The following is a 60,948-nucleotide window of genomic DNA, read 5'->3' on the forward strand; positions in this document are numbered from 1 at the left end:
TTATTATAAATATAGTATTAATACAATTATCTAAAAATATTTATCATAATAATATATATATATATATATATATATATATATATATATATATATATATATATATATATATATATATATATATAAGAACTAAATGTAACCACTAGACACTCAAAAAGATATTTTGTGTTTCGGTAGGATTTTATGGGACCGAGAAACTAACTTGTTCTGACGTGTCTTCCTTACTTCCGAATGCTTGGATCGCCTGCCTTTCTTCAGTATGGACTGCTCAATCTTTAGTGTGGACCGCTCGGTCTTTAGTGTGGAGTGTGGATCGGTCGGTCACCTTCAATCTCCTGTTGTTGACCGATCGGTCTCCTTCTTAACGAGGGGGGATGTACCTGCAAAAGGCACTCTGACGCTCAAGTTAGGCGTGTTGTTGAAGAGTCTCGGCCCTTAGTTGAATATTTAGTGAATGATTATCACTGTTTGAGTATTTGAGAGTAGTGGAGAGTGAATAATGCGTAGGTGGAACATACCTGGCCTTTGGCCCTGTCAATGTATTTAGAAGTGTTTCATAGATCAAATAAAAATAACCTTACCTAGAGATCCGGTTAGTTACCCATAAACGGCTTTATCAATATCTTCAACCAAATATTTTGTATTTGGTTTATCAAATATCTTTAACCAGATATCTTTAATTATTTTATCATCCACTAGACTATTGGCACAGTAACCACTTAAGCGTTGGCCCAATTACCATTTGAAGTAGCTTATTAGCGTTGTAGGCCCAATTACGGCCCAAACCATTTGACCAATGGCGGATAGACCGATCGGCCTTATTCAATAACCGCTCAGTCCATATTTCATACGGTACATCATGCCCCCCAAGTCCGAGTGTAATCGGTCGACTTTAGCCTTGATTAACTATAGGACTTATAAGTTTGAGGGAGACTGTATTTGCTGTTTACCTGTACCAAGGAGGAAAACTAATTGAATTTGAAGCAAAAGAAACTAGATGGTTATACCATGTAATCAAGACCGTTTGACTGCGAATGGTCAATAATGATCGTCCCACTCGTTTCTACCATCCAAGGTTGCTGGGTGATTGTGGTGTGAATGACCGTTCGACTTTGACGTAGGAGTTCTTCCTAGAGAATGAGCTTTACCGTTCGACTTTGCACTAGGAGTTCCTGGAGAACTTCCTAGCGAGAGGGCTTTACCTCTTTACTTTGACTTTGACCTAGGAGTTCTTCCTAGGGAACGAGCTTTACCGTTCGGCTTCGACGAGAGTGAGTGTTCATTTAGAACGTTCCCCACCGCTCGGTTTGGACCAGGTGTTTTTCACATGACATCCCTGGGTTTTGTTTACGAGAGTGACAGTTCGTTTAGAACTTTTATCACCGCTCGGTTTGGACCAGGTGTTTTTCATATAACGCCCCTGGGTTTTGTTGTTTACGAGAGTGACAGTTTGTTTAGAATTTTTATCACCACTCGGTTTGGACCAGATGTTTTTCAAATAACGCCCCTGGGTTTTGTTTACGAGAGTGACAGTTCGTTAGAACTTTTATCACCGCTCGGTTTGGACCAGGTGTTTTTCACATAACGCCCCTGAGTTTTGTTTACGAGAGTGACGGTTCGTTTAGAATTTTTATCACCGCTCGGTTTGGACCAGGTGTTTTTCACATAAAGCCCCTGGGTTTTGTTTACGACAATGACAGTTCATTTAGAACTTTTATCACCGCTCGGTTTGGACTAGGTTTTTTCACATAACGCCCCTAGGTTTTGTTTACGAGAGTGACAGTTCGTTTAGAATTTTTATCACCGCTCGGTTTGGACCAGGTGTTTTTCACATAACATCCCTAGGTTTTGTTTACGAGAGTGACAGTTCGTTTAGAACTTTTATCACCGCTCGGTTTGAATCAGTTGTTTTTCACATAACCCCCCTAACTTTTGTATACGAGAGTGACAGTTTGTTTAGAACTTTTATCACCGCTCGGTTTGGACCAGGTGTTTTTCGCATAACGCCCCTGACTTTTGTTTACGAGAGTGATAGTTCGTTTAGAACTTTTATCACCGCTCGGTTTTTGCCCTCCTCTTGGTTGAGTGGTCTGCATGGTCCTGTCACCTGCACTGTGAAGCCGAACAGGTGAACATATGTGATTGAAAGGAACTTTCTGGCTTTATTCGTACCAAAAGTGTAAACACGTAAAATAGTTTAATTGAAATAAAACATGACATCAAAATTCAACTAATGTAAACTTGAGATGAGTCGCATTCCTAGTGTTAGGAGGGACTTTTCATCATATCCTCTAGTCGATACGCCTCAAGATTGTGCGGTCAGAGCTATGGCTGCGGCTGCGACCACGCCTATGTTTCCGCTCATCCTTTCTATGAGGTCTTTCGGTATTTCTTTGTGGAGACCTTGATGAGCTTCTTATCCGCGACCAATCCGTCTTTACATACTTACAAAGATGACCCTCTTGGATAAGCTTCTCGAGGTCATCTTTTATTGTTACACACTCTTGAGTAGTATGTCCCCGGTTCTGATTATATTGGCAATGCTTCCTTCCATCCACGTTTCTAGGTGTTTCAGCATTTTTGACAGAGAGGAGGTCAGCATTAAGGGTTTCATTTAGAGTTTCTGCTCTCGACGCATTAAGCGTTGTATAGTGAGTAAATTTGGGCGTTCGGGAAAAATCTTTCGAATGAAGGACCTTGCCTTTCTCGCTACTGCCAGCAGAAGCTTCCTGTTGTTGTTTCCTCATGTCCTCCATACGAAGAAACTCAGTTATCCTTTCCTAAAGTTCCTCCATTGTTTTTGGTGGTCGCGCATATAGTTTTTCAGCAATATATCCTGGCCTCAAACATGAAGACAGGTTGCTGATGATAAAAGTGTGATTAACATCTTTAACTCGCCGTGCGGTTTAATTGTACCTTTTCATAAAGGCTTTCAAAGTTTCTCCTTTCTCTTGTTTAGTATTTACCAATTTCGTTGGTGTTGTCTCTTGCTTCTGATTAGAGGCGTATTGCCTTCTAAAGAGGGTTTCTACAGTGGTGAAGCAATCCACTATATTTGGGGGAAGAGTGTTATACCACTCCAATGCTTCATCCTTGAGCGATAAGGAGAATGCTCTGCATATGATTGGATCACTCTCGTGTAGAACGTCATTTCATTGGTGAAGATCCTAAGATGATTGTTGGGACCCGTTGAGCCATCATACCTCTCTAATACCGGAGGATTCTTCTCTGGCATTGGAGTTTGCATGATGGTTGTCGTAAAAGGGAGTAAGGTGGTTGGCCGAACGGTTTGGATGAGGGCGAAGCTTCTCTCCTTCCTCGACCGTTCGGGTTGGTGTGTTGGGATGGCCACTGATTACTACTTCCCTCGTTTCCATTCTCGTGGTTTGAGGCGGACCGCTCGATATGGACCCGTTCTGCCCTAAGCGCCATAGTCTCCTCTGCGTGCTTTCGCTCCATCTCTTGTTGTGCTAATGCCTGCGCCTGTATGGTTCCTGCTTGTGCTTGTATTTGTGCTTGCATCTGCGCTATCAAATCCCTGGTGCTCTGGTGCTCCTCCATGCTCCTCGTGGTCACCATTGGGTTTGTCGCTCGACCCCACAGTGGGCGCAAAAATGTTTTGATAGGATTTTATGGGACTGAGAAACTAACCTGTTCTGACGTGCCTTCCTTGCTTCTGAATGCTTGGATCGTCTGCCTTTCTTCAGTATGGACCGCTCAGTCTTTAGTGTGGACCGCTTGGTCTTTAGTGTGGAGTGTGGATCACTCGGTCACCTTCAATCTCTTGCTGTTGACCGATCGGTCTCCTTCTTGATGAGGGGGGATGTACCTGCAACAGACACTCCGACGCTCAAGTTAGGCGTGTTGTTGAAGAGCCTCGACCCTTGGTTGAATATTTAGTGAATGATTATCACTGTTTGAGTATTTGAGAGTAGTGGAGAGTGAATAATGCGTAGGTGGAACGTACTTGGCTTTTGGCCCTGTCAATGTATTTATAAGTGTTTCATAGATCAAATAAAAACAACCTTATCTGTTGATCCGGTTAGTTACCCATAAACGACTTTATCAATATCTTCAACCAAATATTTTGTATTTGGTTTATCAAATATCTTTAATCAGATATCTTTAATTATTTTATCATTCACTGGACTATTGACCTAATAACCACTTAAGCGCTGGCCTAATTACCATTTGAAGTAGCTTATTAGCGTTGTAGGCCCAATTACGGCCCAAACCAGGTTGACCAATGGTGGATAGACCGATCGGCCTTATTCAATAACCGCTCAATCCATATTTCATACGATATATTTTGTAATATCGCCATCCTTACTAGAGAAACTTCAACACTTATCTGTCATCTTCTCACACTAATAAAGTAATCATTGTAAAAAAAACAAACAACATATGTACATGTTGATTAGATCAACCTAGTTGAAAATTATGTTTTATATGAATTTTGGTAAATTTCTAGTTTACTTGACATGAATTAAATTGTAGGATTTTGTTATTTGCATAAATATAATTTTAGTTTGCTTGACATGGATTATATTGCGGAATTTTGTTAATAGAAGATATTTCGTAAAAAAAATCCAAAAAAACAAAATTAGGACTATTTTCTATAATTTCTTATTTTGGAGTCATGATCTATAATTCATTCAAAGAAATAAATAATTTAAATTATAATACTTTAAAAATTATTTCTGTTTCAAATTATTAAAATTTTTTATTTTTTATTAATATAATGTTACTTAGTGTAATGAGAGAATGACTTTAGTGAATATTAGATAATTTTCACTAAAGAAATTTGATAAATAAAATAGATATAAATAAGTTCTATTATTAGAGTAATTGAGTAATGAGAAAAAGAAAGAATGAATTTAAAATTATTTGGTAAAAGTGTCGCTAAAAAGGTGAGTGGTGACATTCTTATAAGTAATTAACCCATATTACATTGATAATAAAAATAAATGTTGTTTGTTCTAAATTTAAGGCACAAACTAAACATATTTTTTTCATTTTTTTTCATTTTCATAATGTTTTTTTTCCTCTATAGATTTATCCAAAGTTTCTTTGTTTCCTATCACGCTCCATTTTGAAAAACAAAAATAAAATCTTCCACTTACATCTATAATATGAACTCTTCATAAGACTATTAAAATAATAGTTAAAAGAATAGGTTAAATTTAATTTTATATCACTATTTTTTAATAGTATCGTATTAGTTTTATAAAAAAATGTATTTTCTTCATTTTATATAATTAGTGATTTTTATCTATTCATTCATATGTTATCTCAAATATATATTAAATACTCTTATAAAAGAACTAAAAAAATTACAATAACTCAACGTGATATTATGAAGCATAAAGTATTAAAAGATATGTAATTTCTTATTTTTAATATCAAATATAAAGAAAAAAAATTATAATTATATAAATTTTAAGATAAAAATTAGATAAATGTTAAGTAATTATAATCAATGATTATATATGTCGACCACTGTTCTTCTTCTTTTTTCTTTTTGTAAGAATCTATAAAATATAGTATTAAAGCTTATAGATATTTTAAAATAATGAGACTGACTATTTTAAAATTAAAATAATTTATTAATATAAATAAAATTTTTTAAACTCGTCTCATTATTTAAAATACAAACCATTTCTCTAAAACTATTTCTCTTAGTTTTCTCTCCCTTTTTTCTACGAAATCTTGCTTCTCGATCATTTGTTTGACGATCAAGAAGTTCCTATGAGATCACAGCTAAATAATATATATTTCTAAGTGATGAGTTCTTCGTTTAGACCAAGTAAGTTTCTACCTCTTTTTCCATTTGTTATTTGTTTATGATCATGCTTAGGAAATCCCAACGCATGTATCATTGATGTTCATTTCTTGTTTCTTTGTCAATCTGTGGTCTTAAAGACTCACTCCAATCACAATTTGGTGATTTTTAGGTGTTTCTTGAGTTAGAAGCAAGAGTTTCGACGTTCTTAGAATTCAGTGGCATCAGTGAAAGGTAAGGAAAACTAGTGTTTTATCTTAGTTAAATTATGATGTATGAATTGTTATTTAATGGTGTATATAACTAATGTATGTTGTTGGTTGTGTTAAAGATTATTGTTATTAAGTATTGAATGTTTGAAATGATGGAAATTGGTTGAATGAGATAGTGTACCTTACTGTTTTTGTTTGGAATTGATTAATTGCATGAATGCTTCTGTTTAAATGCTTGATGGTATCAATTTGGTTAAGAAGTTGAGAAGAAGTGATTTGGACTAAGTTATAAGTCGTTTTCTATAGTAAAAATAGAGGTCTGATAGGTGGATTTTAGAATTGTTGGTCTAAGGTGAGAATTGGTGGTTAGGACATGTTATTTTGGTCATTTGTAACTTGTTTGGGATGAGAATTAGTTGATATGTGTGTTAAAATGGAGTGGTAATTATTTTGGAGTATTTGCAAAGTTGTTCAAGTGTATTTTAGGGGTTTAAACTAGTGAGATTTTGAATTTTAAGTTGTGTCAAAATGGTCATTTTGAAGGTTATTGGTACATCATTTCTGACTTGTTAGAGTTCCTAAGTTGATAAAAAAATGAGTTAGAACTTGTAGAATTAAATTTTGGTCTTTAAGGTGAGGTTTTAGTTGTTTTTAAGTTAAAATCTTGTTGTAAAATAGTTAAGAACTAGTTTAAGTTGGGTGATACACATTGGTTTAGGTCCATTTTAATTTAGAATATAATCTAGGAGTATTAGAAGTTGGGAAAGATGCATAAGATATGCCGAATTATGCAGTCTAACTAAGCGAATCTATCCGCTGAGCAAGTAAAACACTTGTAACTGAGCGAGTGGGTTGGCAGACACTTTTAGTTGAGCGAGCAAACTTTGTGGCTGAGCAAAAATATAAGATTTTCAACTATAAGTTTTTATATACTTCTTAAGGTGTATTCAATGTATGTGATTGTTTGAATTCTTGATTTATAATACTTATTGTGAAGTATGAATTGATTTATAATATGAATTGGAAATAAGAATATGTATATGGTTTCAAATGGATTCAATGTAAACTTGAAGTGATATCAATGATTTCAAAGTTATGAAAGTTAGTTCAAAGGTGGAAATTCTTGGTGTGGTTTCAAGTCTTGTTAGAATGAATGCAAGTAGCTCAGTCTTGGGGTTATCCTGACACTCTAATGGTCTTTTATTCTCAAGTAGAGAAGATTGACACATGTAATGAGAGTAAGAAGGAGGTCTTAGTCTTGGGTACTTATAGTATGATCCAAGGCTGGAATAGACTAACCTTGTGAGTGTAGTAGATGAAACTCATTGACAATGACTTTGTAAAGCAATAGAGGTCATCATAAGTGCACAACCTGCCATAGCTCGACATTCATTCTAAATCCGGACACTCAGTCTAGGTCATTGCATGTTAAGATGTTTAGTTAGATTTATATTACACCTGATTCATGTATGAAATGTTTTAAGTTTATGATAACTTTTTTTTACATCTACCTTACCCTTGTTTTTGTCTTTGGTTGTTTGTTTGTGTTTTCTCTTTTTCGATTATCACATAAATGATGTGAACTTAGGGAGATGGTCTTTTCAGTTTTCCAGCAAGAGGTGTAGACGAAATAGATGAGTTGATAAATGAATCTAAAAAATAGTTTTGTTTTCATTTAAGTAATTCTACTATCATTATATATATATATATATATAATATATATATATATATATATATATATATATATAAAACGTAATATCTTAATAGTTTAATACTATTAAAATGAGATGCACTTTCTTTACACTCATTTATTTCTCTTTAATATATAAAAAAATGTCATTAAACTTAAATAAAATTTATAATTTATTTTGTTAATGGATTTATTTTTAAAAAAAATACCAGTAATAAAAATTACAACTTATCAATTAATTTTACAATCGAAATACACCGTTATTAATATAAATTATAATTTATAAATGTATTTTATCAATACATTTTTAATTACGTTAATAAATTTATATTTATTAACAATTTTTTTTTCATCAACAAAAATATATTAGTAATTACAAAAATTCTTATAATAAAGAAAAAAAAAGTGTACTTGAGGATCTCACTATTAAAAATAGCTAAAAATTTAAATAAATTTATTGAATATCAAATACCTTGAATAATTAAGAGAAAATTATAAATTATTTAAAAAAACAATAATTATGTAAATGTAAAGAAATTGAGAATATAACTTTTTTCGTTACCTAATAAATAAAAAAAAAAAAACTAAAAATATGAAGACGGTATAAAGATAGGGGTAAATATATAAAGGCACTTATTCCTCCACAATAATTGAATGCGGTCTATTAACTATACTTTTACTGAAATTTAGCTAATTACATATATTTTTGTATACAAATTTAGACTATAGCAGAGAATTTATTATGATCCCTATCCACAAGTTTTCATAAATCATTTGTCTTGCTTTTTGCGAGTATGCACATTACTTTCATTATAGATAAAATATTCTCGACTTTAGAATCATTTGATCTGGTCAAACACATAATAAAAAAATTGTTGTTGGCTTAAAACATAAGAATAAAATGAGTTTTAGCAAAAAATCATTACCACATAGTTTTTTGTTAGCATAAAAAATATTTATATAGATATAACTGAATAAAGTGGATTGGAGGGACTTAAAACTTAAAAAAAAAAAAAAACTATTTCTGTAATTTTCTTTTATTTTTCAAAATTTATTGATCAATGTTATATCACAACCATGACACCATTCACTTTTATTTATACACATTCCGTGTCAACTCAATTACTAAAATTATCATCCATTCATCATTAATCATATTTAATAATAATATTTAACCTAATATATTGACTAACAATATAATAATATGATGAAAGATAAGCAAAATTTATCATTTAGAAATAATTAAAATGTTTGTTTTAAAGTTTGGAAAACACTTTTGGGTTTTCAATTAATTGAATTTTACCTAATAAGAGTTTCGCTCGTTCAATGACTTTACATAATTGAATGGTTCAAATTGACATTTATCTTTATTTCTTATGTCTAACATTGAAGACTTTATTCCAAAATATCAACAACTTGAACCAAATTGATCAAATTGAAATATTTTAATTTTTTTTATTTAACGTACAACAAGTCTCTCATTTTGAATTCATTTATTTAAACCAAACAATTTATTTACATACTAAACATTTGAAGCATATTTAAATGTGTAAAATCAATTATTGTGACTAAGTGACTTTGACATCCCGTATCATTTACCTTAAGTAATATATTTTTTAATTTTATTTATTTATTTCTTTTAATTGTTGTAATTTGACAAGTGACACAATTTACTATTTATACTCTTTCAAGTATATTATTATTATGTATGTATACATATATTTTTTTAAATTATTACAAAACTAACAAACACCATGTATCCTTAATTATACTTTCCGTGGACTAGGCATTCATCTGTCCTTACTTGATTAGACTTTTTATTGGACTAGATAGCAAGAATGAGAAAACAAGATAAAGAATAATCATTTAAATTAATGAAAAATAGTAAAAAATAAAAAGAAATAGTTGTGTCATAAACTAAAATATATTAATTTAATACTTTTTTTTAAATAAAATATTATTAAATCTCATACTTTGTTAAAAGTAAATAGGTTGTTATTTCTTGTTCATGTAGTTTTCTCTATAAATTTTATCCCTTCATCATAGAAAATAAATAATGGAAGAATATCATTATTCTTCTTTGTATTTTCACACTAATTTCTTGATCCGAACCTCTAAATATCCATACAAATATTTTTTTATCATATTGTGCATTATAACTTCAGTATTAACTAATAAAGATGAGACTTTTATTTTTTAACCTTTTTCATCAAATTAGTGTAATTTTAATAAACATTATGGACGTGAACAAATTTTTAAAATTTTATGCTTAAGTGTGGTTGTAAGACATTATTTTATAATAAAAAATCATGCTTGCAGAACAAAATTTCAGACTTCTTAAAGTAAGATTGCATTGATCATGCAAAAATATTTCTGTTTTACTATTTTGATTTAATTGGAATTGAAATAATACGATTTTAGTGTAATATAAAAGTAACAAATTATAATATTTCTGCGTAACTTTAAATTAGATTATATTAAATATCTTATACGACTTTAGTTTACCTTTATACAAATACACTAAAATCATTCTTTTACTTATGAGTTCATTCAAATATTTTACTTCTCACTTCACTCAAATTAAAAAAATTTGCAGAATAAAAAAAGTGACATTGGTTTTAGAAAATTATGTTTTAGAAGTGATAATTTGTTTAGAATGATGAGACTCGATTATTTTAATAATATAAATTTAAAATATAAATAAAATTATCTCATTATCATAAATCATATTATTTCTCTAAAAACTTATTTCTGTAGAGTTTTTCTTTTTTTTAAGTTTTCTCACAGTCTAATCATCTGTTTAAAAATTGAAAACTGTTAAAGTAATCTTTCATGTGTTTGGTTTGTTTTGTCTTCATTTGCATGTAAACTATTTGGGGTCGCATGTGATGTTTGAATCTTCTATAAGACTCTTTGTTGATCAGTGGTCCTATTGATATGCTTTGGTCGTGTTTATGATGTTCATAAGAGCATAAAGGGTTTCCTGTGCGTTAGAGCTGTTTTAAGATTTCTAGAAGTTGTTTGGTTATCCTCTAGATAAGGGAAGCTAATTACTAATATTACTCTGTTTAAAGTTTTTGATGCTTTGAGAATTTGAGTTGCATGTTTAAGTTGCGTGATATTGGTTGAATTGTTAATATTTGTGTTTGAGCATGTTGAAAATTTGTGTGTATTACCAGTTATGTGTTGTTTGTAATTGGTTGGATTGGAACTGAGTTGAGGAACTTAGGATCTAACTATTTGAGCAAGTTGGTATGCACTTTTACGTTAAAAACTATTTTTTGAACAAAGTACTGAGTCTTAAATACCAATTTGATAATCTGAACAGGTTCCTATTTTCCTAAATCACAAATGTGGCGCTGAGTACAAGTTTGATTGCGCAAGTCTGGAAACATTTTTTCTCCAGTTGAGCACTTCTTTTTATTGTTGAGTGACCACTTTTGCGAATGGTCTAGCATTGATCGGTGAGACCATTATTGAACGCCATTTTTCACTATAGATACGAAACAATTTAATTTCAGGTCACTAAGTATTAAAATGGTGTTGCTAAGAGAGATATTTTGCAAGGAAAACAATGTTAAATGTTAAAACTATGTTGAACACGAAAACTTTTTGCGAAAAGTTTGACATTAAGTTTTAGTATTTGTTTGAAGTGGTTTAACCATGGTTTCTATGTATTTTTAATAGGGATTGTGATGTTTCATTGATTTATAACATCAATATATGAGTATGTATGGTGAATGTGTGAAAATTCTTTAACAGTTTTAATAATACATTATTGATGTATGAGATTTTAATAAAATGTGGTATATGGTGAGAAAAGCATATAATCATATTATAAGGATTTTAGTTTGAAAAACCATATTATATTTTTGACTCGGTATAATATTACTTTAGTTATATAAACCTTTATTTATTTATATTATTTATATATAGTATTATAATTATATTCGGAATAATTATAATATTATTTTATATATTTATTTGGATTATATATCTGTTATTTAATAATTGAATATTTACATGCACGAATTCATTTTAAAAATCTAAAATCGTGTTAAAGTTAATACAATTTTCCATACTTAAAATTTTCAAAGTTTGTCGTTTAAACTACACTAATATATGAGGGGGAAATCCCTCTTTTTAATTGAAATATAAGTCGGTAAAATATATCTTTAGTCAATTAAATATTTTATATGTCCATACAAGAATTTCAATCTTCTTTATTTGAAAATAAAATGGCACAGTCAATGGCACTGTCATACACCATTTTTATTTCATTAAAGAAAAACAATATAATTAGTTATGTTACACATACTCTCGAGTTTTTTTTTCTTAAGAAAAAAATTGATATTCTCTTATATTTAGATTTTCAGGGTTATTCTTGCTCTCTATGTTTTCAGTTTTTCTTCAGCATGAGCATGAGTCTGTGATTGAGCATATCTTGTGCCTCATTCAACGACCTCATTACTCAATAGATATTTCTGCTTAGATGAAATCAGAAAGAGTCTGAGATTTGGTCATGGGAAGGCTCTTGCTGTTGATATGGGAAGTTAGAAGAATATGGACGATGTACTTTAGTTTATATATAGATGTTGGCTCGGTCCAATGGTTATAATATCTGTGCTGTTCATTTGAGTGAATACAATAATCATATAATAATTTGTAAATGTACAGATCTAGAGATACGGGAAGAAACACATTTGAATAGTTTTTAACTTGTTCAATTTATTTGAACTAAGAATTTAGTTCAATAAAGTAATTAATAAAGAAACTCGAATTAATTTCCAGTTGATTCGAAGTAAATCCTGTATCTATCACTAACACCAACATATATAATATTTAGCCTTTAATAGAGATATTTCTTAGCGGTGAAAAACATTACAAGTTTATATTTGCTAGAAAAAGATACTCATTCAAAAATGAAGTTCAGCTATGTGGTTATTTAATTTGTCTGCATGTTAACTTTTCCTATCCATGAGACATGAAGCAAATATCAACTGCTTTATCTTTTGGGGAATGAGGAAAATAAAAAAAAGAGATGTTTATCTTCTTCCTCGAATATACTGCACCGTTTTCTGACGCAATCCAACCGAATGGTGCATGCAAGGGTGACCAAAGTCAGATAAAGGATGGAAGAAAGAATAACTGATAAGGAATAGAACAAGAAACATAGTAGCATGGTTTTACCACATGTCATCGTTGTATGGCCTAGAATGTAAACAGTTGGCTACGTGTAAATAACTAGCAAACGTGGCATGTCGTGGTGACGACAAGAGATTTGATTTTGTTGTGAGAACCGCGAACTCAATGTACGTGGCAGTTCAGGGCTGTTGTTGTCTCAGCTCCAACCTATCCTCATGTTCAGGATAAGAGAAATCAAAGCTTATTTAGAGCAGACCACATGCTAGTTTTGAGATTCTAAACTACGTTCTTGTCTTTCGTTCATCGTGAAAAAACTAGAGAGTCGATTAAGCACCAAGATGAAGGTCTGCTCTGAGTTTTACTTTTTTCATGAATAAGATCGAGTGGTTTTGTTTTGTACATTTGATGTGTTGTTAGTGTAGTTCCTTTTTTGGTCTAAGTAGTTAAGGTGCTTTTGGAAATTTTGAAGGTTCAGGAAACGAGGCCCCATGTCCATGCACCTGGGGAAGAAGAGAAGGTCATGACAAGGAAGCAGAAAGCTGAGTCCAAGGCACATGAAGTGGAGCATTCTCCTAAGAAGGCCAAGGTGGAAAATGAAGATGGCCACGTCAACGGAAAAACTGTAGCTGATGTTGCAGAAGAATATGATGAGTTTTGCAAAGCCACAAGTGAGCACCTTCCTTTGGAGCAAATGAAAGAGATTCTGGAGGCCAATGGCCTTGATTCTTCTGGCACTGATCTTGAAATTACACGAAGATGGTTGGTTCTGGTTTAGATTAGACTATTTCTTCAAAGTGGATTTTCATCTTTAATGTAATGACTCATTACAATCACCGCATTTTTTAACAGCCAAGACTTGCTGTTTTATGGTCCATTGGACAAGTGCTCTATTTGCAATGGGAGTTTGGAGTTTGATGGCAGACGTTATGTTTGCAGAGGGTTCTACAGTGAGTGGGCTAGTTGCATTTTCAGCACCAGAAACCCTCCAAGGAAACAGGAACCCATCAAGCTACCTGATTCTCTTCAGAACTCTGTGCCTTCAGATGTGACATTCTCCTTACTTATCATTTTGTTTTTCCTTCTTTTTGTATTTCATTTTGTTGCTTGTAACCTAAGATTTTGTCCTTTGTGTTGGCTTGTTTTCCTATATCTTTGCCATAGTTGCTAAAGAAGTATCAGGACCCAAGTCACAGGCCTCACAGGGATCTAGGCCTAGCTGAAAAACCCTTTACCGGGATGATGATATCTCTGATGGGTCGTCTTACTAGGACACATGTATGTATCACTCTCACTGTTGTTGCATTAATACCCTCTACCGATTGGATTTTGACATTCTGTTTTTGGCTACCAAGCATTATTGGAAAACAGTTATTGAAAAGCAAGGAGGGAAAGTGGCAAACTCTATACTTGGTAATATAATGTAAGAATTGATTTTGTCATCCTTTTGTTGCCAGGAATAACCATAACCTGGCTTGTTAAATTTTGCAGGGGCTACCTGTTTGGTAGCTTCACCCGCTGAGCGAGAACGTGGTGGGACATCCAAACTTGCAGAAGCCATGTGAGCGTAGTTTAAGTTTATAGGCAACGTTTTTCCTTTGTCGTAATCCTTATTTATGAGTGTGATAATATCTTGGTTTGTTTGGTTAAATTTTATGAACATTATGAGCAGTAGTCTGTCCATGAACACCATTGTTTTGCCATTAGAAAAATGATCCCATAAATAAGTGTTCATAAAACCCAGAGTTATAGAGTGGCTAATGTGCCACATTGGTAATAATACAATAGAGCACTCCTAGTTGATTCTGAAGGTATTTTATTGTAGGGAGAGAAGTATACCAGTGGTTAGGGAGGCTTGGCTGGTTGACAGCATTGAAAAGCAAGAACCACAGCCTTTGGAAGCTTACGATCTTGTCTCTGATCTTTCTGTGGATGGCAAGGGAATTCCCTGGGACAAACAGGATCCTGGGGAAGAGGCTATTGAATCACTCTCAGCAGAAGTAATTAATTTCTTCTTGCATACCTATGTTTTTATTAAATTGAATTCATGAATAACACATCGAGCACCCTTTTATTTGTGTTTGATTAAATTTGTCCAAAACAGCTCAAACTTTATGGGAAGAGAGGGGTCTACAAAGATACCAAGTTGCAGGAACAAGGGGGAAAGATATTTGAAAAAGATGGGATATTATACAACTGTGCCTTTTCCCTTTGCGACCAAGGACGCGGACTGAACGAGTACCATTATGAACACTAAAATCACTTCTAGTCCATATTGACATATATAGGATAACTGACCTAAGTTGTTGGTGTTAATTTGTGGCAGCTACTGTATCATGCAACTAATCGTTGTTCCAGAAAATCGTTTGCATATGTACTTTAAGAAAGGGAGAGTTGGCGATGATCCAAATGCAGAGGAGCGATTAGAAGAGTGGGACAACGAAGGCAGTTGTCTGAAAGAGTTTGCGAGACTCTTCGAGGAAATAACAGGAAATGAGTTTGAACCTTGGGAAAGAGAGAAAAAGTTCCAGAAGAAGCCATTGAAGTTCTATCCCATTGATATGGTACAATACATATTTATTCTCTACCAAATTATTTGCCCATGCCTCCTCTTTTGGCTAACACAGGACTATGAAATTGAATAGGATGATGGAGTTGAAGTTAGACACGGAGCCCTAGGTCTTCGGCAGCTGGGGATAGCAGTAACACACTGTAAACTTGAGCCTTTGGTTGCAAATTTTATGAAAGTTTTGTGCAGCAAGGAGATATACAAGTAACCACAGTATCTGATCATTATAATGCATGGGATTATTACGAAGTTTAAAAATAACCTACACTGTTTTCAGGTATGCATTGATGGAGATGGGTTACGACTCTCCGGACCTTCCAATAGGAATGGTAACAAATCTTCATCTGAAAAGATGTACGTACATGTGCAACTGTTTTTTCCTACTTCTGTAATGTCACTCAAGAAAGTTACTGACAATTGAACCTTATCAGGTGAGGACGTCCTCTTAGAATTCATAGGAAAGGTGAAATCATTGAAAGAAACTGGGCCCAAGGCTGAGGCTGTTTGGACTGATTTTAGCCAAAGATGGTTCACGCTTATGCATTCCACAAGGCCTTTCAATTTTAGAGATTATCAAGAGATTGCAGACCATGTAAGCACAGTTGGTCACTACCTGAATTGGTTCAATTGGACCACTAACTACAACGGGTAATCTCTTATTTTCCTAGGCTGCAGCTGCCTTGGAGGGGGCAAGAGACATAACCCTCGCTTCTCACCTCATAGGAGACATGACTGGCTCAACCATCGATGACCCATTATCGGAGACATACAAGAAATTGGGTTGCTCAATTACTCCCCTGGACAAAAGTTCAAATGATTATCAGATGATTGTGAAATATCTTGAAAATACTTATGAGCCAGTTAAAGTTGGTGACATTGTAAGATTCCAACTTTTGTATTGTGTGTTTAACGAAATCATTCGCATATCTTCTTGTGTTCACTTCCAATGAACTTCAGGAGTACGGGGTGTCAGTGGAAAACATTTTTTCGGTGCAAACAGGTGGCTGCCCGTCCTATGAAGACATAGTTAAACTGCCAAATAAAGTTCTTTTATGGTGTGGTAAGATACTCAAGCATTTCCTTAAAATTGAAAGTGGGGAAAACTAAGTCTTACTTTATTAGGTTGGTTCTTCTTAATGACTGTACAAATTCTATTATGCAAGGAACACGAAGCTCAAACCTTTTGAGGCACTTGCACAAAGGATTCTTGGAAGCAATATGCTCACTGCCGGTTCCGGGTTATATGGTATTAGAAATGAAAATCGTTATTCACATTTAATGTTTGGAAGCATTCACTCATCCCTTGTTACGTACTTTTGGCAACAGTTTGGCAAAGCTATAGTCTGTTCCGATGCTGCAGCAGAGGCTGCACGGTATGGTTTTACTGCTGTTGACAGGCCAGAAGGGTTCTTGGTTTTGGCCATTGCTTCCCTAGGGAACGAGGTTACCGAGTTTAAAAGCCCACCCGAGGTATCCAAAATGGACTTGTTATCTTCATTCACTAAGAGCATTTATTAATTTGTTTTCGACATCACCAACTCGGAACAATTATTTTGTTTTCAACATCATTGACACAGGATACTTCGTCTTTGGAGGAAAAGAAGCTTGGAGTGAAGGGACTGGGGAAGAAGAAAACAGATGAATCAGAACACTTTGTTTGGAAAGATGATATAAAAGTTCCTTGCGGTAAACTAGTCGCCTCAGATCATCAAGATAGCCCCCTGGAATATAACGAATATGCTGTCTACGATCCTAAGCAGGTAGATTACCCGTTTTCTTCAAAAGAGTAGACCAGATTAACAATCCTAAAACATTTTTTATTATTCTTACATCTGTGAACTTTTTGCTTACCAGGCACGCATAAGCTACTTGGTGGGAGTGAAATATGAAGAGAAGGGGGTGGAGATTGACACGGCCGAGTAACAGAGAGCTTGAAAGGAAAGCTTTTTTGCAATGCGCAAGTTGAATGCTACCATCTTGTCTGAAAGGTGTACCAGTGGTTTATCTAGTTAGGGAAAGATCTTATCTATGTCATTTTGATGTATATTTACATGTGACAAAATCGGCTGTATGTTGTGTCACATTTTGATGTAAGTCAATGACCAGTAACTTATGGTAAGTAAATACTTTGCTCCACTCATGACGGCAATAGAGTGGAATTACTATTTACATCATACAGTATGTCGTTAAGTCTTAGTCGACTACTCTTCAGTCGGTTTGAATGAGATCATGAGTATATTAAATGGTATAATTATGTCCTTTGTATAACTTGACTGTCATGATCAATGATCAATGACAATTATGATTAAAAAATGGATCTAACCTAGAGCATTATAGTCACAAAACCAACATGGATATTCTTGAAAGTTTGTACCTCCAAATAGCATTTGGCCACAGAGAAAGCTTGTATGAAACATACCAAGCCAAATGCACCCAAGTGACCAGACGCTCTGCATATTTAAAATTTTAAGAGTTAAAAATGCAAAATAACAGCAATCTATAACCAAATTAACAAGGCTGCACACTAAACCTTATAAGAGGCATGCCAATTAATGATAATTTAGCTTCATAAGCCAGTATTTTGCGAAGTTTTTAAAATACCATTTCAACATCCAATAAAGTGCTTGTGACCTTTTCTGCGCAAAGGACGGGAAAATTATCAAGTCAAGGATAAAACAGGCAGATGATCCCTGTTAGCGAATATGCCTATTCCTTGATATAGCCCGCATCTTTTACCAAATCACTTGTTTAAAGGCCATGATGTTTTACATAGATGCTAGAAAATCATTTTGGTCCAATTCGAAGGCATGCACTCCAGTTAGTAAGCTAGTGATCACAACCGGAGAAACAACGTTACCCAATTAAAGAGAGTCCAAGAAAAGAGTCCTGAACAAACACAAGTTATATATGGACATGCTTAATCATCATTTCCGGGTCAAAGCTGTATTGATCTAACCAAAATTTACACTTGGTGTTGCCTTGAGGCTTCATTTGGGACAGTACAACGCAAAAACAAATCTTGAATCAGTATTTTGCTTTCCACTATATGTGCATCTCACAATATTACAATAACAGAACAGCAACTAATAGATGCCCTCTACCACTTGCAGGAGCAGTTCAACATCCATCAATGATACATGACAACAGGAGGAACCTTAAACCTGTCCTCAAGGAAGGGAATTGGCCTGTGTCCATCAACAAGGTCCCTATAAAACGCATACTCAGCCTCATAATCATGCAAATGAAGCTCAGCCTTCTGGTTAGTGTGGTAATGATGCTTGGCAGAAGCCGATTTCCCAAACCCAAAAATGCTAACCCTATCACAAATACCCAAAGCCAGCATCACAGCTTGCATCCCAGAAGAGTAATGAAAAAGAGCCCCATCGTGATCCTCACCCCACTTCTCCAAGCCCTTCCCACTCTCCTCCACGAACCTCTTCAAGGAATAATATTTCACAATCCTTGCACACAACACATCAAACCTAGGATCAGTGACCAATAAAGGAGCCTTGTGAGAAGCATTGCACGCAGTGTAATCCAAGAAATGCACGGCCTGGCAAATATACATAACAATCGGAACGTGGTCACCATAAGGGTGACAAAAACACCCAGCCCTTCTAGCACACAAATGTAGAATGTTACTATTCATAAATGAAATGCTAGTTTTCTTCCCAACCTTGGTCTCAAAGTGATCAACCCTAGCATTGTTCAACCTTATCACAACCTCATGTGCATCAATTTCACTTCCATAATCCCTATTCAGCAAAATCCCACTGTTCCCAACAACAGCACAAGAAGAATATCTATTTTTGCCCTTGGTTACTACTTTGTTGTGTGAATCAATTGGAAGCTTGACTGACCGAGTCAACTCGGACATGATACCGGGTTGGAATCGTCGCTTCCTGAACCAATCATGAAGAACCTTCCGGAAGTCAAGCCAGTACCGGTAAAAAAGGGGCGACCGGAGCGTCGCCGGGATGTTGGCGGCGGTTCCGCTGCGGTCGTGGTGAATAAATCTACGCCAGGAGACGAATGTACGGTGGCGCGCATGGCTGCCGAAGTTTCCGTCGAGGAGGTTCTGGATCTCCTGCTTGAACTTCTCTTCGCCGATCTCCACCGCGGCGTGGTGGAGGAGCGTGTCGTTGAGCTGCGGCGGCGGAGGGTTGCGGATCCGGACGCGGTACTCGAGCTCGATGGAGAGGATGCCGCGGCGGAGGACCACGCGTGAAGTGAGCGTGGCGGCGAAGACTAGGAGGAGGAGGAGCGCGAAGAGAGGCCGAACCGTGCGTTTCATCGGAAGAGTGTAGAAATTAGGTTTCACAGTTGCTATATGTGGAAAAGAAGAAAACGGATCGATGATTTGTTTGATGGTTTCGGTTTCAGATCCATCTTTTTCTTCTGTGTCATTATGCATGGATGAACAAAAAGAAGAAGAATGAAATAAAGTAGAAGATCTTTTGGGTTTTGTTAGAGTTGATGATAAAAAATGGAGAATGAAATGTAGAAGTTGAAACTGTTTTAGGGTCAAGAAGCGATTTCATTCATCATTGCAGTGTTGAACATTGGAATAGAAAGTGAGAATAGAGTTCTGAAATTGAAGGCATTTTCAAGCAGTGAAATGGGAGAGAAGAACATTGTGTGAGTGTGATTCATGTAATTAAGAGAGTGAAGGATGAAGAACCAAACCAACCCAAAACAAAAACAAAACCCTAGTAAGAATCAAGATTATTAAAATGTGTGTGTGGTGTGAGAGAAGGAAATGGGACATTAAAAAGACATGTTTCTGGGTGAAGTCTAGTGGCCACTAAAGAGAATGATAGTGTGCTTTGCAAGTGAGTGATAATGGAGAAAAAGAGATGAGGATTGGTGGGTCCATGTGTTGCATTCATTGATTATAGCCTCATAGATCTACCATTCTAGCTATGCATGGATTGAACATAGTAGATACTTAGGTAAATCAATCATCCAAGAAAATGTTCATATGATTGGATTTTGAATTTGGTTAATGTAGAATTTAGCCATAGATCTCCTTATCAATGTAAATAAATGTTTTATTATATAATTGCATCATTTATGAAAACCTATGTCATTTGCAATTGTTCATATGTTGCCAAAAGTGATAATTTCCAATTGGGTTAACAATTTTGGCACCACAAAAATGAGTGATGAAGAAAGAGAAAGGTTAACGTGTGCAACGGTTGGAGATGAAAGCGAAGTGAATATGAAGGTTAGATCTAAGGTGACAAACCAATATCTACTTTCTATTTTCTCTTTTATATCAGAATTCTTTACTTAATTTAATGTTTCAACCCACTTTTATGTAAAGAATATAAGGAATAAAATGACTTTTCTTTTAACTTACTATAGTTTATTTTATGCAATAATTTATTGGGGTCCTTTAGATTATTGTTTAAACAGGTCTAGTGTTCGCTTTCAAAAAGTAATAATTTTAAGTTCTCAATGCATCATCAAGTTGTTCTAATTTTTCTTTCGTTTTAATTTTAAAATGTAAAAATATTTAGCTTTAGTTTTCAAATAAGTTTTACTTTTATGCACAGGCTTTTATAGTCCTTTTAATATTGTTCACTTAAAATATATTTTAATTTGATTTAATGTATTTTTTTTATAAATGGAATAAATTTACTTCTTTTATTCTTATTTCTCTTAACTAATTGGATTTATCTAAAAAAATAGCAATTTATTCGTATTTGCGTAGTTGAACTGACAGATTGACTAGAAAAGGTGTATTCAATTTATCCGACAAAATAGCAATTCTCTTGACAAACTGAATTTGTTTGGAATAACAATAACTTAAGATAATTTTTTTTAAGTAGGTTTTGCTCATTGGAATTCAATTTCTCAAAAAATTATTTTTAAGAAAATATGTTTTTTATATTAATATTGATCATGTATTTGTCAATCATTTCTTGTACTAATGAAAATATTATTCACAAGAAATAAAAATATTAAAAAATCAGGAAACGATATAAAATATAAATTAATGAAGTTTAAAACTAACTACAGTTAGACAGAATTCAATATGTCATAAAAGTGTTAGAAAACTAATTTTATATCGTTTTATGTTGTGCTACTACTTGAAACTATTTCTAAATTTTTATATAATAAAAATATTTATTAAACTCTAAATCTCAAATATCGTATTTGAGAAACTCGATAGAATTGATGAGTAATAACTATTTCAAATAAAATAGTAATAAAATGTTTTAATTTATTAATTAAATGGGATGATCTAGAAAATAGAATATTAAAATTGATAAGTGTTTTAAAATGATAAAACCAAATATTTTAATTTTAAAATAATTCAATAATATAAATAGAATTTCTTAAACTCGTTTTATTATCTAAATATTCATCATCTCTCTAAAACTTTTTTTATGAGTTTTTTCTTTCTTTTTTCTAAAGTTTTAACTCCTCAATTATTCTTTGACTATCAGGAGGTGGTTAGGAGATCACCCTAGTGTAATCTCCATTTAGAATAAGTAAGTTTATACTTTTTTTCCTTTAATTCTCTGTCTAAGATCATGCTTAGGAAACCCCTTCGATTGTGTCAATTTCGTTCTTCATGGCTCTTTGTTAATTTAAGGTTCTAAGGACTCACTCCAATCAAAATTCGGTGATTTATAGGTGTTCCTAGAGTTCCTTGTACCTGAAGCAACTGTTGTGCGTTCTTAGAGCTTGATAGTTCTCCTTAGATTAAGGGAAGCTAGTCTTTGTTGTGTAAAATTAGTCTTTGATAGTGTTAGAGTGTAAAATTAGTAGATGTTAAATGATTATGCTAAAATGCTAGTTAAGGTGAATTGTTGTTGTGTAAGTATTGTACAAGTGTTTGATCATATGATGATGGTTGTCCTTGAATGTTTCTGTGCTAAACTAAAAAATTGTATGATGAATGTTGTGGTTGAGATGTTTGGTGGTGTTAAATTTGGTTAAATGTTGAAGAGAGATGAGTTAGGTTGTACTGTTAGTCATTTTTGGTTATGAAAAGGAGGTTTTGGTATATGAAGTTTTAAGTTAAGGGTTAAAAGGAGAAAACTGAATTCTAGAATCTATTGTGAGGTAATTTGAGACTTGTTAGGGTGATGAACTAGTTAAAATCTAATCTAGGAATAGGTAGTAGTACATTGGGGTATTATCAGATGATTTCAAGTGTTAGTCGGGGTTTTGAGTAGTGAGATGTTATGTGGCATTTAGGTGTGGTTGGGGTCTGCCTTTGAGTCAATTGTGACTTGCTCAGACCCCTAAGTTGCTCAAATATGAGCTAGAACTAGTGAAATTCAATTATGGTCTATAAAGTGAGGTTTTGGTTAAGTTGAGTTAGAATCTCGTTGTATAATGAGTTTAAAACTAGTTTATTTTGGTTTATACACTTTTGGTTAGGTTTATTGTAGCTTAAAATTCCATCTAAGAGTGTTAAAAGTTGGTAAAATTTTATAGGATAAGTCATGGGGAGGTTTCAGGATGCTAATTCTACAGTTTTGATGCTGCATAATTATGCAGTAAGGCTAGGTGAGCAAGGAGAGTTCATTAGGCGAGTATATGAGAGCTTTGGCAGTGAGTTCAAATGATTAGGCGAGCCAACTCGTTGGGCTTGTGAGACTTGTTGTTTTCCTTTCGTTGGGCAAGTAGAGTCTGCTCGTTGGGCGAGTCTATGCTCGTTAGGCAACCAGATTCTAGTGTTGGGCGAGTGAGTCTGAGTCTTATTTGGTGTTTGGTTTCCTTTCTCTATAGTGCATGGTTTTAAATGTTATAATTGTTTATGTTATGATTTGTAGTATGGTTTGGAACATATGTATGGATGGAATTGAGGTTATTAGAGTTCTAAGGAGAATTCTTAATGTTAGTATTTGTTGGTATGAATGCAGAGAGCTCAGTCATCGAAGTTATCGTGACACTCTAATGATAATTCATTCTCGATTAGAGAAGCGTGATACATGTGGTGAGAGTAGTAAAAAAATATTATTCTAGGTGCTTCTAGTATCGCCTTAGACGCGGTATAGACTAACCTTGTGAGTGTGGTAAGATGAAACCCATTAGTAATAGTTCTACAGAGCAGTAAAGGTCACCACAAATGCATGACCCCCATAGCTTGACATTCATACTAAATCCGAATAAGTTCAAGTCTAGGTCAAAGGCATGATTAGGATGTTTGAATTATTTTGTGTGAAACATAGTACATGTATGAAATCTTGATATGTTATGATTAGGTTTGTATCACTAGCTTACCCTGTGTGTTTTGTTCTTGGTTTAAGTGTTCTTGTGCATTGTTTTTCATGACGATGATCATTTGGTGGGTGTAAGCAAAAGATTATGAGATTTATGTAGAGCAAGTTATGGATGGAGGAGCAACAAACTTTTAGTTTCTTTTAGACTAGTTGTGATGTATGTAGTTTTTGTCTTGTTAGATTGTATATATACAGTTAAATTTATAGTTATATTTTGTATATCTATAAAGCAACTTTTTATATCTCGTGTTGTTAACTGTTTTATCTTATTAAATATGTGATACTTACTCCATAATATATTTTATATGAATGAGATGTTACATTTAAAATTTAATTTATTTTTCCAAATCATCATTCTTTTAAGTACGAGGTTATTCAAAAAGAAAACAAGTATATAATATAGATAAAATATTAAGATAATTAAAATAATTTAATATTAGTAAAATTATACACATTTACAATTTTTTAAAGAAGGATAAAATAGTATTTTTGTGTACTTTTTTTAAAAAAGGAAGAAAGTAAAAAAAATAGTATTAAATTAATATAAAAAATTTGTATACGTCATGTATCATTTCACATTTAATATTAACAAGAAAATAAGAATATATAATATAAAATAATATATCAATCATATATAGTTAATATTCAATATCATAAGAGTGGTTTCTACCTCTCACTATTCGTCTTTTTTTTTTAATTAAAAGACGAATATATTTGATAGAAGTTTCTATACGACATTATATATGAAGTAAGGGTATTTTATGGAATAAACATATATGAAATTATTTTCATCTTGATGTGTGTCATGAATTCGAATGAAATATGTGGTTTTGATGTTTACATACAAGTTTAACTGTTGGTTTTGCAGATAAGTCATCAAATCTAAATTATTGATTTTTATTTAACTTGATAATATTAAATGACAGTTTTTTTATAATTCATATGTGTTTTTGTTTAATAGTTGTGAGAATTGTGTCACATGTAAGGAAATGGTAGTGTATATCTCAGATAACATCATGCACAAACTTAGGAAAAATGTTATATTTTATACGTTTTATATTGAAAGTTATAATTACATTTTTTTAATATATAGGTATATATTTGATTTAATATATATATATATATATATATATATATATATATATATTGATTTCAGTTTTATTCTCTAAATAAGTTTATAGTAAATATGTGTAGGAACTTTTACATCTTAATTATAATATCATCTTAAAATTCATTAATTACTTGTCATTATATAAATTTTATTAAAAAAAATAGTAAACAAAATAAATTAATATAAAACCTGAAATCATATTTATGATAAAAATTACATTTCATAAAATATAGATACACTATACTTATTATGAATTGTTTTAAAATAAATACATAAAGATAAAAAATTAATTCACTTATATTATTTTTAATAAATAAAAGTCAAAAATAAAATATTAATTTACTTATATTATTCTTTATAAATATAAATAAAAGACAAACTAACTAAGTGTAGACATTTTCTCCAACCATGTTTCTAAACATAAATGTTATAATAACAAAGAGGAAGTTTTATGTTTATTAAAGGAAAAAATTGTGTTGTTGGAATTTCTATTTATACATTTATGATTTGATGAAAATATAAAAAGATTTTCTTTTACAAAATTTAATAGTAATAATATAAGCATTGTTGATATTATTCTCTAATTAAAATATTATTCTCTAATTAATAGTAGTAATATAAGCATTGCGGATATTTCAATTCATTAGTATAAAATAAAATGTTTTTCATTACAACTTTAATATTCAAATCAGAAAACATCTAACACTTTCAATTTCCAATTGACGTAAAATATTTGAAGTTGAAATAACTTTTTTATTATATTTTAAAATAATTAGATATAAAACTCCATTATAATTTATTTTTAAAAGATATTTAAGAGAACTAAAACAGTAAAATGTATTTAAATTATTATTTGTCAATGAGCGTATTAAAATAAATTGTGAATCAAATTTAAAGAAATCGATGATTCATTTTTAAAGCTATTTTTTTTTTCATTATGACAAATGATCTCAATATTCTAACATAAAGTTCTTGAGATAATACTATCAAACTCAAAGTGCATCGAAAGTATTGTTTAATTAAGTACAAAATTCTGAACTTCCAAACTTCAAAAAGGCACTTTGTCACGATTGAGACTAATAACTGACAATTTGTCACGATTGAGACTACTCAAACTTATTTTCACGCACATATATATAAACATATAAATAATTATTGTATAAATAAAAATAATTAGTTTTAATTTTAATATATTTTTACAAATTTAATATCTTCAAAATTATAGTACATTTATTTTAAAATAACACAAGTATACCAATGAAACATATGTTAACGTAAAAACACACCGTTATATTCACATTCAACTATTATTTCTATGACTTGTAATAAATAATCATCATATTTTCAATAATATCTTGCATTCTGCATTCTTCTCTCGATCTTGCAATTACTTTTCTATGTGTCTTCTACTTCACTGTGCGCAGCTCAGTTTGCTTCCATCCTCCGATTTCTCTGTGTTAGAGTTGGTTTGTAGGAGCTCAGTCTTCAGATATGACTTTCTTGCTTCACTCATCATGTTGGTTGATACTGCAAGTATATCAGTTCTTCCTCATTTTGTACATTTCGTCTATCATCTTGATAAATAATATTTTAAAACATTTTATTTAATATTCAATATTAGGAATTTTCGTGTTTGATTTAACATATAAATTAATATAAAATCGTCTCTTACGTATAAATACATTTATTTATGTTGAATGTTTAAAAGATTTATTATTTAGAATAATCTTAACACAAATTGAACTATTTATTACTACTGAAAACACATACGTTAAGTGTGTATTCATCCTTTTTCTTATGCAATAAAAGATAATAAAATTATTATTATAATAAAATTAAATATAAATAATTTTTATTTATTTTATTTGTAGGTTTATAATTAAAAATAGTTAAGTTTTGGAAAAGGTCAAATAAAAAGAATAATTAATTTTAAAAAAAATAGTTACTTAAAAAATAAAATTGATAAAATAATTATTTTAATTTTAAAATAATATTTAAATAGTAAAATTAAAAAATAAATATAAATACAAAAAGGAGAATCCTATAAATAAATGTTCATACAGGTAGTTTTTATTAAAAATGAAAAATATTTAAATTTTGAAATACATTATTAATTATAAATGATTATAAAAATTGCATGGGAAATAAGAAAGACTAAGTAACGTTCTCAACTGAAATCTAGGGATTATTTACAACACTGCCACCGCTTTCTCAGTTCCTTCATTCTTCTATCTTTCAAAAACCAGTTATAACTGAAACACCCTCTTTCTCTTTCTCTTTCTGCAATTGCTTCTTTTCACTCAACTGCACAAAATTTGGTTGCTGCAATGGCACGATTGAACCTGGACGGCAAATCGATCCCGATGCTGTCAATATGCATGATTGGTGGCGGCGGCTTCATTGGATCGCACCTCTGCGAGAAGCTCGTGGCGGAAACCAATCACAAGGCCGTAGTGGTGGACGTCTCCTCGGAGAAAATCGACCACCTCCTCGACAGGTCCCTTCCCTGGGCGCACCGCATCGAGTTTCACCAACTCAACATCAAGAGCGATTCCCGACTCGAAACACTCATCAAATCTTCCGATCTCGTAAGTATTCTTCACTTTCCTTCCGTGCTTTTCTTCACATTTTGAATACTCTTATTCCGCTGGCTAAATGTTCTTATGGTTTGAAATGTGATTAAATGATTAACCTGTAAAAAATATTACATATATAGCTAACATTTTAAATAATGTATCAATACGATAAGATATATGGTTGATTCTCAGGTTTATTCTCAGGTATATATTTCGAGAACTAGTTTTTAACTCCTGTTCCACAGATAGCCAAGTTCATCCAAAATGTTTAAAAAATGTTGTGTCGATGTAAATACATGTGTATCTCCAATTGTGAGCATGTTCGATTTTTGTAATATCAAGAAATGTAATGAAATTGTGTCTCAAAAGTGATTCCGGCTAAAGTTTAAAAATCGTCGCATGTAATATATCAAGGAAAATTAAAGTTTATTCATTGTAGTCACAGTTTTAATTTGTGGCACTGTTGTAAATAGTGGTCAATAATGAATAATAAGTGTAGTTGACTAAAGTATTGACTTTGGGACTATAATTGTTTATTGCGGTAGCAATTTCATCGCAATTCCTGAGTTTGTGGAAAATTAGGAACAAATGTGGTCAGTAAATTGTAATTGGGTCGTCCTCTTGAATTTTCCTTGAACATTTGTTCTTGAAACTTTAATCACTCATGTTGTTATGTCACAATTCTGTGTTATGAAAAGATGCGTGGATTGTCAATGCCATTTCAAATTACAAAAGAAGCTAATGTTGCAGCTGGAAATATGGTTACACTACGCTAATGATTGTAAAAATTTATGAACCAATGTGTACGTGTAGTTTCAATAGTTGTGGCACTGTGGTAGCAATTGACAGCTAACTAAAACCTGGTTGGATTGATGATTTGTCATTTTTATTTGAGATTGAGTTTTTGTTTGCTGTAGACGATCAATCTTGCTGCAATTTGCACGCCGGCTGATTACAACACACGCCCTTTGGAGACCATCTATAGCAACTTCGTTGATTCGATTCCGGTGGTGGGTTTAGAAGATCGGGTCTTTTCTTGAAACGGGATCTCTTCAAGTTTGTGTGCATATATGTATGTAATTGGGTTCATGTGATGCAGATTAAGTATTGCACTGAAAACAAGAAACGTTTGATCCATTTTTCTACGTGTGAGATTTACGGGAAGACTATAGGAAGCTTTCTCCCAGAGGAATTTCGAAAGGTATCTCCTTATGTTTGTGCACCTCGATAGAATGCAAATTCATACGCTTATTCTTTATATAAATGAATATCCACCTCGCTTCATATCAAGGTGTAAAATTAGGAGTTAGTTTTCAAAGTTAGTCCTTACGGTGTTTGTTTCTTTTTTCATTCAGTTCATGTGATTTTGTTGATACAAGCATTAAACTGTTTTAAGAATTTATCAATAAAATTATGAGATTAATTGACTTATTTTCACAGTATCGTCATTTTTAGAATTAAGATGAATTTGCATGATGCAGGACCCCAAATATTTCATTCTCAAGGAAGATGAGAGTCCTTGTATTTTTGGTCCAATCAGCAAGCAGAGATGGTCTTATGCCTGTGCAAAGCAAATGACAGACAGGCTAATATATGGTACACGATGACCTGGATTCGTCTTTAGTTGATGATAGTTATGATTAAATTTTCTTTCCCCTTAACTTACTCTCAGTACTAACCCATAGCCGAGTACGCGGAGAATGGCCTCGATTTCACCATTGTGAGACCTTATAACTGGATTGGCCCAAGAATGGATTTCATTCCTGGTGTTGATGGCCCAAGTGACGGTGTCCCACGAGTCTTAGCTTGCTTCAGTAATGTAAATCACCTAGCCCGTTTTCTTATCTGCAAATGTCTCTATGAATCATGATCTTAATAAACTACCTTGTTTCATAATGCTTGTTGTTCCAGAGTCTCCTGCGTGGGGAGCCTCTTAAACTTGTTGACGGTGGGAAATCACAGAGAACCTTCCTCTACATTAAGGATGCAATCGATGCTGTTGCGTTAATGATTGTAAGTTCAGATAGTTCAAAATTGAACTTCCATCACCCATGTTGCTGTATGAGCTTGGACTAATGTACATGCCAACATGACACAGGACAACCCTGAGAGAGCAAATGGGTATATATTTAATGTGGGAAACCCAGACAATGAAGTATCTGTGAAGGAACTGGCTGAGCTTATGATAAAGGTAGCCCCAAAGCTTAAATTCTAACAGTTCTACCTTCTATACTCGGTCTGTAAATATACTCATTTTGTTTCAAATTAAGGCTTATGCAAAGGTGTCTGGTGCACCTGCTTCTAGTATGTCCACTGTAAACGTGAGTGCAGAAGATTTCTATGGGAAAGGCTATGATGACAGTGATAGGCGCATCCCTGACATGACATTTATCACCAGGCAGCTTGGTATTCAATCAATACTCTGTTAAGCCCTGTGTATTATTATTAAACAGAATCTGAACATTCATCTTAAAATGTATTCTTCTGGGTTTCAGCTTGGAAACCAAGGACACCTCTCGATGAACTGTTGGATGTTACCCTCCAATATCAACACCGGACATACTCTCGTGCCATCGAGAGAGAACTTTCAAAACCGTCAAATTGACTACAAGTTTTTTTGGAGATTCAGTTTACTTTTTATGTAAACACGCCACTGCTATGAGAGGCAGAAAAATGTACATGTTACACTAATTGTGAGGTATAAACCACAAATCAAGTGTATATCTATAGGATTTTGAATGACACTTCATTTTCACTCCCTATTCTTGGGCTGACACTTCAATTACTTCTTTTGTCCAAATTTTGTTATGCACACACCGATATAAAAGTTAGAGTTGAGACATTATTTCTAATCATTTCATACATTTACATTGAACTGCATACGACATCTCTCTTAACTGTTCTACCGCCAGCATGTATATGCTAATATGGCAAGACGTAGAGTTAGTATAGTAAGTGTTCAGTGACACCCAGTCTTGATCAATAATGGTCATGCATTGATTGAACCAATAAGTGTACTCATGGTCCCTTGATGAAATTTCATACCAAACATGACAGGAAAGCACCTTGAAATTTCTTTGTTAGGTTTCATAAACTCAAAACCCAATTCTATTATTCTTTAAGATGAATATAATTGTTACGCTTCATAAGGAAAGGAGTAAGCTTGTCTAGTTACGACAAAATTAATGTAACAGAAAACTACCATTTTTAAGATGAAATCATAAAACACCTACTATGTAAGCATTCCAAGAATCTTGTTGCTGAAAACTCGTTGCCTCTTCATATTTTACATTCTTTCCCGCACCAAATCCCTCTGTCCTCATAATTTCCGAGCTGTCTGGCATCTCTCGAACCCAAAAATGAACAGATCGAAATCCAGCCTCTTCCAGGCAATCCTTAATCTCAGGCAACGTCCACCTGTATAAAAATTACAATGGATCAATAACACCTCTTATGATGTTTAAATGACCAGAAATAACAATCAGACCAGGAATAAACTTCAATAATAAGAAGATTGAGCATAATTTTCACCTCAAAAACGGAAAATCATTTTTTTTCAAATTGAAGGTGGAAAAAAATAAGAATAGAACTTACAACCGCCAGCTGTATGAAAATGCATGACGAAGTTTTCTTTGTTCCTTCTTCAAATGGAAATGGAGGCTAATCCTTGTCTTCCGTTGAATGATATCAAATTCAGCTTGCTCCCATACATACTACAGATTTGATTACAAAGTCCATATTATACATAATAATATTTCAAGGAGAATGAATATTCACAACTTCAACATTTGATAGTCAAAGAAATTCAGTAAGAATATACTTGTTTTCATGCACTATAATGACATAGATTGTGGCAACATCATCATGTTAGTCTAATGAATTGTTACAAAATTAATGTCAATAATATTATACCGTAAAATTAGGAAATCTTCTTTGAAGCCTCAACTTGTGCTCTGAAGATGTACCCCCATATAAATCCATCACAAAAATTCCACCTTTAGTTGACAAGGCATCACGAGCATGCTTGAAATACAAAACCAGGTCTGCTCGTTTATGTAGACAACAGCAGCTGTAGTTAAAAGCACACACAATATCTCTTCCAGGTAATATTATGTTTCTCTTAGTAAACTTATAATCTTCAGCAAGAGAGCCTGTTGGATCATCAGATTCCAGCACACCAGCCTGCATATTTTCTTCATTCTGTGCCAATGAAATGTTGCTTACCAGCTTCTGAGGATCCTTGTTCACAAGCTCAGACTCAAGAGGTTGTAGGACATTCCCATGAAAGAGGGATATTCTTGAAAATCCATCAGCTCCAAGTGAAGGTACGTTGTTTTCCATGCACCAATTAAGTGCTTCATTATCCAAATCTAATCCTATTGCTGTTCTTCTTGAATCACTGCGGAGCCATTCTGTACTGATAAACATAAATCACAGCCAGGTAAGTAGGCTTGGTCTGACAAAAAATATAGTGAGACATCAAAAAGAGGAAAGGATTAACAGTGTTAGGAACTGCACTACAAAACCACATAGGCAATGATGCAGAAGCTACAATATGTAGCAAAAATTGAACTTGTGTCTTTCCCTCACTAAACACAGTTCCAGACATGCACTAAATGAATTAAAGCACCAGTTTGAAATAGATTTTACTAATATGGCATTTAGAGTAATATATGAATCAGCTCTGACTGTAGGATACCACCATCCATGAAGCTACTCTTTAATGCCAAGTCTCCATGTCCAACACTGACAACTGTATGGTTTCAAGTGTTCTCTAAGATTCACTAGGGTGAAATCACCACATCAAAAATATTGTTCGTTTTAGAATTTAGAGTCTCTTTCGTGATTTTGTTCTTAAAAAGCATCTCAATGGGTTAAGGGAGGGAGACATATATTAACTACCATCAATATCAACTCTTAATAGACGTAAGATTTTTTGGGCGTATAGGAATAGAAACCAGATAAGAATTTTATTAGCACATAAATACCAAAAGAGCATAATTTTTACACAAACTCGTGGTAATATACGGCAAGTGATCATTACCAATTGAGTTTGCCTGTAATATTAGTAATATGAACATTGTCTTTCTCCAAACATGTTAATATCGAATAGACAAATTCAAGTCTTAAACCTAGATCAAAACCCCATTGCAGTACTTAACATTGTGAATGTTGACCACTTTAGTTCTGACTAACAAAATTCTTACTCTGGTTCTTGAATTTCGTAAAATGCCATTCCTTTTACTCTTATTTTTCAGTACAAAATGAAGTAGAAAAGAACACTGTACATTCCACTGTCATGGCACCCTGGTATGAATCCGTAACACAGTTCCAAGCACACTCACTAAAGATTAAATATTTGTAAAGTCAGATACCAAAGGGAGGAATTCGTAATGTGAGGGACCTCAAAATGTGATGCTAACAATCTCAAGAACTAACAAGAGTTTGCTCCTTCAATTCATCAAAAGAGATAACAATTTAGGATATCCATGAGTATCAATAACTTAAAAGAGGCATGAATAAGGGAGGATGTACCTAAGAAACGCAGTACCACAGAAATCTTCTTGAAGATGAAGGGCTACCCTTCCACCCACGTACATGAGAAAGAACTTTTGCATATAACTTATGTCTCCTTTAGGAGACTGTACAAACACAAAAAAAAAACATGATTCGCCAAGTCACATTATTAACTTCTCAATCAACACAAAAAGTTACACAATAACCCATAAATTTGACTGCTAGTGAACTCACCCAGAAACACACAAAAACTAACAATTTTGAATCTTGCACATTTCATCATCCATCCCAACAACCAGCTAAACCAAGCATATGCCCATTGACAAAGATCCAATTTTTTTAAGATGGGAACACAAACCTGTACAGATTGTTGATAAAGGAGGAACTTTGAAGGCATATCGTGTGATTGGTTTTCGTGACTTATTGTTGCTTCGTCAGCATCATCTTCTTCTTCTTCCGCATTGCTGTCATCAACAGGTTCTTCACCGGAAGGTGAGAGTCTTGGAGTGTCATCAAAATCTTGGTCTTCTTGAAGATAGCTGAAGGAGTTTCTTCCACGGTTACGCCTCTCATGCTTCTGCTTCTGCTTTTCTCGTTTACCCATTTCGCCGCCGAAAAGTGAAACCCCAACTGTTTGTAACGTCATAATTTATTTATATGGATGTAAACAGTAATAGTTTTATTTTCTTGAATTATTTTCTATTCCACTGGTTTAAATTTTCTTCTTCATCGTCATCACAAAAAGAAGAAAATCATAAAGAAAAGTCTTCCTTTTCAAATCTTGATTAATATAATTATTTATGTTTAGCATTTTAAATTACTTTTCTAAAGACTAAAAATGTTTCTATACGATTTTTTCTTATTTCTTTAATCAAAATCTTATTAAGAACAGTGGTTAATCTTGAATAAATAAATAAAATGTAAGGTTCACTTCTATTTAATTAAGATATAAAAAAGTATAATTTAAATTAAATGAAAATGTTTTTTTTTTCAAACAAAATTATTTTTTATTTAATTTAAAGTTCATATTTCTATGAATCTAACTGTAAGAACCCTTAAATTCAGCAGTGATAATGAAAGTCAGGTGTTGATACAGTGTCAGAATCCTTAAATACAGCAGTGAGTGGAAGCCAGGTGTTGGGCAGAGAATTTGAAATATCAGAAAGTGGAAGACACGTATGAGCAACAGAGTGGATCGTTCGGTTTTGACGGTTGTATTTAAAGAAAAATTTCAAATCACGCTCCACTTTCTGCATGCACCATCTCTTCTCCAATTTTCTGAGAATCTCATTTTTTCCTCCTTCTCTCTAGCTTCTCTCTAAATTTCTTCTCTTTTGTCTACAAACTCTTATCTTTTCTTCTTCAGATCATCAATTAAGCAACGCATGAGTACTCCTGGTGTCAAGGACTTCACTTTGCACCGATCAATTTGTGATTCTGAGCTGGTAAGTTCCTTCTCTTTCTAAGAAAAACTGGTTTCGGGCACATGCAAGCCAAAGTTATGGTTGCATGTGTTCATCAGCTTCATTCTCACCAAATCATAATCATATTATGGTTTTTTTATTGATCTTTTCTTATTATTCGGTGGGTTATAGGCATTCTAGAAAGGTCGGTGTTTGGTGGACATATTCTGTTGTTGATTAAGTAGCTTTGTTGTTAAAAAGGTAAAAGAAGCTTGTAATTTAATTGTGATTCTCAATTTATGATATATATATATATATATATATATAAGCTAGAGTGTTCAGTCTCTTTAGTGCTAGGTATCGTACTAGTTCTCAGTTTCTTCACAGTATTCAGTCTACTACTAATATTCGGCGTCAAACAGTATTTGGCCTAAATAAATGGTGTTCGGTCTAGAGTATTAGTATTCGGCCTAGGTTTCGTAGTGTTTGGTTTAAACTATTAGGAGTCGGGTCAATGAAGTGGTTAACTTGGTAATTAGCATTCGGTCATGTTAGTCGATAAGGAGTGTTATTCCATTCGGCCTTGTTCATGATTAGCATTTTATTTTATAATTCTGTTTGATTGAATTGAGAGTTAAGTATGAGGATACTGAAGAGTGATATGAATTAAGTAATATGGATGTAAAAGAAAATTCCAAGGAGGAATATCTCATAAATGGTATTGGAATGGTAAAGTATGAATGTGGACAAAGTTTGGTTGGCGTTTATCCTGATATTCCGTGATTGCTCGTTCTCACGTAGAGAAGAGTAACTCATGTGTGGGAATGGCAGGAGGTCCTAGACCATAAGGTGAACTTGGGCAGAACGGACTAACCTTGGGTGGCAGCGGTTGAGGGTATCCCAGCTATTACACACCCTGGTGCAAAAACGTCGTAGCTACACAAAATTCATACAGTCCGGACAGTTAGAGTAAAGTGGTCGGTCATTGCATGTATTGACGTATAATTGTAGTTGGAAATGTATGATTGGATGATTGCATGATTGGATTAGTGATGTATATTAGATTTATGTGAAATATATGTTTTACTGAATTAATTAAATTACATAAGCTTATCCTATTTTCTGTCTTGTCTGTTTTGTCCATTCGGTCGTCATTTCCTGTTGCAATGATCATCCTGTGGATGTGAGCACAAGGGGAAGAGTGTCTACTGGAAGAGGCTCTGGAAGATGTGGAAGTGAAAGCCGAACCATAGTATCGTTCGGTCATTAGAATTAGTTCTATTTTGTATAACTGATCGGTGTAAGCTTAGTATTTGAAACCGTTCGGTCTAGACCGTCGTTTTGTACGGTTTAAATTCTGAAATATTGTTGTAAGGTCGTTCGACCATAAACGTACTTATTCTCTTTGAGAACTGAACTGTAATATTGTTAACAGTGAATATTCTATGGTATGGTTTTATACTGTATTTTTGGGATGTTACACTAACATGTAATTTTTTTATTTTTTTCTCATTTTCTTAATTTTGGAGGAAGTTTTATTTTTCATTCATCTATATCGATTAAGAAATAAAAATATTTTGGTTACCGGGATAATTAAAGGTGTTGATTAATCTAGGATGAAGCTTTAGAAAGCTATTGACTTTAATTTGGAACTTGTAGGATGTAGAACTTTAATAGAATAGGGGGAAATGTGGGAAAATAGTGTTCATAGGAGAGAGAATGTAACATTTTCAGATGAGAGAGAAAAGAAAGTTAGAAAATTGGAAAAAGTTATAACTAAATATTCAACTAACAATAAATTTAATTAAATTTGTTTTAAAAATACATAAATTACATAACGAAACCAAAAGATTATCAATGTATAATAAACCAGTTCCCTTAAAAAAAAAATACAAAATGAAACGCAATGCAGCGAGAGCGGGTTCCCTGAACTCTCCCTACTCACGCAATCACACACAGAGACAATAAGAGCCGTTGAATAAAGATCGTACAGTTCTTGTTTCGTGCCAATGAATCCAACCCAAAATACGCATCCGAAACAGACACCGTTCGATCTTCATCGTAGGATTCCAATTGACGAATATATATAAACCCGGGAATTCACGAAATTCGATTCCCTGAGAAGGAAGGTTCCACGGAAGAACCTTCTCTGACTCGCCCAACCAACCCAAAGGCTTTCTACGCGGATCCTTTTCTTCATCATCGTCTTCGTTCTTCTTTTCTTCATCAGATCCTTGACGAATCCCCAAAAGGAAAGAAAATCACAGAACAAGAAGAAAAAGAAGATGTATAGCAATTTCAAAGAGCAAGCAATAGAGTACGTGAAGCAAGCGGTGGAGGAAGACAACAAAGGTAATTACGCGAGAGCGTTCCAACTTTACATGAACGCGTTGGAGTACTTCAAAACGCACCTCAAGTATGAGAAGAACCCTAAGATCAAGGAGGCCATCACGCAGAAATTCACGGAGTACCTGCGTCGGGCCGAGGAGATCCGGGCCGTCCTCGACGATGGGCCCAGCGGCCCACCTTCCTCCGGGGATGCTGCCGTCGCTACCAGGCCCAAGACCAAGCCCAAGGACGGCGCGGGCGGCGACGGGGAGGATCCTGAACAGACCAAGCTCCGGGCCGGGCTCAACTCTGCCATCGTTAGAGAAAAGCCCGACGTGAAGTGGAACGACGTGGCGGGGCTTGAGAGCGCCAAACAGGCTCTGCAGGAAGCGGTTATCTTGCCCGTGAAGTTTCCTCAGTTTTTCACCGGTGAGGTTTTGACTTTTTTGTTTTTGATTGTGCGATTGAAGGAAGGGTGACGTTGTAACCTGAAACCTGAAGTTTTAATTTTCTGCTGTTTGGTGGATGGTTTGGTTGGTTCAGGTAAACGACGACCTTGGAGAGCGTTTTTGTTGTACGGACCACCGGGGACGGGTAAATCGTATTTGGCCAAGGCTGTTGCAACAGAAGCTGATTCTACGTTCTTCAGGTGGAGTTTTTAATTTTCTGTTGTTTAAACTTGATTAAATATGTGTCTGGGTGAGGTTTTGCAAAATTGATTTTGGAGTGATGCGATTTAGATGTTTGTGTGTTAAAAGCAAGTTACGGACTGAACTTTGTGTTTGTTCGGTTTCATCTTGGATTTTCCACAATCATGTTAAGATACCACCGTTGATGTGATTTTAGATTAATTTTTGTGGGTTTAGTTTCACGATGAGGAATACAGAGTTGGTCATGAGTTGAAACAAATTTTGATAGTTTTCGCATTTGGATAAAAAAATTATACTAAGTTTTGATAATACTAACCTGCTTTTATAATGAAAATATCTAAATGTAAATCACTCCACTTCACAATCAATTTTAACCACAATCAATTCATTAAACTATCAAGTTTGCCATCGTAAATCCAAACACACTTGTTAATTCAATGCATTTAGCTTAAGTCACTTAAACTCAAGCAATTCTAGATCCAAAATACCAACATTAATGTTAAACCACATTAGTTAAAATTTCAACATGATTTTGTGAGAAGAGAAGTCCAACATCAAGAAAATTTACTTTGGTACTCAATTTCCTTGTAACAAATGAAACATCGTGTTGTCATAGTAAGACATCAAAATCACTCCCTTTTCTCTTTTATTGTCTCAATGCTTGGGAAAAAAATTAAGTGAGGAAAAAAACAATTTCTGCTTTTAAGGTTCTCCTAGTAGTTGTTTCTCCATTTCCAAGTGTTATTGTTCTCTCGGAATTAGAGAGTTGGTATTGCAATTTTTCTTTCCTTTAGTGAAGTTACATTATTGTTTATTTGTCTGTTTTGTTCCTCTTTTCAACTTTTATTTTCGTTGATTCCTTATGCTATTACTCTACCTTTTAACAAATTCCGGTTTATCCAATGTGAATTGAAACACTCTAAGTTTGGTAGATGAATGTGTGTTCTAAAGGATGATTTCACATCATCATCAACATTGTTATTGTTAAAATTTTCAATCTGAGTGACATTGTTTTCCACATATTCATGATTATGATTGATTTAGTTCCTTGTGCTTGTGCATGCAAATCAAAAAGTTATGTCTTCACAATGATTTTGTATGGAAAAATAAGGTTGTAAACGTGAGTGCTTAGGTGGGCCTTTTTTTTGCAGCATTTTTTAACTTTTGAGTTCTTCTCCAGTGTTTCTTCATCAGACCTGGTTTCAAAGTGGATGGGTGAAAGTGAAAAGTTGGTTTCAAATCTTTTTGAAATGGCTCGTGAAAGTGCACCTTCTATCATATTCATTGATGAAATAGATTCTCTGTGTGGTCAGCGTGGCGAGGGTAATGAGAGTGAGGCTTCAAGACGAATTAAAACTGAAGTTCTGGTGCAGATGCAGGTAATAAATTTATGGTGCCAAGTTTTTATGGGGATATGTTGATTAGATCAATATTTTTTACTTTACATCTGAATTGCAGTATGCGGAACTTGTATACTGGTTTAGGATGTTGATGAACTATCCTTACTTTATTTGAAGAACAGGGTTAGAATAATTAAGTTTCATCTCCTCGTCAGTAGTTTGGGTTTTTATTGTTTCCTATAATAAGCCATCTAGAGCTATCTGCACCTTACCTTTTGTTGTTGGGATATCTGTAAAATATCTCATTTGTGTCTTAGAATGTTTGGGAAAATCTTAGAATATTAATTTGTCGCTTCTTTGAGTTAGTAGCCTTTTCATATTAGCTGGAGTAATACTAACTATACTAGTCCTATTTCTTTTAATAATTATTCTTTTATAATAACTAGGACTAATGCAGAGAGTAAATTACATGGTTCTTAATCCAGTGAAAAGGGAGAAAGAGTAACCAAGAAGATAAGAGGAAGTTTTTAAGAAGAATCATACGACGTATAATATTTTAGTCTTCAATTGAGTTGAATGATATTGTGTGATTCATGTTTTATCATAGAAAGGTCTGTTATATTAGACTTTCTACCATATCAATTTAAGATTATCATTGTCTTTATTCTCTTTCTCCGTTTCCTTGCCACTTGAACTCATAAATTATAATACAAACAATTGTTATACTTGATATACTCTACAAATTTCTTATAGTATTCCATTATTGTGCAAATTGCCTTATATCTACATCTATTATATTCTTTTTTGTATTTCCTTGTTTCCTGAAATTGTGACTCTTGACATAAATTATTCAATATTTTAATTGTTTGAATGTTTGCAGTTTTTTTTTTGGGCATCCCATTCGCTTGACTGGCCAAGCCTAGATTTGGTTAATAATATTATTACCCTTTTTTTAACTAAAAAAGAATCTTTAAAGTGACATATTGGATGATTTTTAGACATACGGAAAGTTGCGTGCACTTTTTGATTAATGACTCAAGTCTCGTCGTATCTTTTTTTTTTTTTTTTCAAAAAAAAAGGTGTTCGAACTATCCTCTCCCCCTGTAATTAACGTTATTATGCATCCTTAGTTGTTCTAATTCAGAAGATTCAAGGTTTCCATCATAATGTATGTTTTCCATTTTACGATGTAGGGTGTAGGACACAATGATCAGAAAGTTCTGGTTCTAGCGGCTACAAATACACCTTATGCTCTAGACCAGGTAAAAAAATAGTTCTGGTTACTAGTTCTTATTGAGTCAACGGGATGATTCTATTTATATTAATCAAGTTGTTATTGTAGGCAATAAGGCGACGTTTTGATAAGCGAATATACATACCCCTACCAGATTTGAAGGCTCGCCAACACATGTTCAAGGTATGGGCAATATACACGATGATGTTCATTGAAGGATTGGTCATGTTATGTATTGTGAACCTAGCAAACGGTCTTACTATGTCTTTTTCTTGGTTCATAAATTGAACAGGTGCACCTAGGAGATACTCCCCATAGTTTGACAGAAAGTGATTTTGAACATTTGGCCCGCAGGACAGAGGGGTTTTCAGGTTCAGATATAGCTGTCTGTGTAAGTTGAACTTCTATGAAATACCTGGTTACGATGATAATTTTTATAATTATATGAATTTTAAGGCAGATGTGATTTTGCCTGTTCTACAGGTCAAAGATGTTTTATTTGAACCTGTTCGCAAAACCCAAGATGCCATGTTTTTCTTTAAGAATCCTGAGGGCATGTGGATTCCATGTGGACCAAAGCAACAGAGTGCAATACAAATTACAATGCAGGAGCTTGCTGCGAAAGGACTTGCTTCACAGGTATTCAAGCTGATACAGATTTTGATGACAGTAGGACTCCAGAATTTCATTTTCTTACTCATTATTGAAGAGTAATAATTTTTATGTTCCTGTCTGTTCCACAGATCCTGCCACCACCTATATCGAGGACAGATTTTGACAAAGTACTTGCTAGACAAAGACCCACTGTAAGCAAGGCCGACCTCAATGTTCATGAGAGATTCACAAAGGAGTTCGGAGAGGAAGGATAATTCTGACGGAATTCTCCTTCGACTATCTGCACTAGTTTAAACGTGTTATTATTTGTAATTTACAGAACTATTGGATCAAGTGAAGTGCATAATTCTACTTCTCATAAATTGTGTATAAAAACAGTCTGAAATTCTCAGAAAAATAAATTTCATGTGAATATGTGGTACCGGTTACTCATGTTTGTCTGCATTTCAATGGAGGATTCACAAATTTTAGGGTTTCTCAGGTTTGAGTGTTTTTTCTCAAATTCTAAGGGGGTCGAGAATTTTGGCTGTTGTGCTTCACCAAGTTGTAACAGACATAGTTTCGATACTTTCTAAGAAACTGTCATTAACCATAAAATATAGTTTTCAATCAGTTGTGAGATTAGTTTACACTTCAAATTACCTAAAAGAGCATGTAAATTGTATAAGATGTGATTCATCGATATGAAAATATTCCTGGTAAGGTCATTTATGGACTTGTAAGGCATCGGTTTCCTGATATAGTTCGAAGTCATCAACAGAAACAGATAGCTTTTAATTAACCTGTTTGTTTGAATCTTCGGGACGGCCAATTGATGATTTGAAGTAACATGTAAGCTGTCTGGTTACTGTCAGTTCTTAGTGTGAGGGAGGTGATCTGCCAAATGGACATATAAAATCAAAATGGTTTGTCATATCCTTTTCAAAAGAACAGGGACAATTATGATGTAGATGCAAAGTAAGAAAAACCATGCGAAACATAAATTTTGAGAAAGCATGTTCAGATTTTTAGTGCTTCACTTTTTTTTACTATTAACTATTTTCTGATTTAAATATATAAACTTTTATAATTTTCTTATTTGTTTATCTTATGCAAGTCAAATAAACATCATAAAAGTAGTTTATTTTTCTTAATAATAGAACTGTGTGTGAATTTTTGGACAAAACTATATTTATCTCAACAAAATTGTGTTTTTACCCACAATTAAATGATTCCAAATTAAACGAATCCATTTTTATTGAACCGGTTTGATTTGGATTTTGCATTTTTCTTTTGAAAACTTCAAATCAATCTAAACTAATGAAAATAGATTGTTCTGGATTTTATATTTTTCAAAATCTGATTTAACTCAAACACCTATAGCAGAAAAAAATTGAATAACGGAGCATCTTAGGAAGAAGCATGTAGTGATGAACTAAAGTTTTCTTCTTCTGAAAGACTCAAATACACTGTAGCTTTTGGTATCTGGGTGAGCATATGCCATCTGTGGTTGGCAATAACACTCTCAGGTTCAGACAAAGGGAAGACCCGTCGTCCTTTTATGTTTTAAATATTGGACAATTTGTGTTAGTTCTCTGTAATGTAGCTGTGAACGGTACAAGTTTGAATCCAATCATTGTTGGTTATAATTCGTCCAAATGCTGTTAGTTCGTTAAATATATATTCATCTTATCTCCTTTTGTGAATGTCATTTTACTTTCTAAAGAATCCCAATTATACACCAAGTAATAAATAGAAAAATATAAAGCCGGCAACTGATTGAGTTGGTCAGTTTTGGCTATAAAATGGACGAATCACCAACCATAAAATTAGTCACCATTTCCAAGTCCAGCTTTCTATTCTGGACCCTTTCAGTGTATGATGGGGTTTTCCAAAGTTTTAAGCTATTCCACCCTTCTCCTTTTCATTGGGTATACTTTGGTGAATGGATCCAGCCCAAAGGTAAGCAGCATATTTTTCACTTGGACTTGATGCATGCATGCAATGCTGTCTACGTTAGTTGCATGCATGTACAGTCTCTGAGCCACAATAGTAGAAGAATTTGGATTCTTTGATGAGTTTTTTTGGTGCTGTTTCTCTGTTGTGTTTTTGAAATACACTGATGGATACTGGATACTGATTCTGATGTTTTAAAACATATTAAAAAGAAATTTAATTAATATACCAACATTAGTGTATTTTTAGTACTCAGCAAAGGACAACACCAAAATACTCAGTAGAGAATCTGAACTCTGAGTTAAAGCTCTAAACTACTTGTATAGAACTAAACTAACTTTTGGATTTGCATTGATGTAGCATCATATAGTTTACATGGGAGATCATTCACACCCTAATTCAGAATCCGTGATCACGGCAAACCATGAGATACTAGCTTCAGTCACAGGAAGGCATGCAACTGATTTTGAGATAAAATTCATGGAATTAATTATAACTATCAATGTTCTCCTAGTTTTAATTTACTTGAAAAAGGAATAACTTTGGCCAAAATGGATTTCCTGTGTACATTCTTTCTACTTTTCAGCCTGAGTGAAGCAAAAGCAGCAACCATCCACCATTACAGTAAAAGCTTTCAAGGCTTCTCAGCTATGATTACACCTGAGCAAGCCACTCAACTAGCAGGTATTGTATTCCACTGTTATATGCTTCTCTCTTCATCTTTCCACTATATTGGACAAGGAAACAATGAGGGCTTATTCAATATTTTGAAAATGGCCTCTCCATTTAGAATATGTGGCTCCAATGTTGTTGTATTTGCAAAGGTTTGAGAGTGAAAAAACATATTCTATATGAAATTCATCAACCATTTACTTGCTCAGGCTCTGAACAACGCTTTGAATTGTGTTTCAGAACATAAATTGGTAGTGTCAGTTTTTGAGAGCAAAATGAATAAACTCCACACCACACATTCTTGGGATTTTCTTGGATTGGATACTATCTACAGGAACAATTCTAAAGCACTGGACACTGCATCCGAAGTCATTGTTGGTGTCATTGACTCTGGTTAATACTTCCCTTTGCACTCTTTTTTTCTGTCATTTGGATTAAAAATGAGTGACTCAACATTGATTTTCAGGAATCTGGCCGGAATCGCAAAGCTTCACTGATTATGGATTAGGTCCGGTGCCCAAAAAATTCAAAGGAGAGTGTGTCACTGGTGATAAGTTTACACTAGCCAATTGCAACAAGTAAGAACTCTAAATCCATCATAACACGCATTTGAAGCTGTTAAAGCGTAAAGTAAACTCATTCACATTTTTCACTTAACAGTATTAGGATGTCTATGACAAAAAATGGTCTAGATTTCTACTTCTATCTTTGCCAACCTAATTCTTCTAATAAGAAAAACTAGATTTCAGCACAAACAAGATTCTCTTACACGAATGAATGTGTTCAAATTCATCATACAACCTATTCATGTTCCCTCACCCAGCAGGCTAAACTTTTTGGATAGCTGGTTTATGGTAGAAACTTATGGTATGCAATAGATATATGAAGATTGTCATTTGCAAACTATGTCACTCACCTGGAGTTTGGATTTTTCAGGAAAATCATCGGTGCTCGATTCTATTCAAAAGGGTTTGAAGCAGAAAATGGTCCTCTAGACGGTGTTGTCAATAAGATATTTTTCCGGTCAGCTCGAGATAATGATGGACATGGAACACACACAGCTTCTACAATAGCAGGGTCTACTGTTGCTAATGCCAGCTTACTTGGTATTGCCAAAGGAACAGCTAGAGGTGGTGCCCCAAGTGCTAGACTTTCCATCTACAAGGCCTGTTGGTTCGGGTTTTGCAGTGATGCTGATATTCTTTCAGCAGTGGATGATGCTATTCATGATGGCGTTGATATATTATCTCTTTCTCTTGGTCCTAATCCTCCCCAGCCAATTTACTTCGAAGATGCAGTCAGTTTAGGAGCATTCCATGCATTTCGAAAGGGTGTTCTTGTTTCTGCTTCAGCTGGAAATTCAGTTTTTCCACGTACTGCATGCAATGTTGCTCCTTGGATCCTCACTGTTGCTGCTAGCTCCATAGACAGGGAGTTCAGTTCAAACATCTACCTTGGTAACTCAAAGGTCTTAAAGGTGAAGTCAATAACAAACCCTTTTGAAATTTTAACACCAATATATATCAGTCTTAGTTACTAAATTAAGAAAGGTTTATAAACTCCATCAGGGTTCTTCTTTGAATCCAATAAAAATGGAGCACCCGTATGGTTTGGTATATGGAAGTGCTTCTGCAGCTGCTGGAGTTTCAGCAGTAAATGCAAGGTATTCTCTCTGTTATGTGGCTGATCACAAACTTTGTTGTTGATAAATGATTTTAAGTGCAAGACTGTCTAAAGTGACATGATTGAACTTTTAATCCTATTTCCTTGATTTCTCCATGTAACAGCTTCTGCAAGAACAATACTCTAAATCCTACCTTAATCAAGGGTAAAATTGTGATCTGTACAATCGAGAATTTCAGTGATAACAGACAAGATAAGGCCATAGAAATAAGGAAAGGTGGGGGTGTTGGAATGATACTTATTGATCATAATGCCAAAGATGTTGGTTTTCAATTTGTCATCCCAAGCACTCTCATTGGTCAGGATGCTGTAGAAGAGCTCCAAGCATATATAAAGACAGATAAGTGAGTTTCAAAAGTTTGACAAATAGAGCAATAGATCTCTAATATCAAAGTTAGTCACACTTCATTTCAGAAGATTGATCCATAAAACATCGTCCGCTAATGCTTTATAATGTCAGGAATCCTACTGCTAGAATCTACCCAACGATAACTGTAGTTGGTACCAAACCAGCACCAGAAATGGCAGCCTTTTCTTCAATGGGGCCAAACATAATAACACCAGACATTATTAAGGCAAGTTTACTTAGACTCGTGTATATTTAGACTACTGCATGCACCGTATTCTTCCTAGTTAACCTTTTTGTTGACTCGGAAAGGATACAGAGGACATAGTGTTGAAGGTTGATCCTATACTCATGTATGCTAATTAGTGTGCTCTCATCCAACTCTACAGCCAGATATCACAGGACCTGGAGTGAATATTTTGGCAGCATGGTCCCCAGTAGGAACTGATGCCACAGTTGAACAACGACCTGTCAACTACAACATCATTTCAGGAACATCAATGTCTTGTCCACACATAACTGCAGTTGCAGCAATTATTAAATCTCACCACCCATCTTGGGGTCCTGCAGCCATAATGTCTTCAATAATGACAACAGGTAAGTTTTTCACGAGTCCAGATTCTCTACTGGTTTTTTGGCGCTGTCCTCTGCTGAGCATTAACAATACACTTATGTTGGTATAATAAAAATCTTTTAATATAGTTTAAAACATCAAAATGAGTGTGCATCAGTATATTTTAAAGGCACAGCACAAAAAAACCCAATAGAGAATCCAAATTCATTTTTCATGCTTCAAAACTTCCTAGCAACTACCAAAGTCATGAGAATATATGTTTGTTACTTTGATCATCTTAAATTAATGCCGTTTTGTTCCCTATGTTACAGCAACAGTCACTGATAACGCACAGCACCTCATAAGAAGAGAACCAAATGGAACTCAAACCACACCATTTGACTATGGATCTGGACATGTTAACCCAGTCGCATCACTGAATCCGGGATTAGTATATGAATTTAATTCCCAAGATGTTCTGAATTTTCTGTGCAGCAATGGAGCAAGCCCAGCACAAGTTAAAAACCTCACTGGGGATCTTACTCAATGCCAAAAACCTCTTAAAGCTTCCTATAACTTCAACTATCCTTCCATTGGAGTGTCCAACTTGAATGGAAGTTTATCAGTTTATCGTACAGTTACTTACTATGGTCAGGAGCCAACAGTATATTCTGCAAGTATTGAAAATCCATCTGGTGTGAAGGTTATAGTTACTCCAGCAGAATTGAAGTTCTGGAAAACTGGGGAGAAGATAACTTTCAGGATTAATATCTTCCCTTTCAAGACAAGCAATGGAAACTTTGTGTTTGGCTCCTTGACATGGAATAATGGAAAACAAAGGGTTAGGAGTCCTATTGGTGTCAATGTACTCTCTACTTAATGTGGAGTGCTTCTTGGTCTGTATCATTCTTGGGTTTACACCTAAGAAAATGCATTTATTTATATCGCTTTCATTTCTGCAAGAAAAGAAAGGTTCAACTGAAACCAATATTGTCTGATTCAATGGCAGCAATGTCAACTTCTATTGCCTGTGATCATCAGTGCATATGCTCTCTGAATCATGGTAAAAATATTTAGTATTGTATTACATAGGTTAAGGACACTATATCATTGTGTTCTTCCATGATGGTTAACAAAAACCTTGTTCTGTTGTTGGCAAGCGTACCAAATCATACAAGTAGTAAAATAAAAAGTTCAAGTATCCTTGTCCAAAGAGACTTGCACAATACTAGCAAAGTATACGACTTCATACAATTTAGAGATATTAACTTCAGAATTTTGTCACAAAGATGACTATGAATTTCTTAAAAGTAATTTAAGAAATTTTATTGATAATCCACAATTCATTCTATAATTCAACAACGCAATCTACTTTAAGTTCAGTGATTAAAAGATGACCAATAAACCATGATCTATTCCTAGATACACAATTCACAGGTTTAGCTCAAGTTAAGGTAATGAAATTATTTCCAATCACAAACAAAGTCCAACAAAAAGCTATAGGTAGTATCTACAACTGTTGGAAGTCTCACATTGACTAGAGATAAGACCAATTCATAGTTTATAAGTGGGTGCAAACCTCACCCTACAAGCCGGTTTTGTGGGGTTGAGTTAGGCTTAAAGCCCACTTCTAACATGGTATCAGAGTCATGGTTAGAGCCTATCCTAGCGATATTTGTTGTTTGTTGGGCATATTGTTCCACCCGCTATCGGGCCGCTATCGGACCACCCATTAAAAATGCCTAATCCCACGCTTGAGATGTATATACCTCGGCGTGAGGGTGGGGTGTTGGAAGTCCCACATTGACTAGAGATAAGGCAAATTTATAGTTTATAAGTGGGTGCAAACCTCACCCTATAAGCCGGTTTTGTTGGGTTGAGTTAGGCTTAAAGTCCACTTCTAACAACAACAAACAAGGAGATAGAAGTAAAACAATAATGTTAAAGAACAAAATATTTTAAACAAAATTTTAAGTAAGATAATAGCTAGATAAATGCTCTAAATGTTATATAAAGCATTTATCAATGGTTAACCTTTCTCAAAGCCTGATTATGTTTTATGTAAACACACTGTGTTTATTGTGGTTAAACTTTGTCTAGTTTTTGTAATGTTAATGTAGGTCATTATACCATTAACAATTATCTTCAAGGGGATCAAGAAGCATATTACAAATAAAATTGATTGTTTCATTGTGTCACATAGTTTTAATAAATTACTATGACTTGCATTAATTGCTTAATCGATTACATGCTATGCTTAATCTGTTAAATGTGTTAAATGTAATTTTGTTACAACAGTGTTAATTGCTTAACCGATTACATTAATAATATAATCGATTAATTTGCGTCAGAGTTGCTATTTCTATAAATTGACGCATAGTTCTCTGCATTAAACAACTTTTGAGTAATATCTTTCATATCTGATAAAGTTTGTTGAGTTCTTAAATTGCAAGAGCGTCTATTCTCCAAGAATCAAGAAGCATTTCATTTTGAAAGAAATCAGAACATGGGTTCTTGAAGAGTTGCTGAGTTTTCAAAGTCTGATCAATCTGCACTGATAGGTGTACTGCTGGAGGATCAGAATCAATTTGCAATATTGTGAGATTGTAGTTTCTTGTTGCAGCTGGCCAGGAAGAGAACTTCGGAGTTCTAGTTACTTTGAGTGTGGTATCTCAAAGGGGTTGCAAAAAGAGGATTGTTCTTTTTGTGTTTTACTATAGTAGATTTGGAGTTAGGGAGGAGGATACATTGAGAGGGTGTCTTTGTATTGCTTGCTGTAAAAGTAACAACCATTCGCACAATTCTCACCATTGCTCTCTCCAAATCCTAGCCAATTCATCAATTAGATGTTCAGAATGCATTTCTCCATGGTGATCTACATAAGACTGTATACATGCATCAGTCGTTTGGTTTCCGTTATCTCCTTTACCCTAATCGCGTTTCTTGCCTGAGGGAATCTCTTTATGGTTTGAAGCAAGCACCTCAGGCTTGGTATCAACGCTTTGCTGGCTATGTTTCTACCATTGGGTTCCAGCATAGTGTTTCAGATCACTCCCTCTTCATCTACCAATGTGGTTCTAACATAGCATACATCCTTCTTTATGTTGATGACATCATTCTCATCACCTCATCCCATAACCATTGCAAATATATCATGACATTCCTTACCTCTGAATTTGCTATTAAGGAACTTGGTCCTTTGAGTTATTTTCTTGGCATTGTTGTGACAAGACGTGCAAGTGGCTTGTTCCTCGATCAGAGTACCTATGTTAGTGACATCATTGCATGCATTGACATGATTTCTTGCAATCTTTCTACTACTCTGGTTAATACCAAGCAAAAGCTCAATACATCCTTTGGCACACCATATGAGGATCACACTATGTACTAGAGTCTTGTTGACACCCTATAGTATATCACCTTCACTTACCCTAACATTTCATACGTTGTTCAACAAGTTTGTCTTCACATGAATGCCCTATGCACTAGGCACATACTAGTATGATTTGTAGTTTTATTTGTGATTGAGAATCTTATTTCTTATACTGAAGTTGATTGGGGTGAATGTCCTGACACCAGACGCTCCACATTTGGTTACTATGTGTCTCTTGGTGACAACTTCATCTCTTGCCAATGTTGTTTCAGAATCTTGTTGGCTTTGCAATCTTCTCTTAAAGCTTCATTTTCCTCTCCCTCAGGCTACTTTGGTATAATACGATAATGTTAGTGTCATTTATATATCAAATAATCCTATGCAATATCAACATACAAAACATATTGAGATAGATATTCATTGTGTTTGAGAAAAAGTAGCATGCGAACAAGCACGAGTTCTTTATGTACCTTCTCGTCACCAAATATCTTATATCTTCATCAAAGGCCTACATTAGATTCTTTTGAAAATTTTCAAGACCAGTCTAAACATCCGTGCACCTCTCGCTTCAATGACAGACATGTTATGAAATATGACTTATTCTTATGTAATTAACCCAATTCAAAATTATTCTCCTACAATTAAGTTAATTGATTTCCTATAATTAGTTCCTAGTAATTATGCTATGCATAAATCAGAGAGTTGAATATAGTCATTTAACTTCACTATTTATACCCATTTCGAATGAATAAGAAGACACGCATAATATGTTCTTATAAATACATAATAAAGAGAAAAAAAATTATATAAGAAAACACGTTCAAACTATAATATACTATGTTCTTACAAATACATAATCAAGAGAGAAAAGAAATTATACTTATATAAAAGGTTTAATCCTTTTAGACATCCCTATTTGTGCAGGATTGTCTCACATAGGTCCTCGTTTTCTAAAGTGTGTCAAAATGGTCCTTAATTTTGAAAATTGAAATCAATTGAGACCTTCCCGTTAAGTTGGCTGGACGGCGTTAAAGAAATTGATGCGTGGGTTGCTGAGATGACCAAATGGTACTGGCGTGGCACAGTACTATGGTTGACCTGGCTTTATGGTGAGTTTTTATATTTAAAAAAGTTAAATTTTTAAATTAAAATGCAACGTTTTGATTTTTAACAGAATAAATGAACGTTTTAAATGAAGTAATCCCTAAATTGAAGAAATCCCCAAATTGGTTGATGAGAGCGAGGAGCGAGGTTCGTGTTGGAGGTTGTTGAGCTTGTTGCAAGAAGGGAATTTTCTAAACCTCTCTCAGGAACATACTCGGGATCCTCCTCGCTCAACGACGACGTTTCTGAGCCCTTCTCGCAGGAGACCGGCGACCCTCTCTGCGCCTTCGCCTTCTCTTCGCAGGACTCCTCGTCGCAGCATTGGCCCCTCTTCGATTCAGAGATCGACGATTTGTGCGCAGAGAGGGAGTCCAAGCGGGCGCGGCGCGGGGCGGAAAAGTGCTCGGAGGGGATTCCGGCAACGTCCACGCTCATGGAGGCACAGGAGTTTGGTGAGATGATGGAGCACGTTGACAAGGTCAATTTTGCCCTCGATGGCCTACGCAAGGGACAACCTCTGCGGATCAGAAGGTCGAGTTTGGTTTCGCTCTTGACAATTTGCTCCACTACGCACCAGAGGAGGCTTCTCAGGACTCAAGGCTGTGTCAATTTATCTCCAACTTTCTTTTTTCTTGCCAATATGAAATGGGTCTTTTGTCATGCACTTGTTCTTAGTGTGTGTGTGTGTTTTTATTTAATTTATTAATTTTTCTCTATTATTTTTTTGGAAAGTTTTTTTGGGTTTGTTTTAAAATTTTAAATTTGGAACGGGAGGAGTGATTTGCTGGTTTAAGGTTCGTGAATGTGTGGGGTTTTTGAATTTACTTTTTTAAATATAAAAACTCACCAATAAGTCAGGTCAACAACAGTACTATGCCACGTCAGTACCATTTGGTCATCTCAGCAACCCACGCATCAATTTCTTTAACGCCGTCCAACCAACTTAACGGGAAGGTCTCAATTGATTTCAATTTTCAAAATTAAGGACCATTTTGACACACTTTAGAAAACGAGGACCTATCTGAGACAATCCTGCACAAATAGGGATGTCGAAAAAGATTAAACCTATATAAAACTCACGTATTGTCAAACCATTCATTATTATTAGATCATTTTATTCAAAACTACCATTCGCTTCAAATTTCCTAAATTAAATCATGTTTAAAATTTTATCATTCATGTAAATTAAAAAAAGAAATCATGTAAATTAAAAATATCATATTTGTAAAATTTTGAAAAAAAAAATGAACAAACAATCAAAATAATACATAATTATAATCAATGGTTAAATGAATATTACGTGTACAATTATTGATAGAGTAATAGTTTATGAAGCTATATTGATGGATGGAATAAATTAAATTCTCAATTTATACTAAATTATTAATGATGTAATTGTTAAGGTGAAATTTTATTCTTCTCTCTCGCACACATTGGTTCACAAGTGAAAGGATGGAAAGAACTTAAACTTCCAAGTTCAGCTGTCATTATAATATTCCAGAAAACAATATTACATTACAGATGACAAAAGGATGTAATGAAGAAAAGTTAATGAAAACAAAACTTTCTCTCTAACCTGGAAAATCTAGAATTTGAAATTCAAAGTCAGTTCAAGAATGAAAAAGGAAAATAATATCCATCACTTCACCTTTGAGTCTTACTTATCCAATTAAAAATATGAGAACAATCTTCCCCCTTCACAAAATGCCTTCATAAGAAAACAACACTTAAATTAAATCGAAATGTTGCAAGGAATATAGTTTAGCATAAATTAATATTATACTTTGCCGAAAACAAATAAAGGTACCTATTTCTGGTGCGGTAAGACTTTAGATGTTTTTCTTCTTGGCGATTAGAAATATCTCTCGACATTCTTAAGTGTTCAGGCACAGGAAGACTTCCATTCCAGTCATGGTATGCGCCATTAATGAAACTGAGAATGGTCTCCTGGCATGAGTAGTTCATTTCAAGATAAAGCATACAAGAGAGAAATAAACAAAAGAACGGATTGCCCAACAGAAAAACAAACATTTTCCTTAAGGTTTAATGGAACTACTTAAGTTAACAGCTGCTTCCAAGTTCCAACCCCCTAAAACTTGAAAAAGGTACTACTAGCAATTACATCTTCAATCTTAGGGAGACATAACTTTAGTAGTTTTCTATGAATTCAAAATTGATGAGAACACAAGTTTTTGGATTTAGAGTAGTGTTAATGTGAAATAAAAAGAGAAATATGTATTCACGAGGTAACACCCAGTGGCGAAAGATTCAATTGTTATACCAGAGGTTTAGAACCATCAAGCCACTGGTATATCTTTTCATTACGAAACCATGTCAACTGCCTTTTTGCAAAATTCCTGTAGAAAGTATAAGAAATAACTTGTTAAATAACTGAATTACGCTGCTGCTCTGTAGCAACAAAACATGACAAGCATCTAAAGATCAAATAAATATGAAATCCAGTGGAAACAAAATACCAAACAACAGCAGAGGATAAACATTGTGGGGCATTGGCGAGATAGAACTAAGGTACTGTAGGCTTTTTTCCTGATGAAATAATACATACCAGCATGTATTTTATGGGTGGGTATAAATGATGGTAATGATCTACTTGAACCACATCATAGTAATAGGCTAAGAATAGAAATACTTTCGACATAAACAAGATGTGAAAGCACAAGCCACCATTCTTGGCATATGATAGATTGAAGCAGACCAAGGAAATCTTTATTAAAACAGTCAAGTGTACAGAATATTAATTAACAGCATACACCAGTTTTCGAAACAGGACAAGCAAGTAGAACATCAAAATAAGCAAACAAACAACTTGCTCAAAAATTGTTATCTGATTTAGATACTACAAAAGATTGAAAACTCATGAATCATAATTGGGTTTTGTTACTGAACTTATTTTAAGCTGAACATCTTTTTAGTTAATATCATTGGTACTATGGTATAACATCCACTGTGCATGTTGTTGAACTTGACATTTAATTATACAAACCCCTAGTGCTAACTTTGGAATTAAAACATAAAAGAGATCATCCTGGGATAGGGATATATGTTCTATGCGATCAATTCAGCACCTTGTCACTACACTATACATGAAAACATTACCCTTGAATTCAATGGCAAGAGAAAAGATAAGTCAAGCTCACATATTTATATCTTGCCCGTTTGAACTGGAGAATAACTTATCATAGTAGCACTTTTCTTTTCTTCTTTATATACATTTATTTTTTTAGTATGTGAAGGCAGCCTAAAGTAATAGTGATACCGTTTAAGAAAACAACTACATAACCAACATTAACAGAAAAGCCCAAACAAAGTTTTGGAGAATTTTACCAATAGAGATTTGGAATGAACTAGCATGGAAAAATTCCTAGAAGAGGCAGCATTCAGAATTGAAGCAGTGCTTCCTCTTGCACATTTCACTTGTTGGTCCAAGTAATCTCAAATGGTTATTAGACACGAGAAAGAGATAGTGGATCCTCGCATGGTCTTAAAAGTTCTCAAACACAATGAAAGAGCATGTTCTTTAGTCTGTATTCTAAATTTCTCATTTAATTAAATTTTATAACAACAAAGCTGTAATATTTTAACAGTAGAAACATTCAGTGAACAAAGATTTACTCAATCCAAAATCTAAGGAAAAGAATTAATTTTTAATATATAAAGAATATTTTAACTGAAAAGAAAAACTAAAGTACTATGCTACTTTTATCTTATAAAACAACAAAATGCATTACCGTGATGCTTTTTGAAATTCAAACAAGAATTTGTAAAACTCTGCAGCAGAACTCTGACCCCCTTGCTCTCTGCATCTTTGTAAGTACTCCATGGCCTTAAATTGGTGAATCACGTATACAAAATGAATAAATTCATCACAACTATTTCAGTAGAAAATAAAATGATCAACATAATACACATGTTCTATGGGCCATCAACTACTTTACATCATTAATGCTTAATATAGTACTGTAATTTTATATTAAACACGCCATTAAAAAAGAGAAAGTTGGAGTCATATTCTACTTCAATTTCAACCAACACTGTTTCATTGTATAAAGAACTTCTTGAGGTACACAGTATACAAATATATTTCATCATTTGAAATTTTAAGATGGTAACATTAAAATGTGATAGAGAAAATGTAAGATATACTTGTCTGTAACCAATTGCTTTAGTTGCAGAATTGGAGTTTGGATGAAGACCCGTATCAAGAAGCCACTGAGCCTCAGACAAAATCCCATCCCTTCCTGCAGTTGAAGAGTAAGAGACTTGTTGCAATCAAATATTCATATATTATTGACAGAGAGCTTGCATGTATTGTTATAACAGCAAGGTATGCACTGTGCCCATGCATGCATACAGGTAGAGAAGAATGCTCTACAAAATGTAGGGGATTCATATACTAATTGAGTGTTTTCCTGTTCGGGGTATACCTAAAAGCATATCTTCACACCGATAATCAATTGATCTATAGAGGTTAAGTCTATGACTAGAAAGGAAAAAGCACATAAACTCATAGTCTAACTCTGATGAGCTGGTTTCTTCCATTCCATCACCGTACGTGTTCATATCAGATATCTCAGAATCATCAGCAACACTACATTCACCCTGTTCCCTGAAAGAATCATATGGTACCCGAAATGCAGAAGGAGGTGATCCACTAGACTGCCATTCGAAAGAAATATACATAAATGGTGAATTCATAAACATATTTCACACAATTCAGTAAACCATGGAAATCATGAATTTGACATATATATCCACAGAAACATACAGGCAAGTACATAATCAGTCGAATACAATGTAGTTCATTTAAAAGAGATAATCGCATAACAACCATTTTACTCCAAAAAAAATGGATATTTTCACTGTGGTTGGTATTCAATATCATCACACATGTGCAGCATATGAAAGAGAGTTTTCTTCAATCTTTCGATAAGATTAGTAGCCAGGATAGAATTTAGAGTTGCATGAGACTATCCTTAACTTGGCAAGTATACCTTAATAATCTCTAGGCTACGCCGTAGTCGATACCAATCATTCACTGCTAGAAATTGAGCCTTTGGGTCTCCTGCTTTTACCACCAACTGTACAGCTGTATCCCAGTCTTCATTCCTCTGTAGTTCAGCTAATTCTTGATTTACTTCAGATGTAATCACTGAAAAAGATTTAGGTACATCTGGCTTTCCATATATGAACCTTATATTTAAAAATTCAAACATAACTCAGGTATAGTGTCCCGCATTAGCGCATCAACAGCTACATATAGAAAATAAACTCAATAACAATGAGATATAACATTGACAATCCATACAGTGAATGCCCATACCGCTTCCTCCATTTGACAGAAGTTTACAGATATATAATACAACCACCACTATGCAACAATTAGAGAATTCAATAAGGAGTAAAAAGTAGTTAACATCAACAAAATAGGTAAAAGACATACCATCTTAAATACAATCCAGTGCCTCCAACAACTATGGGAACACGGCCATTGTCAAGAATACATCTTGTAGCTTGCCTTGCATCCTCAAAAAACTGCCCAGCAGAATAGTCTGATAAATAATGATTAGTTTTAATTAGTCAAAATAGAAGTCCTTCAAAGTTTCAATAACAAAAATCAACATGAGCTATGCAGCACAAACACCTCCCATATATGAAGTGTCACGTGTTGAACACATTTTCAGACAAATCTCAATAGCTTCAATTAAAAATATATTGTCTTCTCAAACACTGGAGTCAACACCTCACTATGAATGGAGACAAAAGTGTTTAGAAAAATCATATTTTAACTTTTAGAAAAGTCAATTTAAAATATTTAAAACATTTCTCAAATTTTGTTTGGTTAGAGTCATTATCATAGAAAAATTACAAAACATAACATGCTGATTTGAAAAGTTGAATATACCTTTGTGGTAAGGTGTAATGCATCTCACTTTGGGACTTTTTTGTAAAGAGATTAAGTGCTTATATTGCAAAATAAATTAATGTATCCCAATAATCTCTTGTGAGGGTCATCACCATGGACGAAAGGTAAACATACTAGAATAAATAAATATTGTTTATTAATATAGATATTTTGTTATGCTCTAATGTTTCCTATATTTCATTTCATTTGTTATGTAGCATCTCAGTGTGCTATATTTTAGACATTAGCAGGAGTATTTGGTGTCCAGATCAAAGAACATGCTTCATAGAAGACACAGGAAAAATTATACTCAGTCCAACATAAAACACACCTTCAGATGGGTGCAGTATGTCAACCAGATGATGTGGTACCTCCTAACAAGAGAAGCAAACAAAACAAAAGTAAATGAACTAAAATCAAAGGTTCCAAAAATGATTGTTCAAGCAAAGAAGAAATACAAAAAGCTTATAACAATCTGGGTAAACCATGCGTTATGTCACAATCGCACACCTTTCTTTCATCTGGGGAAGGCTTTGCAGATCCAACATCAAGCCCCCGATATACCTGTGGTACAATACAAGCAAATGAAGCCACGTGAATAAAGAAAGAGCATTATTTCATACATCATAAAACCAATTACGTATCACCTTTGACATAACTTTTAAAGTAATTATTCCAGAAATCAACATTCTTTAAAGGGAAAGACAATGTAAAGTTTACACCGAATTTATCCGAACTAAACTCAACAAAAACAACAAAACTCGTTCAATTGTTCAATTACAATACACTTACATATTTCCAAACTCATAAATAAATATCGTTTCCAGTCATAGCATCTTCATGAAAAATCAATTTTGTCCCATAATCATAACTTCTCCTTTTACAAAATAATGTGCTGCAACAATTTAAATCAATAATATTTCATCTCATGAAATTATAATAGTGGTAGTAATACTAATTCAGCAGCTAAACAAACTTATTATCCATGATTTTGCCGAATGGCAATTTCCATGGAGATTGCTAACTTTTGAACTTAAAATCCCCAAAACCCTACGAGCATCACTACCACCACCTCATACGCAGTGCAAAAACACGATTGAGGAAAATGGTTGTTTGTGTTCAAATATAATATTACCTGGACAGAGTCTGCACTGACGATTTCGCCGTTGAGGCTCTTAGCGAGTTCCAATGCGAGGCGGCTCTTGCCCGAACCGGTGGGTCCAGAAATGACAATAACCTTCTCTTTCTTCTTCCTTTGGGATGCAGTCACCAGAAACCGCCGCCGGAAAGTGAACGAGCGCTGCAATGGTGGGAATAGCGACCTCCCCGGAAAACGGAAGCAAGTGCGGAGAGTGCAGACTCCATTGTTAATCATGGTCGAGGTTGCAGTGGGAGTGAAGCGTGCCAAGTTCAAACCGAGGTATATTAAGACTGGATAACAGATATATTGTTTAGGTCATCGTTACTTTTAATTTATCCGTGTTTAGAGTTACAAATTCTGATTTACAAGGGAAAGTAAAGTTGTAAAGAATTTTTTCAAAATAAATAATAATATTACTGATTATTTTTATTCGTATTTATGTTCGCATATTATTATTTAGAGTTTCTACTTGAAGTTCCTTTTTTACAAAAATTTGAAGATAAAGTTGTGAAATTTTAATAAGTGAAAATAGTTCATAAATAAATAAATAAATATATATATATATATATATATATATATATATATATATATATATATATATAAGTTTTTTATCAATTAAAATTAGTTTTAGCATAATCTTTATACAAAACTTTTTTATTTAATTTTAAAGTTCTCAAAATTTCTATAACCTTTTTAATTACAAAATATAATTTATAATTTTGCATATTTAATATATGTCATTAATGATTTGTTAAAAGTAACATTATATACTTAAGAAATTTTTAATTTATTACTCTTACCACCTAATATTTTTGTCTAAATGAGTATAAATGATCAATAGAATTCAACGTACCTACATAAAATAGAGTAGTCTTTACCTCAAGACACACCTTAGTGAATCAAACATGATAGGATTCCCTTTTGAAAAATAATTATACATCACCATTTCAATCATCATAACATCATCAGAGTTTCAAAATCATTATACTGAATTTTGATATAGTTTAAGAAGTCACCGGAATTTGATTCCGGATAAATTTCTCATACCTATTATAGAGGAATTGTTGGATGAGCTGCATGATGCCAGGTTTTTCTCTAAACTTGATCTTCGTTCGGGTTATCATCAAGTCAGGATGAGAGAGGAAGATATACCAAAAACTGCATTCAGAACCCATGAGGGTCATTACGAATACTTGATGATGCCCTTTGGATGGATGAATGCAGCTTCAACCTTTCAAGCACTCATGAATGAAGTATTTCTTACTTTGTTACGGTAAGGAGTATTGGTGTTTTTTTATGACATTCTTGTATACAGTAGTAGCTGGGAAGAACATTTACAATTACTGGAAAGGGTGTTGGGAGTGTTGAGAAATAACCAGTTATTTGCAAACAAGGAAAAATGCATGTTTGGGCAGGAAAGTGTTGAATATTTGGGGCACATTATCTCAATAAAAGGAGTTGTGGTTGACCCGGCTAGATTAGCAGCGTGATGGAGTGGCCTACCCCTAAGAATGTGAAGGGGTTCGTGGTTTTCTGGGTCTTGCAGGCTATTACAGTAAGTTCATTAAGGATTATGGTAAATGGTAAAGTAGCCAAACTCCTCACAGAGTTAACAAAAAAAGATGGTTTTGGTTGGAATGGGAAGACTCGAGAAGCCTTTGAAGCACTTAATCGAAGGATCACCACGACACCGATATTGCAACTCCCAAACTTTGATGAGGAATTTGTCCTAGAGTGTGTGCGTCAGGAACAAGAATTGGGGCTATCTTGATGCAAGGAGAGAGGCTAATAGCGTATTATAGCAAGGCTTTGAGTCCTCGTAATTTGACTAAATCAGCCTATGAGAGAGAACTAATGGTTGTAGCTTTGGCAATACAGAACTGGAGACCTTATCTTTTGGGTCAAAAATTTACTGTTTTCTTTGATCAAAAGAGTTTGAAACAGTTAATGCAGCAACGTATAACTACTGGGGCTTAGTAGAACTGGTTGGCAAAGTTGTTAACCTATAATTAAGGGGCTGAAAAAAGGTGGAAATAAACAGTATGGTCTATTTTCTAATCTGGTTAGATTGGCAAGAACTCAATGCCGAAGTGCATGAAGATGATAAATTAAAGAAGATAATTGAAGTGGATAAGGTGGACATGTTCACGCGGGTTACGAATACAAGCAGGGAGCATTATACTATTGAAATCGCCTTTTTGTTTTGGAAAAATCAGCTTCGATTCCTAAGTTCTTGGAAGAATTTCATGCTACTCCCCAAGGTGGTCATTCAGGTTTCTATGTACATATAGGAGACTAACTGCCAACTTGTATTGGAAAGTGATGAAAAAGGATGTCTAACAGTTTGTCCAGGCTTGTGACACATGTCAGAGGCAAAATTACATTACAACAGCTCTTGGTGGTTTATTACAACCACTACCAATTCCTTTAACTTCATCTTAATTTTAATTAAAGTATAAAATTTACCCCATTATTAAAAAAAATCATTTTATCATTATTAAAATATTATATTTACATATATTAACATTAAGACTATATATATGTAGAGGCACGTGAGCATTAAGGTTTTTTAATAGAACATCTTTGTGCGTCTTTTATTAGCTGGATTTTTCATACTGCATATATTTGAAACCATGATATATTTCATTTTAATAATTTAAGCCGAACAAGGGTGAATTTGCAGATAAATGTTACCAGGAAAAAAAATAAATACTTGTTTTGCTTCCTGCACCTAGTGTCTCATTCCTGCACCCTCTACTTTCTAAAATTTCAATTATATTGTTGAAATTAATAGAAAAAAAAAATAGTGTATGATTTTTTGTATTTTAATTCTAGTTTCAAATTATATAATCCATAGACATTCAAGATTTATATTTCAGATTATATAATCTGTAATGCAAATTATAAAATAATTTAAAATACAAATTATATTTTAGATTGTAAAATTCATAATGCAAATTTAGAGTCAGATTGTATATCCATATTACAAATTTATATTTTGTATAGTAAAATCCATAATAAAATTTGAAAAACATCTAAAATATAAATTACATTTTAGACTGTATTATTCATTCTACAAATTATATTATGGGTTGTACAATTTGTAATACCAATTTAAAAAATAATCTAAAATATAAAATATATTTCAAGCTGTACAATCTATAATTTAATTTTTATTTTGGATTGTACATTTCGTGATACAAATTTAAAAGTCAACGTAAGGGCGTAAGTATTTTAATAAGAAATAATTAAGTTTATTTCACTGAAATTATGGAAGTGCAGAAAGAAAACATGGTGGTGTAGGAAGAAATCTCCAAGGTGTTGAGTTGAATGAGACTTCTGGAATAATGCAGTGGGTTAATTTATAATTGGGCTTATGTAAAAAAAAAAAGAGAAGGAAATTAGTTTTTCCACTCCACGACTACATCTAATTCTCTAGGGAGTTAAAATATCTAAAACACCTATGCTTGAATTTTGAAATTCATAAACATAATAGAGAATTTATTTCTAAAATAAAAAAACTATATTCTAAATTACATAACTTTGAATGCATCTCATATCCAAAAATCTAATCTTGATTGTGTGGAATGAGATACATTTCTAGATTGTAATTCGAACGTGTTTTTCTAAATTTTAAAATAACGTAATTAATGTATTTCTAAATAATGCATAATATCTGAATTACTTAGTTCAAAATTTACTTCTGAATTATATATTTTTAAAATTTAGACTATATTTTTGAATTTTAAATATATAATTCAAAATAATTTTTTTGAATATACAATTTAGAATATTTCCAACCCATGAAT

At 33.7% G+C, this 60,948-nt stretch overlaps 7 protein-coding genes across 8 annotated transcripts; 4 read left to right on the forward strand and 3 right to left on the reverse strand.

The window, feature by feature from the left end:
• Positions 1-13,027: 13,027 nt before the first annotated feature.
• On the forward strand, positions 13,028-17,561 carry LOC124829141 (poly ADP-ribose polymerase 3). Its single transcript, XM_047302608.2, has 18 exons — positions 13,028-13,170; positions 13,296-13,585; positions 13,676-13,871; positions 13,988-14,101; positions 14,179-14,236; positions 14,315-14,384; positions 14,649-14,823; positions 14,928-15,061; positions 15,150-15,387; positions 15,469-15,596; positions 15,670-15,746; positions 15,824-15,984; positions 16,061-16,270; positions 16,350-16,452; positions 16,556-16,638; positions 16,719-16,862; positions 16,970-17,152; positions 17,247-17,561. Exons 1-18 carry the CDS (start codon positions 13,165-13,167, stop codon positions 17,313-17,315), a joined length of 2,439 nt encoding a protein of 812 aa, XP_047158564.1. The 5' UTR covers positions 13,028-13,164; the 3' UTR covers positions 17,316-17,561.
• Positions 17,562-18,300: 739 nt separating this feature from the next.
• Positions 18,301-20,213, reverse strand: LOC124829142 (Glycosyltransferase family 29 (sialyltransferase) family protein). The gene has a single exon (XM_047302609.2). The coding sequence runs from the start codon at positions 19,804-19,806 to the stop codon at positions 18,520-18,522; it is 1,287 nt and encodes a 428-aa protein (XP_047158565.1). The 5' UTR covers positions 19,807-20,213; the 3' UTR covers positions 18,301-18,519.
• Positions 20,214-26,940: 6,727 nt separating this feature from the next.
• On the forward strand, positions 26,941-30,174 carry LOC124829145 (UDP-D-apiose/UDP-D-xylose synthase 2-like). Its single transcript, XM_047302611.2, has 9 exons — positions 26,941-27,334; positions 28,240-28,332; positions 28,422-28,523; positions 28,804-28,918; positions 29,008-29,141; positions 29,234-29,335; positions 29,421-29,513; positions 29,593-29,728; positions 29,818-30,174. Exons 1-9 carry the CDS (start codon positions 27,074-27,076, stop codon positions 29,925-29,927), a joined length of 1,146 nt encoding a protein of 381 aa, XP_047158567.1. The 5' UTR covers positions 26,941-27,073; the 3' UTR covers positions 29,928-30,174.
• Positions 30,175-30,407: 233 nt separating this feature from the next.
• On the reverse strand, positions 30,408-33,500 carry LOC124829144 (S-adenosyl-L-methionine-dependent methyltransferases superfamily protein). The gene is made up of 5 exons (XM_047302610.2): positions 33,198-33,500; positions 32,858-32,964; positions 31,235-31,739; positions 30,917-31,035; positions 30,408-30,739 (listed from the first exon to the last, which is right to left on the reverse strand). The coding sequence occupies exons 1-5, from the start codon at positions 33,483-33,485 to the stop codon at positions 30,541-30,543; spliced, it is 1,218 nt and encodes a 405-aa protein (XP_047158566.1). The 5' UTR covers positions 33,486-33,500; the 3' UTR covers positions 30,408-30,540.
• Positions 33,501-36,342: 2,842 nt separating this feature from the next.
• LOC124829146 (protein SUPPRESSOR OF K(+) TRANSPORT GROWTH DEFECT 1-like) lies at positions 36,343-40,837 on the forward strand. The gene is made up of 8 exons (XM_047302612.2): positions 36,343-36,999; positions 37,114-37,219; positions 38,401-38,599; positions 39,754-39,822; positions 39,903-39,977; positions 40,087-40,185; positions 40,278-40,433; positions 40,538-40,837. The coding sequence occupies exons 1-8, from the start codon at positions 36,528-36,530 to the stop codon at positions 40,661-40,663; spliced, it is 1,302 nt and encodes a 433-aa protein (XP_047158568.1). The 5' UTR covers positions 36,343-36,527; the 3' UTR covers positions 40,664-40,837.
• A 189-nt stretch (positions 40,838-41,026) lies between these two features.
• Positions 41,027-50,794, forward strand: LOC124829147 (subtilisin-like serine-protease S). The gene is made up of 11 exons (XM_047302615.2): positions 41,027-42,350; positions 42,705-42,796; positions 42,931-43,028; positions 43,257-43,409; positions 43,483-43,594; positions 43,953-44,493; positions 44,585-44,679; positions 44,804-45,043; positions 45,160-45,274; positions 45,435-45,642; positions 45,931-50,794. Exons 1-11 carry the CDS (start codon positions 42,267-42,269, stop codon positions 46,476-46,478), a joined length of 2,286 nt encoding a protein of 761 aa, XP_047158571.1. The 5' UTR covers positions 41,027-42,266; the 3' UTR covers positions 46,479-50,794.
• Positions 50,795-51,538: 744 nt separating this feature from the next.
• Positions 51,539-57,449, reverse strand: LOC124829148 (tRNA dimethylallyltransferase 9). Of its 2 annotated transcripts, XM_047302616.2 has the most exons (11): positions 57,134-57,446; positions 56,509-56,562; positions 56,330-56,372; positions 55,537-55,645; positions 55,088-55,286; positions 54,521-54,752; positions 54,240-54,334; positions 53,825-53,919; positions 52,357-52,432; positions 51,883-52,022; positions 51,539-51,783 (listed from the first exon to the last, which is right to left on the reverse strand). In XM_047302616.2, the coding sequence occupies exons 1-11, from the start codon at positions 57,371-57,373 to the stop codon at positions 51,720-51,722; spliced, it is 1,347 nt and encodes a 448-aa protein (XP_047158572.2). In that variant the 5' UTR covers positions 57,374-57,446; the 3' UTR covers positions 51,539-51,719. The 2 variants fall into 2 exon arrangements, 1 of the variants encoding a protein (XP_047158572.2); XR_015784622.1 differs by lacking the exons at positions 51,539-51,783; positions 51,883-52,022 and adding an exon at positions 53,421-53,576 and having other exon boundaries at positions 57,134-57,449.
• Between the last annotated feature and the right edge of the window lie 3,499 nt (positions 57,450-60,948).

This window comes from Vigna umbellata, chromosome 3 (assembly GCF_029865625.1).
Source record: "Vigna umbellata cultivar VRB3 chromosome 3, Vumbellata_1.0, whole genome shotgun sequence".
NCBI classification, from domain to species: domain Eukaryota; kingdom Viridiplantae; phylum Streptophyta; class Magnoliopsida; order Fabales; family Fabaceae; genus Vigna; species Vigna umbellata.

What these genes read in the sequence shown, in the direction of transcription:
- LOC124829147 (XM_047302615.2), top strand. Translation starts at nt 42,267, where the DNA reads ATGATGGGGTTTTCCAAAGTTTTAAGCTATTCCACCCTTCTCCTTTTC. An exon ending in TGAATGGATCCAGCCCAAAG is followed by an intron (nt 42,351 to 42,704) that starts GTAAGCAGCATA and finishes GCATTGATGTAG; the next exon opens with CATCATATAGTTTACATGGG. An exon ending in GTTTCAGCAGTAAATGCAAG is followed by an intron (nt 44,680 to 44,803) that starts GTATTCTCTCTG and finishes TCCATGTAACAG; the next exon opens with CTTCTGCAAGAACAATACTC.
- LOC124829145 (XM_047302611.2), top strand. Translation starts at nt 27,074, where the DNA reads ATGGCACGATTGAACCTGGACGGCAAATCGATCCCGATGCTGTCAATA. An exon ending in TCATCAAATCTTCCGATCTC is followed by an intron (nt 27,335 to 28,239) that starts GTAAGTATTCTT and finishes TGTTTGCTGTAG; the next exon opens with ACGATCAATCTTGCTGCAAT. An exon ending in TCTTAGCTTGCTTCAGTAAT is followed by an intron (nt 29,142 to 29,233) that starts GTAAATCACCTA and finishes TTGTTGTTCCAG; the next exon opens with AGTCTCCTGCGTGGGGAGCC.
- LOC124829141 (XM_047302608.2), top strand. An exon ending in TAAAGTTCTTTTATGGTGTG is followed by an intron (nt 16,453 to 16,555) that starts GTAAGATACTCA and finishes CTATTATGCAAG; the next exon opens with GAACACGAAGCTCAAACCTT. An exon ending in AGTTTAAAAGCCCACCCGAG is followed by an intron (nt 16,863 to 16,969) that starts GTATCCAAAATG and finishes TCATTGACACAG; the next exon opens with GATACTTCGTCTTTGGAGGA.
- LOC124829146 (XM_047302612.2), top strand. Translation starts at nt 36,528, where the DNA reads ATGTATAGCAATTTCAAAGAGCAAGCAATAGAGTACGTGAAGCAAGCG. An exon ending in AAGTTCTGGTGCAGATGCAG is followed by an intron (nt 38,600 to 39,753) that starts GTAATAAATTTA and finishes TTTACGATGTAG; the next exon opens with GGTGTAGGACACAATGATCA. An exon ending in CTCGCCAACACATGTTCAAG is followed by an intron (nt 39,978 to 40,086) that starts GTATGGGCAATA and finishes TAAATTGAACAG; the next exon opens with GTGCACCTAGGAGATACTCC.
- LOC124829148 (XM_047302616.2), bottom strand. Translation starts at nt 57,373, where the DNA reads ATGATTAACAATGGAGTCTGCACTCTCCGCACTTGCTTCCGTTTTCCG. An exon ending in GTGTGAAGATATGCTTTTAG is followed by an intron (nt 54,335 to 54,520) that starts GTATACCCCGAA and finishes CTTCAACTGCAG; the next exon opens with GAAGGGATGGGATTTTGTCT. An exon ending in AAGCAATTGGTTACAGACAA is followed by an intron (nt 53,920 to 54,239) that starts GTATATCTTACA and finishes CACCAATTTAAG; the next exon opens with GCCATGGAGTACTTACAAAG.
- LOC124829144 (XM_047302610.2), bottom strand. Translation starts at nt 33,485, where the DNA reads ATGACGTTACAAACAGTTGGGGTTTCACTTTTCGGCGGCGAAATGGGT. An exon ending in TTTATCAACAATCTGTACAG is followed by an intron (nt 32,965 to 33,197) that starts GTTTGTGTTCCC and finishes GTGTTTGTACAG; the next exon opens with TCTCCTAAAGGAGACATAAG. An exon ending in GAAGATTTCCTAATTTTACG is followed by an intron (nt 31,036 to 31,234) that starts GTATAATATTAT and finishes TCAAATCTGTAG; the next exon opens with TATGTATGGGAGCAAGCTGA.
- LOC124829142 (XM_047302609.2), bottom strand. Translation starts at nt 19,806, where the DNA reads ATGCATAATGACACAGAAGAAAAAGATGGATCTGAAACCGAAACCATC.